This window comes from Salvelinus alpinus, chromosome 1, assembly GCF_045679555.1.
Source record: "Salvelinus alpinus chromosome 1, SLU_Salpinus.1, whole genome shotgun sequence".
NCBI classification, from domain to species: domain Eukaryota; kingdom Metazoa; phylum Chordata; class Actinopteri; order Salmoniformes; family Salmonidae; genus Salvelinus; species Salvelinus alpinus.
Window position 1 is genome coordinate 2,407,209 of NC_092086.1, and position 68,019 is coordinate 2,475,227.

Here is a 68,019-nt window from a genome sequence, read left to right on the forward strand (position 1 = left end):
CAGGTCTACAGTATGTTACCTCCTGTGGGTCTGTCCTCATCCTCTAGGTCTACAGTATGTTACCTCCTGTGGGTCAGTCCTCATCCTCCAGGTCTACAGTATGTTACCTCCTGTGGGTCTGTCCTCATCCTCTAGGTCTACAGTATGTTACCTCCTGTGGGTCTGTCCTCATCCTCCAGGTCTACAGTATGTTACCTCCTGTGGGTCTGTCCTCATCCTCCAGGTCTACAGTATGTTACCTCTTGTGGGTCAGTCCTCATCCTCCAGGTCTACAGTATGTTACCTACTGTGGGTCTGTCCTCATCCTCCAGGTCTACAGTATGTTACCTCCTGTGGGTCTGTCCTCATCCTCCAGGTCTACAGTATGTTACCTCCTGTGGGTCTGTCCTCATCCTCCAGGTCTACAGTATGTTACCTCCTGTGGGTCTGTCCTCATCCTCCAGGTCTACAGTATGTTACCTCCTGTGGGTCTGTCTTCATCCTCTAGGTCTACAGTATGTTACCTCCTGTGGGTCTGTCCTCATCCTCTAGGTCTACAGTATGTTACCTCCTGTGGGTCTGTCCTCATCCTCTAGGTCTACAGTATGTTACCTCCTGTGGGTCTGTCCTCATCCTCCAGCTATAGGTCTACAGTATGTTACCTCCTGTGGGTCTGTCCTCATCCTCCAGGTCTACAGTATGTTACCTCCTGTGGGTCTGTCCTCATCCTCCAGGTCTACAGTATGTTACCTCCTGTGGGTCTGTCCTCATCCTCCAGGTCTACAGTATGTTACCTCCTGTGGGTCTGTCCTCATCCTCCAGGTCTACAGTATGTTACCTCCTGTGGGTCTGTCCTCATCCTCTAGGTCTACAGTATGTTACCTCCTGTGGGTCTGTCCTCATCCTCTAGGTCTACAGTATGTTACCTCCTGTGGGTCTGTCCTCATCCTCCAGGTCTACAGTATGTTACCTCCTGTGGGTCTGTCCTCATCCTCTAGGTCTACAGTATGTTACCTCCTGTGGGTCTGTCCTCATCCTCTAGGTCTACAGTATGTTACCTCCTGTGGGTCTGTCCTCATCCTCCAGGTCTACAGTATGTTACCTCCTGTGGGTCTGTCCTCATCCTCTAGGTCTACAGTATGTTACCTCCTGTGGGTCTGTCCTCATCCTCCAGGTCTACAGTATGTTACCTCCTGTGGGTCTGTCCTCATCCTCTAGGTCTACAGTATGTTACCTCCTGTGGGTCTGTCCTCATCCTCCAGGTCTACAGTATGTTACCTCCTGTGGGTCTGTCCTCATCCTCCAGGTCTACAGTATGTTACCTCCTGTGGGTCTGTCCTCATCCTATAGGTCTACAGTATGTTACCTCCTGTGGGTCTGTCCTCATCCTCCAGGTCTACAGTATGTTACCTCCTGTGGGTCTGTCCTCATCCTCTAGGTCTACAGTATGTTACCTCCTGTGGGTCTGTCCTCATCCTCTAGGTCTACAGTATGTTACCTCCTGTGGGTCTGTCCTCATCCTCTAGGTCTACAGTATGTTACCTCCTGTGGGTCTGTCCTCATCCTCTAGGTCTACAGTATGTTACCTCCTGTGGGTCTGTCCTCATCCTCCAGGTCTACAGTATGTTACCTCCTGTGGGTCTGTCCTCATCCTCCAGGTCTACAGTATGTTACCTCCTGTGGGTCTGTCCTCATCCTCTAGGTCTACAGTATGTTACCTCCTGTGGGTCTGTCCTCATCCTCCAGGTCTACAGTATGTTACCTCCTGTGGGTCTGTCCTCATCCTCCAGGTCTACAGTATGTTACCTCCTGTGGGTCTGTCCTCATCCTCTAGGTCTACAGTATGTTACCTCCTGTGGGTCTGTCCTCATCCTCTAGGTCTACAGTATGTTACCTCCTGTGGGTCTGTCCTCATCCTCCAGGTCTACAGTATGTTACCTCCTGTGGGTCTGTCCTCATCCTCCAGGTCTACAGTATGTTACCTCCTGTGGGTCTGTCCTCATCCTCCAGGTCTACAGTATGTTACCTCCTGTGGGTCTGTCCTCATCCTCCAGGTCTACAGTATGTTACCTCCTGTGGGTCTGTCCTCATCCTCCAGGTCTACAGTATGTTACCTCCTGTGGGTCTGTCCTCATCCTCTAGGTCTACAGTATGTTACCTCCTGTGGGTCTGTCCTCATCCTCTAGGTCTACAGTATGTTACCTCCTGTGGGTCTGTCCTCATCCTCCAGGTCTACAGTATGTTACCTCCTGTGGGTCTGTCCTCATCCTCTAGGTCTACAGTATGTTACCTCCTGTGGGTCTGTCCTCATCCTCTAGGTCTACAGTATGTTACCTCCTGTGGGTCTGTCCTCATCCTCTAGGTCTACAGTATGTTACCTCCTGTGGGTCTGTCCTCATCCTCCAGGTCTACAGTATGTTACCTCCTGTGGGTCTGTCCTCATCCTCTAGGTCTACAGTATGTTACCTCCTGTGGGTCTGTCCTCATCCTCCAGGTCTACAGTATGTTACCTCCTGTGGGTCTGTCCTCATCCTCTAGGTCTACAGTATGTTACCTCCTGTGGGTCTGTCCTCATCCTCTAGGTCTACAGTATGTTACCTCCTGTGGGTCTGTCCTCATCCTCCAGGTCTACAGTATGTTACCTCCTGTGGGTCTGTCCTCATCCTCCAGCTATAGGTCTACAGTATGTTACCTCCTGTGGGTCTGTCCTCATCCTCTAGGTCTACAGTATGTTACCTCCTGTGGGTCTGTCCTCATCCTCCAGCTATAGGTCTACAGTATGTTACCTCCTGTGGGTCTGTCCTCATCCTCCAGCTGTAGATCTTGCTGGGGTGTAGTTGTCTGGGGAGGTCGATGTGAGACTGGCTCTCAATGGCCTCCAGCAACACCTTTCTACCCGCCTCCAACAGGCTGTCAAGACCACTCAACACCTGACCTACACAGACAGACAGACAGACAGAGAAACAGACACACACACAGACAGACAGACAGACAGAGAGAAACAGACACAGTATTAGATTCAGTGTAGGACCTTTATGAAGAAGTTACATTCAAACCGTTTCCTTTTCCTCTCCTTCCCCCCTCTCCTCTCCCATCTCTCCTCCTCTCCCCCCCTCATCCCCCCTCCTCCATTCCCCATCTCCTCCTCCCCCCCTCCCCCATCTCTTCTCCTTCTCCCCTCCTCTCCCATCTCTTCTCCTTCTCCCCTCCTCCCCCCCTCTCCTCTCCCCCTTCCATTCCCCTCTCCATCTCCCCCCTCTCCTCTCCCATCTCCTTCTCCCCCCTCCATTCCCCCTCTCCCATCTCCTTCTCCCCCCTCCATTCCCCATCTCCTCTCCTTCTCTCCCCCTCTCCTCTCGCCCCTCCTTCCCCCTCTCCTCTTTCCCTCACCCTGCTCCAGCTGTATTCTGTCCATCTCTAGTGAAGCCATGTCGCTGAGTAGAGTCATCCCCTCCAGAGCCCAGACCTCCAGACACCCAGGACTGGCCACGTCTCTCCCCAGCGAGGAGGCCTCTGTCTGGAGCAGGGTGGATAGGGCAGGAGGGGCAGCCTGGGGCATCTGACTGGCAGCCAACAGTGTCATCATACCAGCCATGGGGTCATCAGGGACGATGTTTAGAAGGGAGGGAGGGGGAGGGCAGGGAGAGAGAGGGGGAGGAGAGGATGCGTGCGTGTCGGGACTGGGTCTAAAGGTCGGTCGCTCGGAGCTTGCTGTGGTGCACGATGGGTAATGGGCGGGGCTCGACTTCTTTGTGACTTCTGGTTTAGTCTCCACCTTCGGGACGAACGGAGGGAGCTGATAGGCTCCTCGGCAGCCGTAGGTCAACACCTCCATCTTGACCTCTCCTGCCTCCTCCTCCTCCTCCTCGGTCTGTTGTTCTTGTGGCTGTGTGGGTGGTAGAGGAGGACAGGGCTGGGGGGCTGAGGGGAGGCTAACGCTGATGTGTTTGTGTGGTAGAGGAGGACAGGGCTGTGGGGCTGAGGGGATGCTGGTGTGTTTATGTGGGTGTGTAAGGCTGGGATGTGTGTGTAATTGTGTGTGTGTGAGATGTGTGTGTTTGAGGCTTGACTCTCCGTCTCTCTCTATATGGCCGAGGGTTGGAGGGCCGGAGGTCCGGAGCAGAGGGCCCAGGGCAGCAGGACTCATGCCCAGCTGGGGTGCCTCCTGGTCGGGGTCATGCTTCAACGCGGTCCCTTGGTCTGGCCGGAGCTCCAGGCCCCGAGGCTTCACGTCTGGAGCTGTGGCCCGGGGCAGAGGCGGAGAGGAGACCGAGGGGTGTGTGTTACCCCCTGCTGGGTGGGGGCGGGGGGGGAACGGGGCGGTGATGGACTGGCAACGGTAACCAGGGGTGATATCTGTCCACACACACACACACACACACACACACATATGATGAGGACACACAGAATATAACAGAATAGAACAGAATAGAATATAACAGAATATAATATGACAGAATATAATATGATGGAATATAATATTACAGAATATAATATGATAGAATAGAATATAATAGAATATAACAGAATATAATATGATAGAATATAACAGAATATAATACGACAGAATAGAATATAACAGACGAGAATAGAATATGACACAATAGAATATGACAGACTAGAATATGACAGAACAGATCATAAACTGGGTGGTTCGAGCTCTGAATTCTGATTGGCTGACAGCCGTGGTATATCAGACGGTATATCACAGGTGTGACAAAACATGTATTTTTACTGCTCTAATTAGCATTTAACAGGAGGCTCACCTGTGTAGATTCGGTGAAAGGGAGCGGTGGTCTGTTTCTCCCCCTCTCTCTCCCCCCTCCTCTCCCTCGTTCTGCTTGGGTCTCAGGGGGGAGGCAGAGTGTGGGGCGGGGGGGCGAGGGAGGGGAGAGGAAGGGTGAGACCTCTCTCTCTGGACCTCCTGGTGTTGGAGAGTGGGCCTGGGGGAGGACAGGGGGGTGAGGGAGGAGGTGGAAGGGGGAGGCGAACGGAGGGGAGTTTTATGGCAGTGGAGGGAGGGGGAGGGAGTGGGGCGTGGCGAGGGGCGGCGTTTGGGCTCGGAACTCCTCTTATTGGTCTTCTCTTCTAGCTCCGCCCTCTGTTCACTGGCCTTCAGACGCTCCTACAACAGAGAGAGCGTGGGGTGAGAGAGAGCGCGGGACATTAGGTGTGTCCTCAGCACCAGTTAGGTGTGTATCAGGTGTGTCCTCAGCACCAGTTAGGTGTGCATTAGGTGTGCATCAGGTGTGTATCAGGTGTGCAGTAGGTGTGCATTAGGTGTGTCCTCACCACCAGTTAGGTGTGCATCAGGTGTGCATCAGGTGTGCATCAGGTGTGCATCAGGTGTGCATCAGGTGTGCATCAGGTGTGTCCTCACCACCAGTTAGGTGTGCATGAGGTGTGCATCAGGTGTGCATCAGGTGTGTCCTCAGCACCAGTTAGGTGTGTATGAGGTGTGCATCAGGTGTGTCCTCACCATCAGTTAGGTGTGTATCAGGTGTGCATCAGGTGTGCATCAGGTGTGTCCTCACCACCAGTTAGGTGTGTATGAGGTGTGCATCAGGTGTGCATCAGGTGTGTCCTCACCATCAGTTAGGTGTGTATCAGGTGTGCATCAGGTGTGCATCAGGTGTGTCCTCACCACCAGTTAGGTGTGTATCAGGTGTGCATCAGGTGTGCATCAGGTGTCCTCACCATCAGTTAGGTGTGTATCAGGTGTGCATCAGGTGTGCATCAGGTGTGTCCTCACCATCAGTTAGGTGTGTATCAGGTGTGCATCAGGTGTGTCCTCACCATCAGTTAGGTGTGTATCAGGTGTGCATCAGGTGTGCATCAGGTGTGTCCTCACCACCAGTTAGGTGTGTATGAGGTGTGCATCAGGTGTGCATGAGGTGTGTCCTCACCACCAGTTAGGTGTGCATCAGGTGTGCATCAGGTGTGTATCAGGTGTGCATCAGGTGTGTATCAGGTGTGCATCAGGTGTGTATCAGGTGTGTCCTCACCATCAGTTGAGCGTTCCTCTGTAGCTCCAGGACCTGAGCGGCATGTTGTTGAATCATCACCAGTTCATGTTGCCTCAGCATCTGTTGCTGTGACAACATCTGGAGCTGAGCGGCATGCTGCAGAGAACTTCCTGCTCCGTACGGCCCTGGCCACAGGGGGGCGCCACCACCATCCATCACATCTCCTCCTAGGGGGGGACGGGACACAATATAGGGTTATCCTTTCACGAGTATCAATCCCGGATCCGGGAGCACCCCCCACCCCCCACACACTGATTAGCATAGCTAGCATAGCTTCACAAGTAGATAGTAGCATCTAAATATCATTAAATCACAAGTCCAAGACACCAGATGAAAGATACAGATCTTGTGAATAAAGCCACCATTTCAGATTTTTAAAATGTTTTACAGGGAAGACAAAATATGTAAATCTATTAGCTAAACACGTTAGCAAAATACACCACTATTCTAACTCCATCAGTTTCTTACTCCTTCAGGTGCTATCACCAATTCGGCTCAACTAAGATATTGATAGCCAATAACCTATAAAAAAAACCATCAGATGACAGTCTGATAACATGTTCATGGTATAGGATAGTTTTTGTTAGAAAAAAGTGCATATTTCAGGTAGAAATCACAGTTTACAATTGCACCGACCATCACAAATCGACTAGAATTACTAGATAGAGCAACGTGTATGACCAATTTACTCATCATAAAACATTTCATAAAAATAGACAAAGCATAGCAATGGAAAGACCCAGTTCTTGTGATTTCAGACCATATTTCAGATTTTCTAAGCGTTTTTCAGCGAAAACACAATAAATCGATAAGTTAGCATACTACATGTGCAAACGTTACCAGAGCATCGATTCCAGCCAAAGAGCGCTATAACGTAATCACCGCCAAAATATATTAATTTTTTCACTAACCTTCTCAGAATTCTTCCGATGACACTCCTGTAACATCATTTTACAACATACATATACAGTTTGTTCGAAAAGGTGCATATTTAGCCATACAAAACCGTGGTTACACAATAAAAATACTAGGAAATCAAGCCTCAATATGTCTGACGTCATCTATCAGAGTGATCTAGTTTAATTGAAAGCTAATCATATACTTGACTAAAAAATACAGGGTTGACAGGAATCGAAAGACAAATTAGTTCTTAATGCAATCGCTGATTTACATTTCTAAAATTATCCTTACTGTGCAATACAGGGTTCGCCAAGCGAAGGGATAGAAAACAAAATGGCGAAATATGCGTTTAAAATATTTCGACAGAACAACGATTTATCATATTAAATATTACTTACTATGAGGTGATTTTCCATCGGATTCTTGGGCAATGTATTCTTTCTTGGGTATAATCTTCTTTTGGTCGAAAGATGTCCTTTGTCCGTCTAAATGCCCGCTAACGTTCAACCAGGACCCCGAAATGTGCCCGGTGCTTCACATAGAAATGCATCAAAATCGCACTAAACGGATATAAATTGCTATAAAACGGTTTAAATTAACTACCTTATGATGTTTCTAAGTCCTATATCGAATTAAATTACAGACGGATACATTTCAAGTTGATAACCGAGCCTGTGAAAATGGCATCCGGAGGTCCCTTCCTGCGTAAGGGCGAGCGTCGAAAGGGGGGCTACTCTCACTCCTTGGTCTTTTATAACCTCTGAGAGCTACCTAGAAGGCCCATTCCACTTCTCATTGGTTACTGACATCCAGGGGAAGGCGGGTGCAGTTCGTGTCGTTCCATAGGATAGACAGAGACCTTAAAAACTGATCTGAAACCAGAGCTTCGCTCTCAGACCTTTCACTGTCTGTCATGGATTTCGCTGTAGAAAGAGTTCTGGGTCACCCACAGACATAATTTCAACGTTGTATGAAACTAGAAAGTGTTTTCTATCCAATAGAATTAATAATATGCATATTGTACGAGCAAGAATTGAGTACTAGGCAGTTTAATTTGGAGACGACAAAATGCTAATTCGGAACAGCACCCCCTGTAGTCGCAAGAAGTTATGCCTGATCAAAGCAGTGCTCCATACACCCCTGGCCACAGGGGGGCGCCACCACCATCCATCACATCTCCTCCTAGGGGGGGACGGGACACAATATAGGGTTATGCCTGATCAAAGCAGTGCTCCATACACCCCTGGCCACAGGGGGGCGCCACCACCATTCCAACACATCTCCTCCTACGGGGGGGGGGGGGGGGGACACAATATAGGGTTATGCCTGATCAAAGCAGTGCTCCATACACCCCTGGCCACAGGGGGGCGCCACCACCATCCATCACATCTCCTCCTAGGGGGGGACGGGACACAATATAGGGTTATGCCTGATCAAAGCAGTGCTCCGTACACCCCTGGCCACAGGGGGGCGCCACCACCATCCATCACATCTCCTCCTAGGGGGGGACGGGACACAATATAGGGTTATGCCTGATCAAAGCAGTGTTCCACACACCCCTGGCCACAGGGGGGCGCCACCACCATCCAACACATCTCCTCCTACGGCCTACGGGGGGGGGGGGGGGACGGACACAATATAGGGTTATGCCTGATCAAAGCAGTGCTCCGTACACCCCTGGCCACAGGGGGGCGCCACCACCATCCATCACATCTCCTCCTACGGGGGACGGGGGGGGACGGGACAATATAGGGTTATGCCTGATCAAAGCAGTGCTCCGTACACCCCAGTCATCCTCACATCGTACCGTAGCGTGGGATGTGTTCTGTAGCTATAACCATTAGTTGTCCTGACTGGGGGTCTCTAGCCAGCTGGTAGGGAGGGAGGGCCTGGTGCAGCGGAGAGGGGCCTAAACCTGAGACAGAGACAGAGGGAGAGAGAGAGAGAGTTAATCCATAATATCGCAAACACAGCTCATCGAAGACTCTTCATAGGGTCAGGATATTGGGGGACCACTAGCTGGTCAGGATATTGGGGGACCACTAGCTGGGTCAGGATATTGGGGGACCACTAGCTGGTCAGGATATTGGGGGACCACTAGCTGGTCAGGATATTGGGGGACCACTAGCTGGTCAGGATATTGGGGGACCACTAGCTGGTCAGGATATTGGGGGACCACTAGCTGGTCAGGATATTGGGGGACCACTAGCTGGTCAGGATATTGGGGGACCACTAGCTGGTTAGGATATTGGGGGACCACTAGCTGGTTAGGATATTGGGGGACCAGTAGCTGGGTCAGGATATTGGGGGACCAGTAGCTGGGTCAGGATATTGGGGGACCACTAGCTGGTCAGGATATTGGGGGACCACTAGCTGGTCAGGATATTGGGGGACCACTAGCTGGTCAGGATATTGGGGGACCAGTAGCTGGTCAGGATATTGGGGGACCAGTAGCTGGGTCAGGATATTGGGGGACCAGTAGCTGGTTAGGATATTGGGGGACCACTAGCTGGGTCAGGATATTGGGGGACACTAGCTGGGTCAGGATATTGGGGGACACTAGCTGGGTCAGGATATTGGGGGACACTAGCTGGGTCAGGATATTGGGGGACACTAGCTGGGTCAGGATATTGGGGGACCACTAGCTGGGTCAGGATATTGGGGGACACTAGCTGGGTCAGGATATTGGGGTACCAGTAGCTGGTTAGGATATATTGGGGGACCACTAGCTGGGTCAGGATATTGGGGGACCAGTAGCTGGTTAGGATATATTGGGGGACCACTAGCTGGGTCAGGATATTGGGGGACCAGTAGCTGGGTCAGGATATTGGGGGACACTAGCTGGGTCAGGATATTGGGGGACACTAGCTGGGTCAGGATATTGGGGGACCACTAGCTGGGTCAGGATATTGGGGGACACTAGCTGGGTCAGGATATTGGGGGACCACTAGCTGGGTCAGGATATTGGGGGACACTAGCTGGGTCAGGATATTGGGGGACCAGTAGCTGGTTAGGATATATTGGGGGATCACTAGCTGGGTCAGGATATTGGGGGACCAGTAGCTGGTTAGGATATATTGGGGGACCACTAGCTGGGTCAGGATATTGGGGGACCAGTAGCTGGGTCAGGATATTGGGGGACCAGTAGCTGGTTAGGATATATTGGGGGACCACTAGCTGGGTTAGGATATTGGGGGACCACTAGCTGGTTAGGATATATTGGGGGATCACTAGCTGGGTCAGGATATTGGGGGACCAGTAGCTGGTTAGGATATATTGGGGGACCACTAGCTGGGTTAGGATATTGGGGGACCAGTAGCTGGGTCAGGATATCGGGGGACCAGTAGCTGGGTCAGGATATTGGGGGACCACTAGCTGGGTTAGGCTATTGGGGGACCACTAGCTGGTTAGGATATTGGGGTACCACTAGCTGGTTAGGATATTGGGGTACCACTAGCTGGTTAGGATATTGGGGTACCACTAGCTGGTTAGGATATCGGGGGACCAGTAGCTGGTTAGGATATCGGGGGACCAGTAGCTGGGTCAGGATATTGGGGGACCACTAGCTGGGTCAGGATATTGGGGGACCACTAGCTGGGTCAGGATATTGGGGGACCACTAGCTGGGTCAGGATATTGGGGGACCAGTAGCTGGGTTAGGATATTGGGGGACCAGTAGCTGGGTTAGGATATTGGGGGACCAGTAGCTGGGTTAGGATATTGGGGGACCAGTAGCTGGGTTAGGATATTGGGGGACCAGTAGCTGGGTTAGGATATTGGGGGACCAGTAGCTGGTTAGGATATTAGGGGACCAGTAGCTGGGTCAGGATATTGGGGGACCAGGAGCTGGGTCAGGATATTGGGGGACCAGTAGCTGGGTCAGGATATTGGGGGACCAGTAGCTGGGTTAGGATATTGGGGGACCAGGAGCTGGGTCAGGATATTGGGGGACCAGTAGCTGGGTTAGGATATTGGGGGACCAGTAGCTGGGTTAGGATATTGGGGGACCAGTAGCTGGGTTAGGATATTGGGGGACCAGTAGCTGGGTCAGGATATTGGGGGACCAGGAGCTGGGTCAGGATATTGGGGGACCAGTAGCTGGTTAGGATATTGGGGGACCAGTAGCTGGTTAGGATATTGGGGGACCACTAGCTGGTCAGGATATTGGGGGACCACTAGCTGGGTCAGGATATTGGGGGACCACTAGCTGGGTTAGGATATTGGGGGACCACTAGCTGGTTAGGATATTGGGGGACCACTAGCTGGTTAGGATATCGGGGTACCAGTAGCTGGGTCAGGATATCGGGGTACCAGTAGCTGGGTCAGGATATCGGGGGACCAGTAGCTGGGTCAGGATATCGGGGGACCAGTAGCTGGGTCAGGATATCGGGGGACCAGTAGCTGGGTCAGGATATCGGGGGACCAGTAGCTGGGTTAGGATATTGGGGGACCAGTAGCTGGTTAGGATATTGGGGGACCACTATCTGGGTTAGGCTATTGGGGGACCACTAGCTGGTTAGGATATTGGGGTACCAGTAGCTGGTTAGGATATTGGGGGACCACTAGCTGGTTAGGATATCGGTGGACCACTAGCTGGGTTAGGCTATTGGGGGACCACTAGCTGGTTAGGATATTGGGGGACCAGTAGCTGGTTAGGATATTGGGGGACCAGTAGCTGGTTAGGATATTGGGGGACCACTAGCTGGGTCAGGATATTGGGGGACCACTAGCTGGGTCAGGATATTGGGGGACCACTAGCTGGGTCAGGATATTGGGGGACCAGTAGCTGGGTTAGGATATTGGGGGACCAGTAGCTGGGTTAGGATATTGGGGGACCAGTAGCTGGGTTAGGATATTGGGGGACCAGTAGCTGGGTTAGGATATTGGGGGACCAGTAGCTGGGTCAGGATATCGGGGGACCAGTAGCTGGGTCAGGATATCGGGGGACCAGTAGCTGGGTTAGGATGTCGGGGGACCAGTAGCTGGGTCAGGATATCGGGGGACCAGTAGCTGGGTCAGGATATCGGGGGACCAGTAGCTGGGTCAGGATATCGGGGGACCAGTAGCTGGGTTAGGATATTGGGGGACCAGTAGCTGGTTAGGATATTGGGGGACCACTATCTGGGTTAGGCTATTGGGGGACCACTAGCTGGTTAGGATATTGGGGTACCACTAGCTGGTTAGGATATTGGGGGACCACTAGCTGGTTAGGATATCGGTGGACCACTAGCTGGGTTAGGCTATTGGGGGACCACTAGCTGGTTAGGATATTGGGGTACCAGTAGCTGGTTAGGATATTGGGGGACCAGTAGCTGGTTAGGATATTGGGGGACCACTAGCTGGGTCAGGATATTGGGGGACCACTAGCTGGGTCAGGATATTGGGGGACCACTAGCTGGGTTAGGATATTGGGGGACCAGTAGCTGGTTAGGATATTGGGGGACCAGTAGCTGGGTTAGGATATTGGGGGACCAGTAGCTGGTTAGGATATTGGGGGACCAGTAGCTGGTTAGGATATTGGGGGATCAGTAGCTGGTTAGGATATTGGGGGACCAGTAGCTGGTTAGGATATTGGGGGACCAGTAGCTGGTCAGGATATTGGGGGACCACTAGCTGGGTCAGGATATTGGGGGACCAGTAGCTAGTTAGAATATTGGGGGACCAGTAGCTGGTTAGGATATTGGGGGACCAGTAGCTGGGTTAGGATATTGGGGGACCAGTAGCTGGGTTAGGATATTGGGGGACCAGTAGCTGGGTCAGGATATCGGGGGACCAGTAGCTGGGTCAGGATATCGGGGGACCAGTAGCTGGGTTAGGATGTCGGGGGACCAGTAGCTGGGTCAGGATATCGGGGGACCAGTAGCTGGGTTAGGATATCGGGGGACCAGTAGCTGGGTCAGGATATCGGGGGACCAGTAGCTGGGTCAGGATATCGGGGGACCACTAGCTGGGTTAGGATATCGGGGGACCAGTAGCTGGGTTAGGATATTGGGGGACCAGTAGCTGGGTTAGGATATTGGGGGACCAGTAGCTGGGTTAGGATATTGGGGGACCAGTAGCTGGGTTAGGATATTGGGGGACCAGTAGCTGGGTTAGGATATTGGGGGACCAGTAGCTGGGTTAGGATATTGGGGGACCAGTAGCTGGGTTAGGATATTGGGGGACCAGTAGCTGGTTAGGATATTAGGGGACCAGGAGCTGGGTCAGGATATTGGGGGACCAGGAGCTGGGTCAGGATATTGGGGGACCAGGAGCTGGGTCAGGATATTGGGGGACCAGTAGCTGGGTCAGGATATTGGGGGACCAGGAGCTGGGTCAGGATATTGGGGGACCAGGAGCTGGGTCAGGATATTGGGGGACCAGGAGCTGGGTTAGGATATTGGGGGACCAGTAGCTGGGTTAGGATATTGGGGGACCAGTAGCTGGGTTAGGATATTGGGGGACCAGTAGCTGGGTTAGGATATTGGGGGACCAGTAGCTGGGTTAGGATATTGGGGGACCAGTAGCTGGGTCAGGATATTGGGGGACCAGGAGCTGGGTCAGGATATTGGGGGACCAGGAGCTGGGTCAGGATATTGGGGGACCAGGAGCTGGGTCAGGATATTGGGGGACCAGTAGCTGGGTCAGGATATTGGGGGACCAGTAGCTGGTTAGGATATTGGGGGACCAGTAGCTGGTTAGGATATTGGGGGACCACTAGCTGGTCAGGATATTGGGGGACCACTAGCTGGGTCAGGATATTGGGGGACCACTAGCTGGGTTAGGATATTGGGGGACCACTAGCTGGTTAGGATATTGGGGGACCACTAGCTGGGTCAGGATATCGGGGGACCAGTAGCTGGGTCAGGATATCGGGGGACCAGTAGCTGGGTCAGGATATCGGGGGACCAGTAGCTGGGTCAGGATATCGGGGGACCAGTAGCTGGGTTAGGATATCGGGGGACCAGTAGCTGGTTAGGATATTGGGGGACCACTAGCTGGTTAGGATATTGGGGGACCACTAGCTGGTTAGGATATTGGGGTACCACTAGCTGGTTAGGATATTGGGGGACCACTAGCTGGTTAGGATATCGGTGGACCACTAGCTGGGTTAGGCTATTGGGGGACCACTAGCTGGTTAGGATATTGGGGTACCAGTAGCTGGTTAGGATATTGGGGGACCAGTAGCTGGTTAGGATATTGGGGGACCACTAGCTGGGTCAGGATATTGGGGGACCACTAGCTGGGTCAGGATATTGGGGGACCACTAGCTGGGTCAGGATATTGGGGGACCAGTAGCTGGGTTAGGATATTGGGGGACCAGTAGCTGGTTAGGATATTGGGGGACCAGTAGCTGGGTTAGGATATTGGGGGACCAGTAGCTGGTTAGGATATTGGGGGACCAGTAGCTGGGTTAGGATATTGGGGGACCAGTAGCTGGGTTAGGATATTGGGGGACCAGTAGCTGGTTAGGATATTGGGGGACCAGTAGCTGGTTAGGATATTGGGGGACCAGTAGCTGGTTAGGATATTGGGGGACCAGTAGCTGGTCAGGATATTGGGGGACCACTAGCTGGGTCAGGATATTGGGGGACCAGTAGCTAGTTAGAATATTGGGGGACCAGTAGCTGGTTAGGATATTGGGGGACCAGTAGCTGGGTCAGGATATCGGGGGACCAGTAGCTGGGTCAGGATATCGGGGGACCAGTAGCTGGGTCAGGATATCGGGGGACCAGTAGCTGGGTTAGGATATTGGGGGACCAGTAGCTGGGTTAGGATATTGGGGGACCAGTAGCTGGTTAGGATATTGGGGGACCAGTAGCTGGTTAGGATATTGGGGGACCAGTAGCTGGTTAGGATATTGGGGGACCAGTAGCTGGTCAGGATATTGGGGGACCACTAGCTGGGTCAGGATATTGGGGGACCAGTAGCTAGTTAGAATATTGGGGGACCAGTAGCTGGTTAGGATATTGGGGGACCACTAGCTGGTTAGGATATCGGGGTACCAGTAGCTGGGTCAGGATATCGGGGGACCAGTAGCTGGGTTAGGATATCGGGGGACCAGTAGCTGGGTTAGGATATCGGGGGACCAGTAGCTGGGTCAGGATATCGGGGGACCAGTAGCTGGGTCAGGATATCGGGGGACCACTAGCTGGGTTAGGATATTGGGGGACCACTAGCTGGGTTAGGATATTGGGGGACCACTAGCTGGGTCAGGATATTGGGGGACCACTAGCTGGGTCAGGATATTGGGGGACCAGTAGCTGGGTTAGGATATTGGGGGACCAGTAGCTGGTTAGGATATTGGGGGACCAGTAGCTGGGTTAGGATATTGGGGGACCAGTAGCTGGGTTAGGATATTGGGGGACCAGTAGCTGGGTTAGGATATTGGGGGACCAGTAGCTGGTTAGGATATTGGGGGACCAGTAGCTGGTTAGGATATTGGGGGACCAGTAGCTGGTTAGGATATTGGGGGACCAGTAGCTGGTCAGGATATTGGGGGACCACTAGCTGGGTCAGGATATTGGGGGACCAGTAGCTAGTTAGAATATTGGGGGACCAGTAGCTGGTTAGGATATTGGGGGACCACTAGCTGGTTAGGATATTGGGGTACCAGTAGCTGGGTCAGGATATCGGGGGACCAGTAGCTGGGTCAGGATATCGGGGGACCAGTAGCTGGGTTAGGATATCGGGGGACCAGTAGCTGGGTCAGGATATCGGGGGACCAGTAGCTGGGTTAGGATATCGGGGGACCAGTAGCTGGGTCAGGATATCGGGGGACCAGTAGCTGGGTCAGGATATCGGGGGACCACTAGCTGGGTTAGGATATTGGGGGACCACTAGCTGGGTTAGGATATTGGGGGACCAGTAGCTGGTTAGGATATTGGGGGACCAGTAGCTGGTTAGGATATTGGGGGACCAGTAGCTGGTCAGGATATTGGGGGACCAGTAGCTGGTCAGGATATTGGGGGACCACTAGCTGGTTAGGATATTGGGGGACCACTAGCTGGGTAGGATATTGGGGGACCACTAGCTGGGTTAGGATATTGGGGGACCACTAGCTGGTTAGGATATTGGGGGACCAGTAGCTGGTTAGGATATAGCTGGTTAGGATATTGGGGGACCACTAGCTGGTTAGGATATCGGGGTACCAGTAGCTGGGTCAGGATATCGGGGGACCAGTAGCTGGGTCAGGATATCGGGGGACCAGTAGCTGGGTTAGGATATTGGGGGACCAGTAGCTGGTTAGGATATTGGGGGACCAGTAGCTGGGTCAGGATATTGGGGGACCAGTAGCTGGGTCAGGATATTGGGGGACCAGTAGCTGGGTCAGGATATTGGGGGACCAGTAGCTGGGTTAGGATATTGGGGGACCAGTAGCTGGGTTAGGATATTGGGGGACCAGTAGCTGGGTTAGGATATTGGGGGACCAGTAGCTGGTTAGGATATTGGGGGACCAGTAGCTGGGTTAGGATATTGGGGGACCAGTAGCTGGGTTAGGATATTGGGGGACCAGTAGCTGGGTCAGGATATTGGGGGACCAGTAGCTGGTTAGGATATTGGGGGACCAGTAGCTGGTTAGGATATTGGGGGACCACTAGCTGGTCAGGATATTGGGGGACCACTAGCTGGGTCAGGATATTGGGGGACCAGTAGCTGGGTCAGGATATTGGGGGACCACTAGCTGGTTAGGATATTGGGGGACCAGTAGCTGGTTAGGATATTGGGGGACCAGTAGCTGGGTTAGGATATTGGGGGACCAGTAGCTGGTCAGGATATTGGGGGACCAGTAGCTGGTTAGGATATTGGGGGACCACTAGCTGGGTTAGGATATTGAGGGACCAGTAGCTGGGTCAGGATATTGGGGGACCAGTAGCTGGTCAGGATATTGGGGGACCAGTAGCTGGGTCAGGATATGGGGGGACCAGTAGCTGGTCAGGATATTGGGGGACCACTAGCTGGGTCAGGATATTGGGGGACCAGTAGCTAGTTAGAATATTGGGGGACCAGTAGCTGGTTAGGATATTGGGGGACCACTAGCTGGTTAGGATATCGGGGTACCAGTAGCTGGGTCAGGATATCGGGGGACCAGTAGCTGGGTCAGGATATCGGGGGACCAGTAGCTGGGTCAGGATATCGGGGGACCAGTAGCTGGGTCAGGATATCGGGGGACCAGTAGCTGGGTTAGGATATCGGGGGACCAGTAGCTGGGTCAGGATATTGGGGGACCAGGAGCTGGGTCAGGATATTGGGGGACCAGTAGCTGGGTCAGGATATTGGGGGACCAGTAGCTGGGTTAGGATATTGGGGGACAAGGAGCTGGGTCAGGATATTGGGGGACCAGTAGCTGGGTTAGGATATTGGGGGACCAGTAGCTGGGTTAGGATATTGGGGGACCAGTAGCTGGGTCAGGATATTGGGGGACCAGGAGCTGGGTCAGGATATTGGGGGACCAGGAGCTGGGTCAGGATATTGGGGGACCAGTAGCTGGGTCAGGATATTGGGGGACCAGTAGCTGGTTAGGATATTGGGGGACCAGTAGCTGGTTAGGATATTGGGGGACCACTAGCTGGTCAGGATATTGGGGGACCACTAGCTGGGTCAGGATATTGGGGGACCACTAGCTGGGTTAGGATATTGGGGGACCACTAGCTGGTTAGGATATTGGGGGACCACTAGCTGGTTAGGATATCGGGGTACCAGTAGCTGGGTCAGGATATCGGGGTACCAGTAGCTGGGTCAGGATATCGGGGGACCAGTAGCTGGGTCAGGATATCGGGGGACCAGTAGCTGGGTCAGGATATCGGGGGACCAGTAGCTGGGTCAGGATATCGGGGGACCAGTAGCTGGGTTAGGATATTGGGGGACCAGTAGCTGGTTAGGATATTGGGGGACCACTATCTGGGTTAGGCTATTGGGGGACCACTAGCTGGTTAGGATATTGGGGTACCAGTAGCTGGTTAGGATATCGGGGGACCACTAGCTGGTTAGGATATCGGTGGACCACTAGCTGGGTTAGGCTATTGGGGGACCACTAGCTGGTTAGGATATTGGGGTACCAGTAGCTGGTTAGGATATTGGGGGACCAGTAGCTGGTTAGGATATTGGGGGACCACTAGCTGGGTCAGGATATTGGGGGACCACTAGCTGGGTCAGGATATTGGGGGACCACTAGCTGGGTCAGGATATTGGGGGACCACTAGCTGGGTCAGGATATTGGGGGACCACTAGCTGGGTCAGGATATTGGGGGACCAGTAGCTGGGTTAGGATATTGGGGGACCAGTAGCTGGGTTAGGATATTGGGGGACCAGTAGCTGGTTAGGATATTGGGGGACCAGTAGCTGGGTTAGGATATTGGGGGACCAGTAGCTGGTTAGGATATTGGGGGACCAGTAGCTGGGTTAGGATATTGGGGGACCAGTAGCTGGGTTAGGATATTGGGGGACCAGTAGCTGGTTAGGATATTGGGGGACCAGTAGCTGGTTAGGATATTGGGGGACCAGTAGCTGGTTAGGATATTGGGGGACCAGTAGCTGGTCAGGATATTGGGGGACCACTAGCTGGGTCAGGATATTGGGGGACCAGTAGCTAGTTAGAATATTGGGGGACCAGTAGCTGGTTAGGATATTGGGGGACCACTAGCTGGTTAGGATATTGGGGTACCAGTAGCTGGGTCAGGATATCGGGGGACCAGTAGCTGGGTCAGGATATCGGGGGACCAGTAGCTGGGTTAGGATATCGGGGGACCAGTAGCTGGGTCAGGATATCGGGGGACCAGTAGCTGGGTCAGGATATCGGGGGACCACTAGCTGGGTCAGGATATCGGGGGACCACTAGCTGGGTTAGGATATTGGGGGACCACTAGCTGGGTTAGGATATTGGGGGACCAGTAGCTGGTTAGGATATTGGGGGACCAGTAGCTGGTTAGGATATTGGGGGACCAGTAGCTGGTCAGGATATTGGGGGACCAGTAGCTGGTCAGGATATTGGGGGACCACTAGCTGGTTAGGATATTGGGGGACCACTAGCTGGGTTAGGATATTGGGGGACCACTAGCTGGTTAGGATATTGGGGGACCAGTAGCTGGTTAGGATATTGGGGGACCAGTAGCTGGGTTAGGATATTGGGGGACCAGTAGCTGGTCAGGATATTGGGGGACCAGTAGCTGGTTAGGATATTGGGGGACCACTAGCTGGGTTAGGATATTGAGGGACCAGTAGCTGGGTCAGGATATTGGGGGACCAGTAGCGGGTCAGGATATTGGGGGACCAGTAGCTGGGTCAGGATATGGGGGGACCAGTAGCTGGGTCAGGATATTGGGGGACCAGTAGCTGGGTCAGGATATTGGGGGACCAGTAGCTGGGTCAGGATATTGGGGGACCAGGAGCTGGGTTAGGATATTGGGGGACCAGGAGCTGGGTCAGGATATTGGGGGACCAGTAGCTGGGTCAGGATATTGGGGGACCAGTAGCTATAGTGTGTGTGTGTAGTGGGTATAGTGTGTGTGTGTAGTGGGTATAGTGTGTGTGTGTAGTGGGTATAGTGGGTATAGTGGGTATAGTGTGTGTGTGTGTGTGTGTGTGTGTGTGTGTGTGTGTGTGTGTGTGTGTGTGTGTGTGTGTGTGTGTGAGAGAGAGAGAGAGAGAGAGAGGTCGATTTCTATTTTTGGATGCCGATTTTTTTTTTACACCTTTATTTAACTAGACAAGTCAGTTAAGAACACATTCTTATTCTACCTACCAGGGAACGGTGGGTTAACTGTCAGCCTACCAGGGAACGGTGGGTTAACTGTCAGCCTACCGGGGAACGGTGGGTTAACTGTCAGCCTACCGGGGAACGGTGGGTTAACTGTCATCCTACCGGGGAACGGTGGGTTAACTGTCAGCCTCTAACCACCTGATTACATTGCACTCCACGAGGAGCCTGCCTGTTACGCGAATGCAGTAAGAAGCCAATGTAAGTTGCTAGCTAGCATTAAACTTATCTTATCAAAAACAATCAATCATAATCACTAGTTATAACTACACATGGTTGATGATATTACTAGTTTATCTAGCGTGTCCTGCGTTGCATAGAATCGATGCGGTGCGTATCGTTGCTCCAATGTGTACCTAACCATAAACATCAATGCCTTTCTTAAAATCAATACACAGAAGTATATATTTTTAAACCTGCATATTTAGCTAAAAGAAATCCAGGTTAGCAGGCAATATTAACCAGGTGAAATTGTGTCACTTCTCTTGCGTTCATTGCACGCAGAGTTAGGGTATATGCAACAGTTTGTGTGTGTGTGTGTGTAGTGGGTGTGTGTAGTGGGTATAGTGGGTGTGTAGTGGGTATAGTGGATATAGTGGGTACAGTGTGTGTGTGTGTGTATAGTGTGTGTGTGTGTATAGTGTGTGTGTGTGTGTATAGTGTGTGTGTGTGTGTGTGTGTGTATAGTGTGTGTGTGTGTATAGTGGGTGTGTGTGTGTGTAGTGGGTGTGTGTGTGTGTGTGTGTAGTGGGTATGTAGTGGGTATAGTGGATATAGTGGGTATAGTGTGTGTGTAGTGGGTATAGTGGGTATAGTGGGTGTATAGTGGGTATAGTAGATATAGTGGGTATAGTGTGTGTGTAGTGGATATAGTGGGCATAGTGGGTGTGTAGTGGATATAGTGGGCATAGTGGGTGTGTAGTGGTATAGTGGGTGTGTAGTGGATATAGTGGATGTAGTGAGTATAGTGGGTATAGTGTGTGTAGTGGGTATAGTGGGTATAGTGTGTGTGTGTGTGTGTGTGTGTGTATAGTGTGTGTGTGTGTGTGTGTGTAGGTATAGTGGGTATAGTGGGTATAGTGTGTGTGTGTGTGTAGTGGGTATAGTGGGTGTGTAGTGGGTATAGTGGTTACAGTGGGTGTGTAGTGGGTATAGTGGGTGTGTAGTGGTTATAGTGGGTATAGTGGGTGTGTAGTGGTTATAGTGGATATAGTGGGTGTGTAGTGGGTGTGTAGTGGGTGTGTAGTGGTTATAGTGGATATAGTGGGTGTGTAGTGGGTGTGTAGTGGATATAGTGGATATAGTGGGTGTGTAGTGGTTATAGTGGGTGTAGTGGGTGTGTAGTGGTTATAGTGGATATAGTGGGTGTGTAGTGGGTGTGTAGTGGTTATAGTGGATATAGTGGGTGTGTAGTGGTTGTGTAGTGGATATAGTGGTTGTGTAGTGGGTATAGTGGTTACAGTGGGTATAGTGGTAATAGTGGATATAGTGGGTGTGTAGTGGATATAGTGGGTATAGTGGGTGTGTAGTGGGTATAGTGGGTGTGTAGTGGGTATAGTGGTTACAGTGGGTATAGTGGTAATAGTGGATATAGTGGGTGTGTAGTGGGTGTGTAGTGGGTATAGTGGGTATAGTGGGTGTGTAGTGGGTAAAGTGGGTATAGTGGGTGTGTAGTGGGTTCAGTGTGTATAGTGGGTATAGTGTGTGTGTAGTGGGTATAGTGTGTGTGTAGTGGGTATAGTGTGTGTGTAGTGGGTATAGTGGGTGTATAGTGGATATAGTGGGTATAGTGTGTGTAGTGGGTTCAGTGAGTATAGTGTGTGTGTAGTGGATATAGTGGGTATAGTGTGTGTGTAGTGGATATAGTGGGCATAGTGTGTGTGTAGTGGATATAGTGGGCATAGTGTGTGTGTAGTGGATATAGTGTGTGTGTGTAGTGGATATAGTGGGTATAGTGTGTGTGTGTAGTGGATATAGTGGGTATAGTGTGTGTGTAGTGGATATAGTGGGCATAGTGTGTGTAGTGGATATAGTGTGTGTGTGTAGTGGATATAGTGGGTATAGTGTGTGTGTGTGTAGTGGATATAGTGGGTATAGTGTGTGTGTAGTGGATATAGTGGGCATAGTGGGTGTGTAGTGCATATAGTGGGCATAGTGGGTGTGTAGTGGTATAGTGGATGTAGTGTATGTAGTGAGTATAGTGGGTATAGTGTGTGTAGAAGTATAGTGGATGTAGTGAGTAGTGTGTGTGTGTAGTGGATATAGTGGGTGTGTAATGGGTATAGTGGGTGTGTAGTGGGTATAGTGGTTACAGTGGTAATAGTGGGTATAGTGTGTGTGTAGTGGGTATAGTGGTTATAATGTGTATAGTGGGTATAGTGTGTGTAGTGGGTATAGTGTGTGTAGTGGGTATAGTGTGTGTAGTGGGTATAGTGTGTGTGTGTGTGTGTCTGTAGTGGCTATAGTGTGTGTGTGTATTGGGTATAGTGGGTGTGTAGTGGGTATAGTGGGTGTGTAGTGGGTGTAGTGGGTATAGTGGGTGTGTAGTGGGTATAGTGGGTGTGTAGTGGGTATAGTGGGTGTGTAGTGGGTATAGTGGGTGTGTAGTGGGTATAGTGGGTGTGTAGTGGCTATAGTGGGTGTGTAGTGGCTATAGTGGGTGTACCGTAGGGGGATCCCGACAGCCAGATGGGCGGTGCTCCTTGGCGGGGCATCCAGTGGTGAGAGGTCAGGGGGGAGGGGTCGTGGGGCCAGCGGGCGGAGCCTCCAGTCACCATGAGGTTGGAGGTCATGAGGTTAGAGGTCAGGGCGCTGGACACCAGGGGGGGGTGCATCTGCGTGAACTCTGCCAGCTCCTTACTCTCTCTGGACAGACACACACACACACACACACACACACACACACACACACACACACACACACACACACACACACACACACACACACACACACACACACACACACACACACACACACACACTAATTTAAAAACATCTAATTTATAACACTCTTTATATCCATCCTTGATAGGGAGTGATAGAGTACACACACTTCAGGGACAAGAGAATCAACACAACTAGGGAATCAACTCCTAACCCCACCAGGGAATCAACTCCTAACCCAACTAGGGAATCAACTCCTAACCCAACTAGGGAATCAACTCCTAACCCCACCAGGGAATCAACTCCTAACCCAACTAGGGAATCAACTCCTAACCCAACTAGGGAATCAACTCCTAACCCCACCAGGGAATCAACTCCTAACCCCAACCAGGGAATCAACTCCTAACCCAACTAGGGAATCAACCCCTAACCCCACCAGGGAATCAACTCCTAACCCCACCAGGGAATCAACTCCTAACCCCACCAGGGAATCAACTCCTAACCCCCACCAGGGAATCAACTCCTAACCCCACCAGGGAATCAACTCCTAACCCCACCAGGGAATCAACTCCTAACCCCAACCAGGGAATCAACTCCTAACCCAACCAGGGAATCAACTCCTAACCCCACCAGGGAATCAACTCCTAACCCCACCAGGGAATCAACTCCTAACCCCAACCAGGGAATCAACTCCTAACCCCACCAGGGAATCAACTCCTAACCCCACCAGGGAATCAACTCCTAACCCCAACCAGGGAATCAACTCCTAACCCAACCAGGGAATCAACTCCTAACCCCACCAGGGAATCAACTCCTAACCCCACCAGGGAATCAACTCCTAACCCCAACCAGGGAATCAACTCCTAACCCAACTAGGGAATCAACTCCTAACCCCAACCAGGGAATCAACTCCTAACCCCACCAGGGAATCAACTCCTAACCCCACCAGGGAATCAACTCCTAACCCCACCAGGGAATCAACTCCTAACCCCACCAGGGAATCAACTCCTAACCCCAACCAGGGAATCAACTCCTAACCCCAACCAGGGAATCAACTCCTAACCCCACCAGGGAATCAACTCCTAACCCCACCAGGGAATCAACTCCTAACCCCACCAGGGAATCAACTCCTAACCCCACCAGGGAATCAACTCCTAACCCCAACCAGGGAATCAACTCCTAACCCAACCAGGGAATCAACTCCTAACCCCACCAGGGAATCAACTCCTAACCCCACCAGGGAATCAACTCCTAACCCCAACCAGGGAATCAACTCCTAACCCAACTAGGGAATCAACTCCTAACCCCAACCAGGGAATCAACTCCTAACCCCACCAGGGAATCAACTCCTAACCCCACCAGGGAATCAACTCCTAACCCCACCAGGGAATCAACTCCTAACCCCACCAGGGAATCAACTCCTAACCCCAACCAGGGAATCAACTCCTAACCCCAACCAGGGAATCAACTCCTAACCCCACCAGGGAATCAACTCCTAACCCCACCAGGGAATCAACTCCTAACCCTACCAGGGAATCAACTCCTAACCCCAACTAGGGAATCAACTCCTAACCCCACCAGGGAATCAACTCCTAACCCCAACCAGGGAATCAACTCCTAACCCCACCAGGGAATCAACTCCTAACCCCACCAGGGAATCAACTCCTAACCCCACCAGGGAATCAACTCCTAACCCCACCAGGGAATCAACTCCTAACCCCACCAGGGAATCAACTCCTAACCCCACCAGGGAATCAACTCCTAACCCCACCAGGGAATCAACTCCTAACCCCACCAGGGAATCAACTCCTAACCCCACCAGGGAATCAACTCCTAACCCCACCAGGGAATCAACTCCTAACCCAACTAGGGAATCAACTCCTAACCCCAACCAGGGAATCAACTCCTAACCCAACTAGGGAATCAACTCCTAACCCCAACCAGGGAATCAACTCCTAACCCCAACCAGGGAATCAACTCCTAACCCCAACTAGGGAATCAACTCCTAACCCCACCAGGGAATCAACCCCTAACCCAACCAGGGAATCAACCCCTAACCCCACCAGGGAATCAACCCCTAACCCAACCAGGGAATCAACTCCTAACCCAACCAGGGAATCAACTCCTAACCCCACCAGGGAATCAACTCCTAACCCCACCAGGGAATCAACTCCTAACCCCACCAGGGAATCAACTCCTAACCCCACCAGGGAATCAACCCCTAACCCCACCAGGGAATCAACTCCTAAACCCACCAGGGAATCAACTCCTAACCCCAACCAGGGAATCAACTCCTAACCCCACCAGGGAATCAACTCCTAACCCCACCAGGGAATCAACTCCTAACCCCACCAGGGAATCAACTCCTAACCCCAACTAGGGAATCAACTCCTAACCCCACCAGGGAATCAACTCCTAACCCCAACCAGGGAATCAACTCCTAACCCCACCAGGGAATCAACTCCTAACCCCACCAGGGAATCAACTCCTAACCCCAACCAGGGAATCAACTCCTAACCCCAACCAGGGAATCAACTCCTAACCCCAACCAGGGAATCAACTCCTAACCCCAACCAGGGAATCAACTCCTAACCCCAACCAGGGAATCAACTCCTAACCCCAACCAGGGAATCAACTCCTAACCCCACCAGGGAATCAACTCCTAACCCCACCAGGGAATCAACTCCTAACCCCACCAGGGAATCAACTCCTAACCCCAACTAGGGAATCAACTCCTAACCCCACCAGGGAATCAACTCCTAACCCCAACCAGGGAATCAACTCCTAACCCCACCAGGGAATCAACTCCTAACCCCACCAGGGAATCAACTCCTAACCCCACCAGGGAATCAACTCCTAACCCCACCAGGGAATCAACTCCTAACCCCACCAGGGAATCAACTCCTAACCCCACCAGGGAATCAACTCCTAACCCCACCAGGGAATCAACTCCTAACCCCACCAGGGAATCAACTCCTAACCCCACCAGGGAATCAACTCCTAACCCCACCAGGGAATCAACTCCTAACCCAACTAGGGAATCAACTCCTAACCCCAACCAGGGAATCAACTCCTAACCCAACTAGGGAATCAACTCCTAACCCCAACCAGGGAATCAACTCCTAACCCCAACCAGGGAATCAACTCCTAACCCCAACTAGGGAATCAACTCCTAACCCCACCAGGGAATCAACCCCTAACCCAACCAGGGAATCAACCCCTAACCCCACCAGGGAATCAACCCCTAACCCAACCAGGGAATCAACTCCTAACCCAACCAGGGAATCAACTCCTAACCCCACCAGGGAATCAACTCCTAACCCCACCAGGGAATCAACTCCTAACCCCACCAGGGAATCAACTCCTAACCCCACCAGGGAATCAACCCCTAACCCCACCAGGGAATCAACTCCTAAACCCACCAGGGAATCAACTCCTAACCCCAACCAGGGAATCAACTCCTAACCCCAACCAGGGAATCAACTCCTAACCCCAACCAGGGAATCAACTCCTAACCCCACCAGGGAATCAACTCCTAACCCCACCAGGGAATCAACTCCTAACCCCACCAGGGAATCAACTCCTAACCCCACCAGGGAATCAACTCCTAACCCCAACCAGGGAATCAACTCCTAACCCCAACCAGGGAATCAACTCCTAACCCCAACCAGGGAATCAACTCCTAACCCCAACCAGGGAATCAACTCCTAACCCCACCAGGGAATCAACTCCTAACCCCACCAGGGAATCAACTCCTAACCCCACCAGGGAATCAACTCCTAACCCCAACCAGGGAATCAACTCCTAACCCCAACCAGGGAATCAACTCCTAACCCCAACCAGGGAATCAACTCCTAACCCCAACCAGGGAATCAACTCCTAACCCCACCAGGGAATCAACCCCTAACCCAACCAGGGAATCAACCCCTAACCCAACCAGGGAATCAACCCAACCAGGGAATCAACTCCTAACCCCACCAGGGAATCAACTCCTAACCCCACCAGGGAATCAACTCCTAACCCCACCAGGGAATCAACTCCTAACCCCACCAGGGAATCAACCCCTAACCCCACCAGGGAATCAACTCCTAAACCCACCAGGGAATCAACTCCTAACCCCAACCAGGGAATCAACTCCTAACCCCACCAGGGAATCAACTCCTAACCCCAACCAGGGAATCAACTTCTAACCCCAACCAGGGAATCAACTCCTAACCCCAACCAGGGAATCAACTCCTAACCCCAACCAGGGAATCAACTCCTAACCCCAACCAGGGAATCAACTCCTAACCCCACCAGGGAATCAACTCCTAACCCCACCAGGGAATCAACTCCTAACCCCACCAGGGAATCAACTCCTAACCCCAACCAGGGAATCAACTCCTAACCCCAACCAGGGAATCAACTCCTAACCCCAACCAGGGAATCAACTCCTAACCCCACCAGGGAATCAACCCCTAACCCAACCAGGGAATCAACCCAACCAGGGAATCAACCCAACCAGGGAATCAACTCCTAACCCCACCAGGGAATCAACTCCTAACCCCACCAGGGAATCAACTCCTAACCCCAACCAGGGAATCAACTCCTAACCCCACCAGGGAATCAACTCCTAACCCCACCAGGGAATCAACTCCTAACCCCACCAGGGAATCAACCCCTAACCCCACCAGGGAATCAACTCCTAACCCCAACCAGGGAATCAACTCCTAACCCCAACCAGGGAATCAACTCCTAACCCCAACCAGGGAATCAACTCCTAACCCCAACCAGGGAATCAACTCCTAACCCCACCAGGGAATCAACTCCTAACCCCACCAGGGAATCAACTCCTAACGCCACCAGGGAATCAACTCCTAACCCCAACCAGGGAATCAACTCCTAACCCCACCAGGGAATCAACCCCTAACCCCACCAGGGAATCAACTCCTAACCCCAACCAGGGAATCAACTCCTAACCCCAACCAGGGAATCAACTCCTAACCCCAACCAGGGAATCAACTCCTAACCCCAACCAGGGAATCAACTCCTAACCCCACCAGGGAATCAACTCCTAACCCCACCAGGGAATCAACTCCTAACCCCACCAGGGAATCAACTCAATCAACTCCTAACCCCAACCAGGGAATCAACTCCTAACCCCAACCAGGGAATCAACTCCTAACCCCAACCAGGGAATCAACTCCTAACCCCAACCAGGGAATCACCTCCTAACCCCACCAGGGAATCAACTCCTAACCCCACCAGGGAATCAACTCCTAACCCCACCAGGGAATCAACTCCTAACCCCAACCAGGGAATCAACTCCTAACCCCAACCAGGGAATCAACTCCTAACCCCAACCAGGGAATCAACTCCTAACCCCAACCAGGGAATCAACTCCTAACCCCACCAGGGAATCAACCCCTAACCCAACCAGGGAATCAACCCCTAACCCAACCAGGGAATCAACCCAACCAGGGAATCAACTCCTAACCCCACCAGGGAATCAACTCCTAACCCCACCAGGGAATCAACTCCTAACCCCACCAGGGAATCAACTCCTAACCCCACCAGGGAATCAACCCCTAACCCCACCAGGGAATCAACTCCTAAACCCACCAGGGAATCAACTCCTAACCCCAACCAGGGAATCAACTCCTAACCCCAACCAGGGAATCAACTCCTAACCCCAACCAGGGAATCAACTCCTAACCCCAACCAGGGAATCAACTCCTAACCCCACCAGGGAATCAACTCCTAACCCCACCAGGGAATCAACTCCTAACCCCAACCAGGGAATCAACTCCTAACCCCACCAGGGAATCAACCCCTAACCCCACCAGGGAATCAACTCCTAACCCCAACCAGGGAATCAACTCCTAACCCCAACCAGGGAATCAACTCCTAACCCCAACCAGGGAATCAACTCCTAACCCCAACCAGGGAATCAACTCCTAACCCCAACCAGGGAATCAACTCCTAACCCAACCAGGGAATCAACTCCTAACCCCACCAGGGAATCAACTCCTAACCCCACCAGGGAATCAACTCCTAACCCCAACCAGGGAATCAACTCCTAACCCCAACCAGGGAATCAACTCCTAACCCCAACCAGGGAATCAACTCCTAACCCCAACCAGGGAATCAACTCCTAACCCCACCAGGGAATCAACCCCTAACCCAACCAGGGAATCAACCCCTAACCCAACCAGGGAATCAACCCAACCAGGGAATCAACTCCTAACCCCACCAGGGAATCAACTCCTAACCCCACCAGGGAATCAACTCCTAAACCCACCAGGGAATCAACTCCTAACCCCAACCAGGGAATCAACTCCTAACCCCAACCAGGGAATCAACTCCTAACCCCAACCAGGGAATCAACTCCTAACCCCAACCAGGGAATCAACTCCTAACCCCACCAGGGAATCAACTCCTAACCCCAACCAGGGAATCAACTCCTAACCCCAACCAGGGAATCAACTCCTAACCCCACCAGGGAATCAACCCCTAACCCCACCAGGGAATCAACCCCTAACCCCACCAGGGAATCAACCCCACCAGGGAATCAACCCCACCAGGGAATCAACCCCACCAGGGAATCAACCCCACCAGGGAATCAACCCCACCAGGGAATCAACCCAACCAGGGAATCAACTCCTAACCCAACCAGGGAATCAACCCAACCAGGGAATCAACTCCTAACCCAACCAGGGAATCAACTCCTAACCCAACCAGGGAATCAACCCAACCAGGGAATCAACTCCTAACCCCACCAGGGAATCAACTCCTAACCCAACCAGGGAATCAACTCCTAACCCCACCAGGGAATCAACTCCTAACCCCACCAGGGAATCAACTCCTAACCCAACCAGGGAATCAACTCCTAACCCAACCAGGGAATCAACTCAACCAGGGAATCAACCCCTAACCCAACCAGGGAATCAACCCCTAACCCAACCAGGGAATCAACCCCTAACCCAACCAGGGAATCAACTCCTAACCCAACCAGGGAATCAACTCCTAACCCAACCAGGGAATCAACTCCTAACCCAACCAGGGAATCAACTCCTAACCCAACCAGGGAATCAACTCCTAACCCAACCAGGGAATCAACTCCTAACCCAACCAGGGAATAAACTCCTAACCCCACCAGGGAATCAACCCCTAACCCCACCAGGGAATCAACTCCTAACCCCAACCAGGGAATCAACCCCACCAGGGAATCAACCCCACCAGGGAATCAACCCAACCAGGGAATCAACCCAACCAGGGAATCAACCCAACCAGGGAATCAACCCAACCAGGGAATCAACTCCTAACCCAACCAGGGAATCAACGAACAGGTTATATGAATAATATCTACAGTTTCCTAACAGGTTGCAGGTCAGAAAATGTGACAGACAGTCTTTACTGCAGCCTTTCATAAGGTGAGTCGTTGGTCACGCCCCCTGACCTGAGCAACTGCTCCTGCTCCAGGCACCCCAGTCTATCACCACGGTGACGGGCTCGCTCGTCCCCCCGCTCCTCGTCTGTTTGGACGACAGAATAGAACACAGTGATCCATAATGCACTGCTTCAAGAACAGTAGATTTGGTGATATCTGGTATATTAAAATACACTAAAATATCAAATGCAACAATTACCGACTTACAGTTCATACGGAAATCGGTCAATTTAAATAAATGAATTGGGCTCTAATTTCACATAACTGGGAATATAGATATGCATCTGTTGGACTACCAATTGGATATCAGGAAATTGTGGAGAAAAAGGGGATAAAAGTAACAAAAATAAATAAATAAATATATATTATAATAACAGAAACATAAATATATATATTTTTAAATACAAACTTGAGAAAATGTGTGTCATTGTGTTGTGTGACAAAACTGCACATTTTAAAGTGGCCATATATGGTCAACAGTCTCTAGAACCTTGTTTGATGCTTCTACTGTAAAGGAGGGGGGGAATGAGAGGGGATTGAGTCAGTGGTCTGGCAGAGTGTCATGAGCTGGTCACACGCGTTCACGTGAGAGTTAGCTTGTGTTCCATTGCATTTCTACAGACACAGGAATTTCATCAACGTTTATGATGAGTATTTCTGTAAATTGATGTGGCTCTCTGCAAAATCACCCGGATGTTTTGGAAGCAAAACATTACTGAACGTAACGCGCCAATGTAAACTGAGATTTTTGGATATAAATATGAACTTTATCGAACAAAACATACATGTAATTGTGTAACATGATGTCCTATGAGTGTCATCTGATGAAGATCATCAAAGGTTAGTGATTCATTTTATCTCTATTTCTGCTTTTTGTGACTCCTCTTTTTGGCTGGAAAAATGGCTGTGCTTTTCTGTGACTATGTACTGACCTAACATAATCGTTTGGTGTGCTTTCGCCGTAAAGCCTTTTTGAAATCTGACACATTGGCTGGATTTACAACAAGTGTAGCTTTAATTTGGTGTATTTGCATGTGTGATTTCATGAAAGTTACATTTTTAATAGTAATCTATTTGAATTTGGCGCTCTGCATTTTCACTGCTAGCACATCCCACATATCCTAGAGAGGTTAAATGTCAAAAACATATGAAAACTGTTTGTCCCACCCCCCCATATCTAAACCCCCAGTTGTCCCCTTGGTATAAGATGTAAATAAATAGCCAGTCTCACCTTTAACCCCTGCGTGCGGTACTAGAGGTCTCTGCGAGTCTGTATTGCTACTGTCCCTCTGTCTGGCCACGGCCACAGCTATCCCGACAGGAGGGTGCCGGACCTCTCCCCCGCCCTCGCCTGGCCCCTCGCCGCGTCCCAACGCCCGGGCGCTGTCGGGGTGCTCCCGCTCTCTCTTCATCAGCCTCCCTCCTCCTCCTCCCCCCTCCAGTCTCATGAACGCCAGCCCTCCGAACGCGGCTTGGCTGTCCGTGTTCTGCCCGGAGGACCCCTGGCGTTCAGGTGGGAAGTTCCCGCTGTATTTGATTAGACTCTGCATGGCCGACACCTCTCCTCCTTCTGCTCCCCCCTCGGACCCTCCTCCCCCGCTGCCTCTCCTTCCCCCCACTGGGCGGTACAGGGCTGAGGTGTCCAAGTAGCGCCTCTGTCCCTCCTCTCCCCTCTGGGGTTGTGGCGGAGGGTGGGGGGAATGTGTGTGTCTGTGTTGGGGTGTGTGGGGGTTGGATGGGGGTCTATGGAGTTCCTGCTGGTTATGGTGTGAGGGTTGAGTGTGTGTGTGTCCGTGTTGGGGTGTGTGGGGGTTGGATGGGGGTCTGTGGAGTTCCTGCTGGTTGTTGTGTGAGGGTTGAGTGTGTGTGTGTCCGTGTTGGGATGTGTGGGGGTTGGATGGGGGTCTGTTGAGTTCCTGCTGGTTGTTGTGTGAGGGCTGAGTGTGTGTGCGTGCCTGCTGTGCGGAGTGTGTGTGTGTGTGTTGAGAGCGTGCGTGTCCGTGCTGGGAGGCCAGAGCTGCCATATGACTGGTGGCGTAGTTGGCCAATGGGCTGATGGGGTTCCATTTAGGCCCTTCCCCCACCCGAACCAAGCCCAATCGGATGGCATGTTTTGGCGTGTCCCTGGGGTCCGGGCTGAACCCTGATTGGCTGACGTAACCGTCTCGTTTCAGAGCCGAACCATTGGAGCAGATCACAGAGCCCTCCTCCCGCTCTCTCTGATTGGACAAATCACCAGGAAGAGAAGCACGACTGTCCAATAGAGTCTTTTCAGGAAACCTCTCCCTTTCTCTCTCCCTCTCCCTTTCCCTCTCCCTTTCTCTCTCCCTCTCCCTTTCTCTCTCCCTCTCCCTTTCTCTCTCCCTCTCCCTTTCTCTCTCCCTCTCTCTCAGTTTGTCGTGTTTGTCCCTGGCCTGCGAAGCGATCTGAATCGGGCCGATCTGCTCATCATAGACCTCCACAGAAGGCACGTAAGTGGGCGCGCTCACACGCTGTTCCCTGATAGGCTCCCGGTGTGCAGGGTAGGTGGGGCCAGGGAGGAGTCCACCGCTGTAGGTAGATTCAGTCTTCCTCAGCCCGTCTGTGTGTGTGTGGGGGCTGGGGTTAGGGTTGGGGGAGCGAGTGGGTGTGTCTTCAGTCTCTGGGTAACGCCCAGAAGAGGAGGAGCCCCGGGTGGGGGGAGGAGCAGAGGGGTGGTGGAGGAAAGCCTCTCTTTCTCTCTCTCGGTCTCTGTGGCGTTCTCGCTCTCCACTCCTCCCATCCCGTGTCAGATCTACCACACTGTATGGACGAGGCTCCTCTCTCGACCGCTCCCTCTCTCCTCTGTCTCTCTCCTCGCGGTAGAGTCTGTCTCTGCCCGACTCCTGAGGCTCCTCTCTCTCCTCGCGGTAGAGTCTGTCTCTGCCCCCCTCCTGAGGCTCTTCCCTCTCCTCACGGTAGATTCTGTCTCGGTCCCTGCCCCCCTCCTGAGGCACCCCCCTCTCCTCGCGGTAGGGTCTGTCTCGGTCCCTACCCCCCTCCTGAGGCTCCTCTCTCTCCTCGCGGTAGAGTCTGTCTCGGCCCCCCTCCTGAGGCACCTCTCTCTCCCTCTCCTCGCGGTAGAGTCTGTCTCGGCCCCCCTCCTGAGGCACCTCTCTCTCCCTCTCCTCGCGGTAGAGTCTGTCTCGGTCCCTACCCCCCTCCCGGGAGCTACTCTGGGGGGTGGAGCTGGGGGGGACGGAGGAGGGTTGGAGAGGCGGCTGGGGTAACGACACCGGCAGGAAGAACCTCTCTGGAACACAAACATCACAAAAACACAACACCCATCAGAACACACCACCACACCCATCGGAACACACCACCACACCCATCGGAACACACCACCACACCCATCGGAACACACCACCACACCCATCGGAACACACCACCACACCCATCGGAACACACCACCACACCCATCGGAACACACCACCACACCCATCGGAACACACCACCACACCCATCAGAACACACCACCACACCCATCAGAACACACCACCACACCCATCAGAACACACCACCAGACGCATCAGAACACACCACCACACCCATCAGAACACACCACCACATGCATCAATTTGCTGAGTAGAGTGTTTAAGGTAGAATTCACTGGTCACCCCCCAAAGCCAACACCTCCTTTGGTCGCCTTTCCTTCCAGTTCTCTGCTGCCAATGACTGGAACGAACTGCAAAAATCTCTGAAGCTGGAGACTCATATCTCCCTTACTAGCTTTAAGCACCAGCTGTCAGAGCAGCTCACAGATCACTGTACCTGTACATAGCCCATCTGTAAATGGCACACCCAACTACCTCATCCCCATATTGTAATTTTTTTCTCCTTTGCACCCCAGTATCTCTACTTGCACATTCATCTTCTGCACACCTATCACTCCAGTGTTTATTTGTTAAATTGTAATTATTTTGCCTCTATGGCCTATTTATTGCCTTATCTACCTACTCTTCTACATTTGCACACACTGTTTATAGATTCTTCTATTGTGTTATTGACTGTATGTTTGTTTGTTTATGTGTAACTCTGTGTTGTTGTTTGTGTCACACTGCTTTGCTTTATTCTTGACCAGGTCGCAGTTGTAAATGAGAACTTGTGCTCAACTGGACTCCCTGGTTAAATAAAAAAGGTGAAATAAAACAAATGTTTTATTTATTTATTATCCGTCAGAACAACAACAACAACAACAACAACAACAACAACAGTAGATAACGTAACAGGTTTCCAAAACATCTGCCCCGAGACGCCACTTTGATGCACCTTGTTTTTGTGTCTCCATCACGTGGAAAAAGGTGATGTGATCAATAATGCCTTTTTATTGGGGCTAAGACAGTCGATTACAAATCAATACGTTGATCTGAAGGCGGTATGGTTTGAAGAGACTGAAATGAGACGGTATTTCAGCCTGAAGGCGGTACGGTCTGAAGAGACTGAAATGAGACGGTATTTCAGCCTGAAGGCGGTATGGTTTGAAGAGACTGAAATGAGACGGTATTTCAGCCTGAAGGCGGTATGGTTTGAAGAGACTGAAATGAGACGGTATTTCAGCCTGAAGGCGGTATGGTTTGAAGAGACTGAAATGAGACGGTATTTCAGCCTGAAGGCGGTATGGTTTGAAGAGACTGAAATGAGACGGTATTTCAGCCTGAAGGCGGTATGGTTTGAAGAGACTGAAATGAGACGGTATTTCAGCCTGAAGGCGGTATGGTTTGAAGAGACTGAAATGAGACGGTATTTCAGCCTGAAGGCGGTATGGTTTGAAGAGACTGAAATGAGACGGTATTTCAACCTGAAGGCGGTACGGTTTGAAGAGACTGAAATGAGACGGTATTTCAGCCTGAAGGCGGTATGGTTTGAAGAGACTGAAATGAGACGGTATTTCAGCCTGAAGGCGGTACGGTTTGAAGAGACTGAAATGAGACGGTATTTCAGCCTGAAGGCGGTATGGTTTGAAGAGACTGAAATGAGACGGTATTTCAGCCTGAAGGCAGTATGGTTTGAAGAGAGTGAATATTTTGGGTCTCGTAGTGCGGTATAGAGGTGGTATGGTTTGAGGAGAGTGAATATTTTGGGTCTCGTAGTGCGGTATAGAGGTGGTTTGAAGAGAGTGAATATTTTGGGTCTCGTAGTGCGGTATAGAGGTGGTTTGAAGAGAGTGAATATTTTGGGTCTCGTAGTGCGGTATAGAAGTGGTAGTGTGTACTGACCTTGGTGTGATGCGTTGTAGAGGTGGTGGTGCTGAGCCAAGCCCAGCGAGGGGGGAGGAGGCTCCAGGTTACCCAGGGGGAGGTGGTAGGGGCTGGGGTACAGACCACCTGGGAGAGGGGCGTAGCCTGGAGGAGCAACAACACACATCAGCTGGGTAGCTGCTGGGACGAAACACCTGTACTCCTTAGGAGGTGGGAACCTACTGGATACTACTGACCTCTGACCTGTAGACACACCCCAGGAATGGATAGCCCTACTACTGACCTCTGACCTGCAGAAACACCCCAGGAATGGATAGCCCTACTACTGACCTCTGACCTGTAGAAACACCCCAGGAATGGATAGCCCTACTACTGACCTCTGACCTGTAGACACACCCCAGGAATGGATAGCCCTACTACTGACCTCTGACCTGTAGAAACACCCCAGGAATGGATAGCACTACTACTGACCTCCGACCTGTAGACACACCCCAGGAATGGATAGCCCTACTACTGACCTCTGACCTGTAGACACACCCCAGGAATGGATAGCCCTACTACTGACCTCTGACCTGTAGACACACCCCAGGAATGGATACTACTGACCTCTGACCTGTAGACAAACCCCAGGAATGGATAGCCCTACTACTGACCTCTGACCTGTAGAAACACCCCAGGAATGGATAGCACTACTACTGACCTCTGACCTGTAGACACACCCCAGGAATGGATAGCCCTACTACTGACCTCTGACCTGTAGACAAACCCCAGGAATGGATAGCACTACTACTGACCTCTGACCTGTAGACACACCCCAGGAATGGATATCCCTACTACTGACCTCTGACCTGTAGACACACCCCAGGAATGGATACGTCTGACCTCTGACCTGTAGACACACCCCAGGAATGGATAGCACTACTTCTGACCTCTGACCTGTAGACACACACCAGGAATGGATACTACTGACCTCTGACCTGTAGACACACCCCAGGAATAGATAGCCTACTACTGACCTCTGACCTGTAGACACACCCCAGGAATGGATACTACTGACCTCTGACCTGTAGACACACCCCAGGAATGGATACTACTGACCTCTGACCTGTAGACACACCCCAGGAATGGATAGCCCTACTAGAGGTCGACCGATTGTGATTTTTCAAAGCCGATATCGATTATCGGAGGACCAAAAAAAGCCGCTACCGATTAAAATCGGCCGATTTTTTTAAATGATTTGTAATAATGACAATTACAACAATACTGAATGAACACTTATTTTTTTTATTTTATTGAAATTTTACCCCCTTTCTCCCCAATTTTCGTGGTATCCAATTGCTAGTAATTACTATCTTGTCTCATTGCTACAACTCCCGTACGGACTCGGGAGAGACGAAGGTCGAAAGCCATGCGTCCTCCGAAGCACAACCCAACCAAGCCGCACTGCTTCTTAACACAGTTAGCCTCGGTTAGCGCGCACTGCGCCCGGCCCGCCACAGGAGTCGCTGGAGCGCGATGAGACAAGGATATCCCTACCGGCCAAACCCTCCCTAACCCGGACGATGCTAGGCCAAACGCAGAATCTCTGGTGGCACAGCTAGCACTGCGATGCAGTGCCCTAGACCACTGCGCCACCCGGGAGGCCCCTTGAACACTTATTTTAACTTAATATAATACATCAATAAAATCAATTTAGCCTCAAATAAATAATGAAACGTGTTCATTTGGTTTAAATAATGCAAAAACAAAGTGTTGGAGAAGAAAGTTAACGTTTCAGTTCCTTGCTCAGAACATGAGAACATATGAAAGCTGATGGTTCCTTTTAACATGAGTCTTCAATATTCCCAGGTAAGAAGTTTTAGGTTGTAGTTATTAGAGGAGTTATAGGACTATTTCTCTCTATACGATTTGTATTTCATTAACCTTTGACTATTGGATGTTCTTATAGGCACTTTAGTATTGCCAGTGTAACAGTATAGCTTCCGTCCCTCTCCTCGCTCCTACCTGGGCTCGAACCAGGAACACAACGACAACAGCCACCATCGAAGCAGCGTTACCCATGCAGAGCAAGGGGAACAACCACTCCAAGTCTCAGAGCGAGTGACGTTTGAAACGCTATTAGCGCCCGCTAACTAGCTAGCCATTTCACATCGGTTACACCAGCCTCATCTCAGGAGTTGATAGGCTTGAAGTCATAAACAGCAGAGCTGCTGGCAAAACGGAGGAAAGGGCTGTTTGAATGAATGCTTACGAGCCTGCTGCTGCCCACCATCGCTAAGGCAGACTGCTCTATCAAATCATAGACTTAATCATAACATAATAACACACAGAAATACGAGCCTTTGGTCATTAATATGGTCGAATCCGGAAACTATCATCTCGAAAACAAGACGTTTATTCTTTCAGTGAAATACGGAACCGTTCCGTATTTTATCTAACGGGTGGCATCCATAAGTCTAAATATTCCTGTTACATTGCACAACCTTCAATGTTATGTCATAATTACGTAAAATTCTGGCAAATTAGGCGGCCCAAACTGTTGCATATACCCTGACTCTGCGTGCAATGAACGCAAGAGAAGTGACACAATTTCACCTGGTTAATATTGCCTGCTAACCTGGATTTCATTTAGCTAAATATGCAGGTTTAAAAATATATACTTCTGTGTATTGATTTTAAGAAAGGCATTGATGTTTATGGTTAGGTACACGTTGGAGCAACGATACGCACCGCATCGATTCTATGCAACGCAGGACACGCTAGATAAACTAGTAATATCATCAACCATGTGTAGTTAACTAGTGATTATGATTGATTGTTTTTTATAAGATAAGTTTAATGCTAGCTAGCAACTTACCTTGGCTTACTGCATTTGCGTAACAGGCAGGCTCCTCGTGGAGTGCAATGTAATCAGGTGGTTAGAGCGTTGGACTAGTTAACTGAAAGGTTGCTAGATTGAATCCCTGAGCTGACAAGGTAAACATCTGTCGTTCTGCCCCTGAACGAGGCAGTTAACCCACTGTTCCCCGGTAGGTTGACAGTTAACCCGCCGTTCCCCGGTAGGCTGACAGTTAACCCACTGTTCCCCGGTAGGTTGTCATTGTAAATAAGAATTTGTTCTTAACTGACTTGCCTAGTTAAATAAAAGGTGTAAAAAATATATACATTTTTTTTTTTTATCGGCGTCCAAAATTACCGATTTCCGATTGTTATGAAAACTTGAAATCGGCCATTCCGATTAATCGGTCGACCTCTAATCCCTACTACTGAGCTCTGACCTGTAGACACACGGTTGACCTCCTCTACCTCAGACTGGATCCTGACCTCTGACCTGTAGACACACCCCAGGAATCGATATCCCTACTACTGACCTCTGACCTGTTGACCTCCCCAGCCTCAGACTGGATCCTAATATAGAACGTCTCAAGTGTCATGCTAACTCTACGCTAGTGACACCAAGCCACAGCATTCCCAACAGCACCAAGCCACAGCATTCCCAACAGCACCAAGCCACAGCATTCCCAACAGCACCAAGCCACAGCATTCCCAACAGCACCAAGCCACAGCATTCCCAACAGCACCAAGCCACAGCATTCCCAACAGCACCAAGCCACAGCATTCCCAACAGCACCAAGCCACAGCATTCCCAACAGCACCAAGCCACAGCATTCCCAACAGCACCAAGCCACAGCATTCCCAACAGCACCAAGCCACAGCATTCCCAACAGCACCAAGCCACAGCATTCCCAACAGCACCAAGCCACAGCATTCCCAACAGCACCAAGCCACAGCATTCCCAACAGCACCAAGCCACAGCATTCCCAACAGCACCAAGCCACAGCATTCCCAACAGCACCAAGCCACAGCATTCCAAACAGCACCAAGCCACAGCATTCCCAACAGCACCAAGCCACAGCATTCCCAACAGCACCAAGCCACAGCATTCCCAACAGCACCAAGCCACAGCATTCCCAACAGCACCAAGCCACAGCATTCCCAACAGCACCAAGCCACAGCATTCCCAACAGCACCAAGCCACAGCATTCCCAACAGCACCAAGCCACAGCATTCCCAACAGCACCAAGCCACAGCATTCCCAACAGCACCAAGCCACAGCATTCCCAACAGCACCAAGCCACAGCATTCCCAACAGCACCAAGCCACAGCATTCCCAACAGCACCAAGCCACAGCATTCCCAACAGCACTTCCCGTGTCACTTCAAACACAGACGTCCCATTCCTGAAACGACCTCTGGAATGAAACCAACCTCTTCCCCAGAGAGATGGAGGAGAGAGAGAGAGAGGGGAGGAAGAGGGGAGAGGGGAGGAAGAGGGGAGAGGGGAGGAAGAGGAGAGAGAGGGGAGGAAGAGGGGAGAGGGGAGGAAGAATGGTGTGCCTGTCTTCCCTCCAGGCAGGAAAGAGGACAGGAGGAGGGATAGAAGTGGGGCAGGAGAGAGAGAGGACAGGAGCGAGAGAGGACAGGAGGGATAGAAGTGGGGCAGGAGAGAGAGAGCTGAGGGACGAGGAGAGAGAGGACAGGGAGAGGGATAGAAGTGGAGTAGGAGAGAGAGAGGACAGGAGCGAGAGAGGACAGGAGGGATAGAAGTGGGGCAGGAGAGAGAGAGCTGAGGGACGAGGAGAGAGAGGACAGGGAGAGGGATAGAAGTGGAGTAGGAGAGAGAGAGGACAGGAGCGAGAGAGGACAGGAGGGATAGAAGTGGGGCAGGAGAGAGAGAGCTGAGGGACGAGGAGAGAGAGGACAGGGAGAGGGATAGAAGTGGAGTAGGAGAGAGAGAGGACAGGAGCGAGAGAGGACAGGAGGGATAGAAGTGGGGCAGGAGAGAGAGAGCTGAGGGACGAGGAGAGAGAGGACAGGGAGAGGGATAGAAGTGGAGTAGGAGAGAGAGAGCTGAGGGACGAGGAGAGAGAGAGAGGACAGGGAGAGAGAGAGGACGGGGGAGGGATAGAAGTGGGGCAGGAGAGAGAGAGCTGAGGGACGAGGAGAGAGAGGGGACAGGGAGAGGGATAGAAGTGGGGCAGGAGAGAGAGAGAGGACAGGAGGAGGGATAGAAGTGGGGTAGGAGAGAGAGAGCTGAAGGACGAGGAGAGAGAGGACAGGAGGAGGGATAGAAGTGGGGCAGGAGAGAGAGAGCTGAAGGACGAGGAGAGAGAGAGAGGACAGGGGGAGGGATAGAAGTGGGGCAGGAGAGAGAGAGCTGAAGGACGAGGAGAGAGAGAGAGGACAGGGGGAGGGATAGAAGTGGGGCAGGAGAGAGAGAGCTGAAGGACGAGGAGAGAGAGAGAGAGGACAGTAGTGAAGCGAGCAGATAGAACATGAAGGACAGTCTGAAACAGTCCGTTACCTTCGTGGGCGGCAGCATGTGAGGCCCAGAGCTGAGCCATCTGATTGGGTGATCTGTAGGCTGGGTCAGAGGTCAGGGGGGAGGGGCCGGAATAGCCCGGCAGGAAGGGACTGGAGGCTGCTGGGAAGGCATCACCTGGAGGGATGAGATACGGAGACTTTGAAGCTTTATTGAGACGAGACACACAGACACATATAGTAGTCAATACAGACTGACATCATCATCATCATACCCATCAGAATACGTCCCATAGGCCCGGATGAACATCACTAATAGGACAGGGAACAGAATAAGATGGGCCCTGAGCCCACTCTCCGAGGGTAGAAGGCCCCGAGCCCACTCTCCGAGGGTAAAAGGCCCCGAGCCCACTCTCCGAGGGTAAAAGGCCCCGAGCCCACTCTCCGAGGGTAGAAGGCCCCGAGCCCACTCTCCGAGGGTAAAAGGCCCCGAGCCCACTCTCCGAGGGTAAAAGGCCCCGAGCCCACTCTCCGAGGGTAAAAGGCCCCGAGCCCACTCTCCGAGGGTAAAAGGCCCCGAGCCCACTCTCCGAGGGTAAAAGGCCCCGAGCCCACTCTCCGAGGGTAAAAGGCCCCGAGCCCACTCTCCGAGGGTAAAAGGCCCCGAGCCCACTCTCCGAGGGTAAAAGGCCCCGAGCCCACTCTCCGAGGGTAAAAGGCCCCGAGCCCACTCTCCGAGGGTAAAAGGCCCCGAGCCCACTCTCCGAGGGTAAAAGGCCCCGAGCCCACTCTCCGAGGGTAAAGGGCCCCGAGCCCACTCTCCGAGGGTAAAGGGCCCCGAGCCCACTCCCCGAGGGTAAAAGGCCCTGAGCCCACTCCCCGAGGGTAAAAGGCCCTGAGCCCACTCTCCGAGGGTAAAGGGCCCCGAGCCCACTCCCCGAGGGTAAAAGGCCCCGAGCCCACTCCCCGAGGGTAAAAGCCCCGCGGCCCCGAGCCCACTCTCCGAGGGTAAAAGGCCCCGAGCCCACTCCCCGAGGGTAAAAGCCCCGCGGCCCCGAGCCCACTCCCCGAGGGTAAAAGCCCCGCGGCCCCGAGCCCACTCCCCGAGGTTAAAAGCCCCGCGGCCCCGAGCCCACTCCCCGAGGGTAAAAGCCCCGCGGCCCCGAGCCCACTCCCCGAGGGTAAAAGCCCCGCGGCCCCGAGCCCACTCTCCGAGGGTAAAAGGCCCCGAGCCCACTCTCCGAGGGTAAAGGGCCCCGAGCCCACTCCCCGAGGGTAAAAGGCCCCGAGCCCACTCCCCGAGGGTAAAAGGCCCCGAGCCCACTCTCCGAGGGTAAAGGGCCCCGAGCCCACTCCCCGAGGGTAAAAGGCCCCGAGCCCACTCCCCGAGGGTAAAAGCCCTGCGGGAAAAGGCCCCGAGCCCACTCTCCGAGGGGAAAAGGCCCCGAGCCCACTCTCCGAGGGGAAAAGGCCCCGAGCCCACTCTCCGAGGGGAAAAGGCCCCGAGCCCACTCTCCGAGGGTAAAAGGCCCCGAGCCCACTCTCCGAGGGTAAAAGGCCCCGAGCCCACTCTCCGAGGGTAAAAGGCCCCGAGCCCACTCTCCGAGGGTAAAAGGCCCCGAGCCCACTCTCCGAGGGTAAAAGGCCCCGAGCCCACTCTCCGAGGGTAAAAGGCCCCGAGCCCACTCTCCGAGGGTAAAAGGCCCCGAGCCCACTCCCCGAGGGTAAAAGGCCCCGAGCCCACTCCCCGAGGGTAAAAGGCCCCGAGCCCACTCTCCGAGGGTAAAAGGCCCCGAGCCCACTCTCCGAGGGTAAAGGGCCCCGAGCCCACTCTCCGAGGGTAAAAGGCCCCGAGCCCACTCTCCGAGGGTAAAAGGCCCCGAGCCCACTCTCCGAGGGTAAAAGGCCCCGAGCCCACTCTCCGAGGGTAAAAGGCCCCGAGCCCACTCTCCGAGGGTAAAAGGCCCCGAGCCCACTCTCCGAGGGTAAAAGGCCCCGAGCCCACTCCCCGAGGGTAAAAGCCCCGCGGCCCCGAGCCCACTCTCCGAGGGTAAAAGCCCCGCGGCCCCGAGCCCACTCCCCGAGGGTAAAAGCCCCGCGGCCCCGAGCCCACTCCCCGAGGGTAAAAGCCCCGCGGCCCCGAGCCCACTCTCCGAGGGTAAAAGGCCCCGAGCCCACTCCCCGAGGGTAAAAGGCCCTGAGCCCACTCCCCGAGGGTAAAGGGCCCCGAGCCCACTCCCCGAGGGTAAAAGGCCCCGAGCCCACTCCCCGAGGATAAAAGCCCCGCGGCCCTGAGCCCACTCTCCGAGGGTAAAAGGCCCCGAGCCCACTCTCCGAGGGTAAAGGGCCCCGAGCCCACTCTCCGAGGGTAAAGGGCCCCGAGCCCACTCTCCGAGGGTAAAGGGCCCCGAGCCCACTCTCCGAGGGTAAAAGGCCCCGAGCCCACTCTCCGAGGGTAAAAGGCCCCGAGCCCACTCTCCGAGGGTAAAAGGCCCCGAGCCCACTCTCCGAGGGTAAAAGGCCCCGAGCCCACTCTCCGAGGGTAAAAGGCCCCGAGCCCACTCTCCGAGGGTAAAAGGCCCCGAGCCCACTCTCCGAGGGTAAAAGGCCCCGAGCCCACTCCCCGAGGGTAAAAGCCCCGCGGCCCCGAGCCCACTCTCCGAGGGTAAAAGCCCCGCGGCCCCGAGGCCACTCCCCGAGGGTAAAAGCCCCGCGGCCCCGAGCCCACTCTCCGAGGGTAAAGGGCCCCGAGCCCACTCCCCGAGGGTAAAAGGCCCCGAGCCCACTCCCCGAGGGTAAAAGCCCTGCGGCCCTGAGCCCACTCTCCGAGGGTAAAAGGCCCCGAGCCCACTCTCCGAGGGTAAAAGGCCCCGAGCCCACTCTCCGAGGGTAAAAGGCCCCGAGCCCACTCTCCGAGGGTAAAAGGCCCCGAGCCCACTCTCCGAGGGTAAAAGGCCCCGAGCCCACTCTCCGAGGGTAAAAGGCCCCGAGCCCACTCCCCGAGGGTAAAAGCCCCGCGGCCCCGAGCCCACTCTCCGAGGGTAAAAGCCCCGCGGCCCCGAGGCCACTCCCCGAGGGTAAAAGCCCCGCGGCCCCGAGCCCACTCTCCGAGGGTAAAGGGCCCCGAGCCCACTCCCCGAGGGTAAAAGGCCCCGAGCCCACTCCCCGAGGGTAAAAGCCCTGCGGCCCTGAGCCCACTCCCCGAGGGTAAAAGGCCCCGAGCCCACTCCCCGAGGGTAAAAGCCCCGCGGCCCCGAGCCCACTCCCCGAGGGTAAAAGCCCTGCGGCCCCGAGCCCACTCTCCGAGGGTAAAAGGCCCCGAGCCCACTCTCCGAGGGTAAAAGGCCCCGAGCCCACTCTCCGAGGGTAAAGGGCCCCGAGCCCACTCCCCGAGGGTAAAAGGCCCTGAGCCCACTCTCCGAGGGTAAAGGGCCCCGAGCCCACTCCCCGAGGGTAAAAGGCCCCGAGCCCACTCCCCGAGGGTAAAAGCCCCGCGGCCCTGAGCCCACTCTCCGAGGGCATCTCAGGGGCATTGGGGTATGCACAAAACACAGTTCCATTTCACACCTCACATGTCACCAACTATTTGACCTTTTGAACCCCTGAAGACAACACAGCCAGCCTCGGGGTTAGTGTGTGTGTGTGTGTGTGTGTGTGTGTGTGTGTGTGTGTGTGTGTGTGTGTGTGTGTGTGTGTGTGTGTGTGTGTCTCTGATGGTGATCTGTGATCTCCTGTGGGATGTAGAGACGGTTTTCCCCGAGTCTCCCTGCAGCTAAATCAGTGTATTAAACCTGTCACACACACACATACACCACCCTCTGTGTGCTTTGTAAATCTGCGCAACACCCAGCAATGTAGATGACACACGGCCAGGTCTCTAAATAACACACCCCTCCCAGAACCAGCACATCCACCTAGGTCTATTAACGTCTCTAAAGACACATTCAGACCTGCTCCACACACACACACACACACACACACACACACACACACACACACACACACACACACACACACACACACACCCCCCTGAGTAGGTGTGTAAACCAGAGAGAGGAGGACCGTCCTACTCAGTGAATTTCAGAAAAATACCAAAATAGTGAGATTTCTTTTATTTATTTTTTAGTTCAGAAAAAAACTATAGTAAATATATTCACGTCACCAAATAATTGATTAAAACACTCTGTTTTACATCAAGGTCTACAGTAGCCTCAACAGCACTCTGTAGGGTAGCACCACAGAAGAAGAGCAGAGCAGGGAACGCTTACAGGCACTCTGTTACCATGGCACCATCTCCACTGGTCAGCGCTCACACAGTGTGTCTTAGATTAATAAACACAAGATGGCATAAAGCAGTCACTGACAGAATGACCACACACACACCCTGTACCAACACACATACACACACTGTACCAACACACACACACACACACACACACACACACACACACACACACACACACACACACTGTACCAACACACACACACACACACACACACACTGCACCAACACTTGCTCACACTGCACCAACACTTGCTCACACACACAATGTGCGTACATACACACAAGATCCTCTCCTCACGCCCCCACACACAGCAGCCACACACAGAGGGTTGGGCTTGTTAGGGGGGGTGGTGTGTGTGTCATGGCATGTTAAAATACCCAGGGTCTGACGTCACTATATCTTAACAAACAGCCTCCTCTACACCTAACGACACACACAGCTCTATGGTAGAATTTCACCAGAGATAAATACCCTTCATTCTGGAGAGGAGATGGTGAGTCACCTAATAGCTGCTAAACAACAGCCTCTTGCTAGCTGCTAAACAACGGCCTCTTGCTAGCTGCTAAACAACGGCCTCTTGCTAGCTGCTAAACAACAGCCTCTTGCTAGCTGCTAAAACAACAGCCTCTTGCTAGCTGCTAAACAACAGCCTCTTGCTAGCTGCTAAACAACAGCCTCTTGCTAGCTGCTAAACAACAGCCTCTTGCTAGCTGCTAAACAACAGCCTCTTGCTAGCTGCTAAACAACAGCCTCTTGCTAGCTGCTAAAAGAACAGCCTCTTGCTAGCTGCTAAACAACAGCCTCTTGCTAGCTGCTAAACAACAGCCTCTTGCTAGCTGCTAAACAACAGCCTCTTGCTAGCTGCTAAACAACAGCCTCTTGCTAGCTGCTAAACAACAGCCTCTTGCTAGCTGCTAAACAACAGCCTCTTGCTAGCTGCTAAACAACAGCCTCTTGCTAGCTGCTAAAAGAACAGCCTCTTGCTAGCTGCTAAACAACAGCCTCTTGCTAGCTGCTAAACAACAGCCTCTTGCTAGCTGCTAAACAACAGCCTCTTGCTAGCTGCTACACAACAGCCTCTTGCTAGCTGCTACACAACAGCCTCTTGCTAGCTGCTACACAACAACCTCTTGCTAGCTGCTACACAACAACCTCTTGCTAGCTGCTACACAACAGCCTCTTGCTAGCTGCTACACAACAGCCTCTTGCTAGCTGCTACACAACAGCCTCTTGCTAGCTGCTACACAACAGCCTCTTGCTAGCTGCTACACAACAGCCTCTTGCTAGCTGCTACACAACAACCTCTTGCTAGCTGCTACACAACAACCTCTTGCTAGCTGCTACACAACAACCTCTTGCTAGCTGCTAAACAACGGCCTCTTGCTAGCTGCTAAACAACGGCCTCTTGCTAGCTGCTAAAAGAACAGCCTCTTGCTAGCTGCTAAACAACAGCCTCTTGCTAGCTGCTAAACAACAGCCTCTTGCTAGCTGCTAAACAACAGCCTCTTGCTAGCTGCTAAACAACAGCCTCTTGCTAGCTGCTAAACAACAGCCTCTTGCTAGCTGCTAAACAACAGCCTCTTGCTAGCTGCTAAACAACAGCCTCTTGCTAGCTGCTAAACAACAGCCTCTTGCTAGCTGCTAAACAACAGCCTCTTGCTAGCTGCTACACAACAGCCTCTTGCTAGCTGCTACACAACAACCTCTTGCTAGCTGCTACACAACAACCTCTTGCTAGCTGCTACACAACAGCCTCTTGCTAGCTGCTACACAACAGCCTCTTGCTAGCTGCTACACAACAGCCTCTTGCTAGCTGCTACACAACAGCCTCTTGCTAGCTGCTACACAACAGCCTCTTGCTAGCTGCTACACAACAGCCTCTTGCTAGCTGCTACACAACAACCTCTTGCTAGCTGCTACACAACAACCTCTTGCTAGCTGCTACACAACAACCTCTTGCTAGCTGCTACACAACAGCCTCTTGCTAGCTGCTACACAACAGCCTCTTGCTAGCTGCTACACGAACAGCCTCTTGCTAGCTGCTACACAACAGCCTCTTGCTAGCTGCTACACAACAGCCTCTTGCTAGCTGCTACACAACAGCCTCTTGCTAGCTGCTAACACAACAGCCTCTTGCTAGCTGCTACACAACAGCCTCTTGCTAGCTGCTACACAACAGCCTCTTGCTAGCTGCTACACAACAACCTCTTGCTAGCTGCTACACAACAACCTCTTGCTAGCTGCTACACAACAACCTCTTGCTAGCTGCTACACAACAACCTCTTGCTAGCTGCTACACAACAACCTCTTGCTAGCTGCTACGCAACAGCCTCTTGCTAGCTGCTAAACACAGCCTCTTGCTAGCTGCTAAACACAGCCTCTTGCTAGCTGCTACACAACAGCCTCTTGCTAGCTGCTAAACAACAGCCTCTTGCTAGCTGCTACACAACAGCCTCTTGCTAGCTGCTACACAACAGCCTCTTGCTAGCTGCTACACAACAACCTCTTGCTAGCTGCTACACAACAACCTCTTGCTAGCTGCTACACAACAGCCTCTTGCTAGCTGCTACACAACAGCCTCTTGCTAGCTGCTACACAACAGCCTCTTGCTAGCTGCTACACAACAGCCTCTTGCTAGCTGCTACACAACAGCCTCTTGCTAGCTGCTACACAACAACCTCTTGCTAGCTGCTACACAACAACCTCTTGCTAGCTGCTACACAACAACCTCTTGCTAGCTGCTACACAACAACCTCTTGCTAGCTGCTACACAACAACCTCTTGCTAGCTGCTACACAACAACCTCTTGCTAGCTGCTACACATCAACCTCTTGCTAGCTGCTACACAGCAACCTCTTGCTAGCTGCTACACAACGGCCTCTTGCTAGCTGCTACACAACGGCCTCTTGCTAGCTGCTACACAGCGGCCTCTTGCTAGCTGCTACACAGCGGCCTCTTGCTAGCTGCTACACAGCGGCCTCTTGCTAGCTGCTACACAGCGGCCTCTTGCTAGCTGCTACACAGCGGCCTCTTGCTAGCTGCTACACAGCGGCCTCTTGCTAGCTGCTACACAGCGGCCTCTTGCTAGCTGCTACACAGCGGCCTCTTGCTAGCTGCTACACAGCGGCCTCTTGCTAGCTGCTACACAGCGGCCTCTTGCTAGCTGCTACACAGCGGCCTCTTGCTAGCTGCTACACAGCGGCCTCTTGCTAGCTGCTACACAGCGGCCTCTTGCTAGCTGCTACACAGCGGCCTCTTGCTAGCTGCTACACAGCGGCCTCTTGCTAGGCTGCTACACAGCGGCCTCTTGCTAGGCGCTACACAGCGGCCTCTTGCTAGGCGCTACACAGCGGCCTCTTGCTAGGCGCTACACAGCGGCCTCTTGCTAGGCGCTACACAGCGGCCTCTTGCTAGGCGCTACACAGCGGCCTCTTGCTAGGCGCTACACAGCGGCCTCTTGCTAGGCGCTACACAGCGGCCTCTTGCTAGGCGCTAAACAGCGGCCTCTTGCTAGGCGCTAAACAGCGGCCTCTTGCTAGGCGCTAAACAGCGGCCTCTTGCTAGGCGCTAAACAGCGGCCTCTTGCTAGGCGCTAAACAGCGGCCTCTTGCTAGGCGCTAAACAGCGGCCTCTTGCTAGGCGCTAAACAGCGGCCTCTTGCTAGGCGCTAAACAGCGGCCTCTTGCTAGCTGCTAAACAGCGGCCTCTTGCTAGCTGCTAAACAACGGCCTCTTGCTAGCTGCTAAACAACGGCCTCTTGCTAGCTGCTAAACAACGGCCTCTTGCTAGCTGCTAAACAACGGCCTCTTGCTAGCTGCTAAACAACGGCCTCTTGCTAGCTGCTAAACAACGGCCTCTTGCTAGCTGCTAAACAACGGCCTCTTGCTAGCTGCTAAACAACGGCCTCTTGCTAGCTGCTAAACAACGGCCTCTTGCTAGCTGCTAAACAACGGCCTCTTGCTAGCTGCTAAACAACGGCCTCTTGCTAGCTGCTAAACAACGGCCTCTTGCTAGCTGCTAAAAGAACAGCCTCTTGCTAGCTGCTAAACAACAGCCTCTTGCTAGCTGCTAAACAACAGCCTCTTGCTAGCTGCTAAACAACAGCCTCTTGCTAGCTGATAAACAGCAGCCTCTTGCTAGCTGCTAAACAACAGGCTCTTGCTAGCTGCTAAACAACAGGCTCTTGCTCGGTTCTCACTTGGATTAAAGGGTAACTTCACCCGAAAATCTAAATGTCTCAGATTTTCCCCCAGACCTCAAGTGGTCTCCTGATGCGGTTTAAGCATCATTGTGGACTTAGAAAATCCAACGTTCTTCTTCTATTAAAACAGTGTGTTTTTGAGAGTGAAAACCCTCAAACCAGGAAAAACAAAACCTTTCAGTTCATCTGGGCTATTTACTTACATTTCAGTTTTTATGAAATACATAATTTGAATAACAAACATTGTGGCAATTCATATCTTGCAGTAAAACTGGATATAAGACTTTAATTTCAAAAAAAGGTTAAATATGTTTAATGTTCTCTTTGAAAATAGTCCAAAACAACAATACGCTGAATTTAGAATAAATTTGTACAATTTAGTCACATGCACAGTAGTATTGCACGGTAATACCAAAACATCATGATACCAACATTTCAGAATACCTTAGTACCCGTTTCCTATGACAGTCCCTTACCGATCAATAACAAACTACCGTAGTACCCGTTTCCTATGACACTCCCTTACCGATCAATAACAAACTACCGTAGTACCCGTTTCCTGTGACACTCCCTTACCGATCAATAACAAACTACCGTAGTACCCGTTTCCTATGACACTCCCTTACCGATCAATAACAAACTACCGTAGTACCCGTTTCCTATGACACTCCCTTACCGATCAATAACAAACTACCGTAGTACCCGTTTCCTGTGACACTCCCTTACCGATCAATAACAAACTACCGTAGTACCCGTTTCCTATGACACTCCCTTACCGATCAATAACAAACTACCGTAGTACCCGTTTCCTATGACACTCCCTTACCGATCAATAACAAACTACCGTAGGACCCGTTTCCTGTGACAGTCCCTTACCGATCAATAACAAACTACCGTAGTACCCGTTTCCTATGACACTCCCTTACCGATCAATAACAAACTACCGTAGTACCCGTTTCCTGTGACACTCCCTTACCGATCAATAACAAACTACCGTAGTACCCGTTTCCTGTGACACTCCCTTACCGATCAATAACAAACTACCGTAGTACCCGTTTCCTGTGACACTCCCTTACCGATCAATAACAAACTACCGTAGTACCCGTTTCCTGTGACACTCCCTTACCGATCAATAACAAACCCGCTGTTGAAATCCTGTTGAATTTAAACCCAACTGTCACTCGTCTCTTGTACGCGCAGGTCCCAAGTTCCCTCTTCACTTTCATGCGCACATCACGTGTTACAGCTGTAATCAACCCGCTAACAACCACTACCAGCCTTCGCTCGCGTCTCTCCGTTCCCCTCTTCATAAACATCTATTCTTCCGTCAGCGAGTAGGGATGCAGAACCAGACCCTGATGAGTCATCTGTTGTTAGATTTCTACATTTCTTACATTGCTCCTTTGCACCCCAGTATCTCTACTTTGCACATTCATCTTCTGCACATCTACCATTCCAGTGTTTAATTACTATATTGTAATTACATCGCCACCATGGCCTATTTATTGCCTTACCTCCCTTATCTCACCTCATTTGCACTCACTGTGTATAGACTTTTTGTTTTCTTTTGTTCTACTGTGTTATTGATTGTATGTTTTGTTTACTCCATGTGTAACTCTGTGTTGTTGTATGTGTCACACTGCTTTGCTTTATCTTGGCTAGATCGCAGTTGCAAATGAGAACTTGTTCTCAACTAGCCTACCTGGTTAAATAAAGGTGAAATTAAATAAATAAATAAAAACTCCAATATTGATACAATGTATCATTTCATCTGTTATAACAAGGAACACAGACCAGTCTGAGTAGACTTTATGTTGATACAATGTATCATTTCATCTGTTCTAACCAGGAACACAGACCAGTCTGAGTAGACTTTATGTTGATACAATGTATCATTTCATCAGGTCACGGTCCTGGAACGTATTGCCGTCGAGGTCACGGTTTGGTTTCGGTACAGCGGAAAAACAAAATACCAACAGTTACTGTAGCATTTAGTAGTTTATTTAAGAAAATCCAAAAGTGTTGGTGTGTCCTGGTTCCATATATGATCATGACTCGTCTACGGCCTGCTGAGAGTACAATCAGGAATGGCAACACTGTTTTTCTTACATGATTAAAAAAAACAATACGATTACACTCATCAACAACACTAAAATGAAGTGCAATGTGTGAAATCAATATGTAAAACACAGCTCAGACATTGTACAGGCCTGTTGTTACAATAATTTTGTTCTCAGTTGTTCATAATACCCAAATTGAATTAATTACTCAGCCTGAAACCCAGAATTTGTAAGAAACTGGTTGAAATGAATCAGGTGGAGGCCCAGCTACGATAGTCAGGAATGTTTATTTAGAGAGCTCTGCTGTGTATATACAAAAAACGTTCCTTTAACACCTTCTCTTAACCTACGCACATACACACACACTAAACTTTGGATTCTCCCTTCTTCTCCTGGAGTCTCACCAAAGTTTATTACCACACAGCTGACAGTTCCAGTCCCCTCCAGATGGGTAATCTGGAGGGGGGCTCTCCATGTCTTATCTTATCTCCCCAGAGTTATAGCCGGGTCGGTTCAAACATGGTTTAATGATCCACTTTGTTTTCTTTAGGCACACACATACCCCCTCTCTTCCCATTCTACATAACCTCTTTCTTATGAACTAACATTATTTATCAATACAGAAAAACAGGGTAGAATTCAATTAGTTATAGTTATAGTTAAATGTATACATCATTTAGTCATTATTCATAACACCTGTTCTATAATATTTTCTTACAAAGATTATTTTTTTAAAGATGCACACTACTGATAAAGGGGAGGTGTCTGATTTCCCTCTCCGGGGGGTCATGTGATGTCACTGTTAGGTATCTCTCTGTAGCCCTGGAGGTCAATCCATCTGTAGTAAGCCCAACACAAGGTGCATCCCTCTCCGGGGGTCATGTGATGTCACTGTTGCGTATCTCTCTGTAGCCCTGGAGGTCAATCCATCTGTAGTAAGCCCAACACAAGGTGCATCCCTCTCCGGGGGTCATGTGATGTCACTGTTAGGTAACTCTCTGTAGCCCTGGAGGTCAATCCATCTGTAGTAAGCCCAACACAAGGTGCATCCCTCTCCGGGGGTCATGTGATGTCACTGTTAGGTACCTCTCTGTAGCCCTGGAGGTCAGTCCATCTGTAGTAAGCCCAACACAAGGTGCATCCCTCTCCGGGGGAGCAGGGTACAGGTAGGTATACAGGTACATCCCATCCCAGGTACTGTCTGCTGAAATGGCTGTGAGAAGGCAACACAGCCCTGAGAACTTTCCCCCCCGAAACTGAAACCTCTATTCCTCTAAACCACACTAGAACGGACCCATATCCACAGATAGAAACATGTCTAGTACTCAGAGAACGGACCCATATCCACAGATAGAAACATACCTAGTACACAGAGAACGGACCCATATCCACAGATAGAAACATGTCTAGTACTCAGAGAACGGACCCATATCCACAGATAGAAACATACCTAGTACTCAGAGAACGGACCCATATCCACAGATAGAAACATGTCTAGTACACAGAGAACGGACCCATATCCACAGCTAGAAACATACCTAGTACTCAGAGAACGGACCCATATCCACAGATAGAAACATACCTAGTACTCAGAGAACGGACCCATATCCACAGATAGAAACATACCTAGTACTCAGAGAACGGACCCATATCCACAGCTAGAAACATACCTAGTACTCAGAGAACGGACCCGTATCCACAGCTAGAAACATACCTAGTACTCAGAGAACGGACCCGTATCCACAGCTAGAAACATACCTAGTACTCAGAGAACGGACCCGTATCCACAGCTAGAAACATGCCTAGTACTCAGAGAACGGACCCATATCCACAGCTAGAAACAATACCTAGTACTCAGAGAACGGACCCATATCCACAGCTAGAAACAATACCTAGTACTCAGAGAACGGACCCATATCCACAGCTAGAAACATGTCTAGTACTCAGAGAACGGACCCATATCCACAGATAGAAACATACCTAGTACTCAGAGAACGGACCCATATCCACAGATAGAAACATACCTAGTACTCAGAGAACGGACCCATATCCACAGATAGAAACATGTCTAGTACACAGAGAACGGACCCATATCCACAGATAGAAACATGTCTAGTACTCAGAGAACGGACCCATATCCACAGATAGAAACATGTCTAGTACTCAGAGAACAGACCCATATCCACAGCTAGAAACATGTCTAGTATTCAGAGAACGGACCCATATCCACAGATAGAAACATACCTAGTACTCAGAGAACGGACCCATATCCACAGCTAGAAACATACCTAGTACTCAGAGAACGGACCCATATCCACAGATAGAAACATGTGTAGTACTCAGAGAACAGACCCATATCCACAGCTAGAAACATGTCTAGTACTCAGAGAACGGACCCATATCCACAGATAGAAACATGTCTAGTACTCAGAGAACGGACCCATATCCACAGATAGAAACATGTCTAGTACTCAGAGAACAGACCCATATCCACAGATAGAAACATGTCTAGTACTCAGAGAACGGACCAATATCCACAGATAGAAACATGTCTAGTACTCAGAGAACGGACCCGTATCCACAGATAGAAACATACCTAGTACTCAGAGAACGGACCCATATCCACAGCTAGAAACATGTCTAGTACTCAGAGAACGGACCCATATCCACAGATAGAAACATACCTAGTACACAGAGAACGGACCCATATCCACAGATAGAAACATGCCTAGTACTCAGAGAACGGACCCATATCCACAGATAGAAACATGTCTAGTACACAGAGAACGGACCCATATCCACAGATAGAAACATGCCTAGTACTCAGAGAACGGACCCATATCCACAGATAGAAACATACCTAGTACTCAGAGAACGGACCCATATCCACAGATAGAAACATGTCTAGTACTCAGAGAACGGACCCATATCCACAGCTAGAAACATACCTAGTACTCAGAGAACGGACCCATATCCACAGATAGAAACATGTCTAGTACACAGAGAACGGACCCATATCCACAGATAGAAACATGCCTAGTACTCAGAGAACGGACCCATATCCACAGATAGAAACATACCTAGTACTCAGAGAACGGACCCATATCCACAGATAGAAACATGTCTAGTACTCAGAGAACGGACCCATATCCACAGCTAGAAACATACCTAGTACTCAGAGAACGGACCCATATCCACAGCTAGAAACATGTCTAGTACACAGAGAACGGACCCATATCCACAGATAGAAACATGTCTAGTACACAGAGAACGGACCCATACCCACAGATAGAAACATGTCTAGTACTCAGAGAACGGACCCATACCCACAGCTAGAAACATGTCTAGTACTCAGAGAACGGACCCGTATCCACAGCTAGAAACATGTCTAGTACACAGAGAACGGACCCATACCCACAGATAGAAACATACCTAGTACACAGAGAACGGACCCATACCCACAGATAGAAACATACCTAGTACTCAGAGAACGAACCCATATCCACAGATAGAAACATGTCTAGTACTCAGAGAACGGAGCCATATCCACAGATAGAAACATACCTAGTACACAGAGAACGGACCCATATCCACAGATAGAAACATGCCTAGTACTCAGAGAACGGACCCATATCCACAGCTAGAAACATGTCTAGTACTCAGAGAACGGACCCATATCCACAGCTAGAAACATACCTAGTACTCAGAGAACGGACCCATATCCACAGCTAGAAACATGTCTAGTACACAGAGAACGGACCCATATCCACAGATAGAAACATGTCTAGTACTCAGAGAACGGACCCATATCCACAGATAGAAACATGTCTAGTACTCAGAGAACAGACCCATATCCACAGATAGAAACATACCTAGTACTCAGAGAACAGACCCATATCCACAGCTAGAAACATACCTAGTACTCAGAGAACGGACCCATATCCACAGATAGAAACATACCTAGTACTCAGAGAACGGACCCATATCCACAGATAGAAACATGTCTAGTACTCAGAGAACAGACCCATATCCACAGATAGAAACATGTCTAGTACTCAGAGAACAGACCCATATCCACAGATAGAAACATACCTAGTACTCAGAGAACGGACCCATATCCACAGATAGAAACATGTCTAGTACTCAGAGAACGGACCCATATCCACAGATAGAAACATGTCTAGTACTCAGAGAACAGACCCATATCCACAGATAGAAACATACCTAGTACTCAGAGAACGGACCCATATCCACAGATAGAAACATGTCTAGTACTCAGAGAACAGACCCATATCCACAGATAGAAACATGTCTAGTACTCTTGTAATTTATTTGGCCCGGTCAGAATCAGCTGCAAAGGGCTGTTTGAATGCAGAGGGGAGAAGAAGTCGATTATTTAGTTTTTTTTTGCGTTTCTGTCTTGCTCCGTCCGGTGGCATGAATTCTGGGGTTGATGTCGGCTCAAACGTATCAACATGATTGAGGCGTTGGCAGCTGCACAGCCGATTCTAGTTGAGCAGAGGATGACAATACTGTTCACATCTTATCAAATCTGTCCCATCGATTTATTGAGTCATCTTAGATCAACTCAATACTATTTTTTGAGGAAGTGCATACTGGCTACGGCGTCTGAAAATGGACAAACAGTACCATTGCGCCTTTCTTGTTTTCTCCTTCTTGTTTTCCAAGTGAAGGTCTTTTTAAGGGAATATGAGAGGACACTCGTTGGGTTGTCCGAGCCAACTTTGGCTAGCAACCAGCTGAACTGAAGCATGCTGGGACTTTATACTGACACACATACACACACACACACACACACACACACACACTATCCTGTTGCTTAGTCACTACACCCCTACCTACATGTACATAGCTACCTCAATTACCTCGTACACCTGCACATCAACTCGGTAACCTCTGTATATCAAATGTATTTATAAAGCCCTTCTTACATCAGCTGATATCTCAAAGTGCTGTACAGAAACTCGGCCTAAAACCCGCAAACAGCAAGCAATGCAGGTGTAGAAAAACTCCCTAGAAAGGCCAGAACCTAGGAAGAAACCTAGAGAGGAACCATTCTATTACCTGGTACTCCCTGTATATAGAAATGTATTACCTGGTACTCCCTGTATATAGCCATGTTATTACCTGGTACTCCCTGTATATAGCCATGTTATTACCTGGTACTCCCTGTATATAGCCATGTTATTACCTGGTACTCCCTGTCTATAGCCATGTTATTACCTGGTACTCCCTGTCTATAGCCATGTTATTACCCGGTACTCCATGTATATAGCCATGTTATTACCCGGTACTCCCTGTATATAGCCATGTTATTACCCGGTACTCCCTGTATATAGCCATGTTATTACCCGGTACTCCCTGTATATAGCCATGTTATTACCTGGTACTCCCTGTCTATAGCCACGTTATTACCTGGTACTCCCTGTCTATAGCCACGTTATTACCTGGTATTCCCTGTATATAGCCATGTTATTACCTGGTACTCCCTGTATATAGCCATGTTATTACCTGGTACTCCCTGTATATAGCCATGTTATTACCTGGTACTCCCTGTATATAGCCATGTTATTACCTGGTACTTCCTGTATATAGCCATGTTATTACCTGGTACTTCCTGTATATAGCCATGGTATTACCTGGTACTTCCTGTATATAGCCATGTTATTACCTGGTACTCCCTGTATATAGCCATGTTATTTCCTGGTACTTCCTGTATATAGCCATGTTATTACCTGGTACTCCCTGTATATAGCCATGTTATTACCTGGTACTTCCTGTATATAGCCATGTTATTACCTGGTACTTCCTGTATATAGCCATGTTATTACCTGGTACTTCCTGTATATAGCCATGGTATTACCTGGTACTTCCTGTATATAGCCATGTTATTACCTGGTACTCCCTGTATATAGCCATGTTATTTCCTGGTACTTCCTGTATATAGCCATGTTATTACCCGGTACTCCCTGTATATAGCCACGTTATTACCTGGTACTTCATGTATATAGCCATGTTATTACCCGGTACTCCCTGTATATAACCACGTTATTACCTGGTACTTCATGTATATAGCCATGTTATTACCCGGTACTCCCTGTATATAACCACGTTATTACCTGGTACTTCCTGTATATAGCCATGTTATTTTTAGTCATTGTTATTCGCTGTGTATTTATTCCTCATGTCACTATATCTATTTTATCTGTAAAAGGAGACAGCATTTCACTGTTATTCTACACCCGTTGTTTACCAAGCATGTGACAGGTAAAATGTGAGTGATTTGACACCTCCATTGTCCCCTACCTGATATGCTTGTTCCCACAACTGTTTAGTTTCACTACTACAATAACCAACATAAAGTCTATATATATAGAGTCTATATACATAAAGCCGATAAATATCCGTGAAGTTTCATTACTACATTAACCTACATAAAGTCTATATATATATATATCTGTTTAGTTTCACTACTACAATAACCTACATAAAGTCTATATATATAGAGTCTATATACATAAAGCCGATAAATATCTGTGAAGTTTCATTACTACATTAACCTACATAAAGTCTAATATATATATATATATAGAGAGAGAGAGAGTCTATACATAAAGCCGATAAATATCTGTGAAGTTTCACTACTGCAATAACCTACATAAAGCCAATATATATCTGTGAAGTTTCACTACTACATTAACCTACATAAAGCCTATATATATATATATATCTGTGAAGTTTCACTACTACATTAACCTACATAAAGCCTATGTATATCTCCTGTAGCCACTGTGCATTCAACTATTCTTTTCAGAAGGACAATATGTTAATATTAAGACAGAATAGAGACGTAGTCTTTTAGCCAGAATAGAGACGTAGTCTTTTAGACAGAATAGAGACGTAGTCTTTTATAAAGTAGTAAAACAGAACAGCTAAAACCAGGCCAGTAGATAGATAGAACTATAGAACGATAGATAGAACTATAGATAGAACTATAGAACGATAGATAGAACTATAGAACGATAGATAGAACGATAGATAGATAGAGATAGATAGATATATAGATAGATAATCTTACTGTGATGTGGATGGAGGTTCATGACAGATGGAAGGAATTTCCCGACGTGAAGGTTTGCTGGGTGCCCTGTGCCCAAGTGTCCGGGCGAGGGAGGGATCCTCCTGGCTGCAGCAGCTCCGAGTCGGTGGGTCTCCATAGCCAACAGGGGAGGGGGTACATGGACAGACCGAGGGGGGCCGAAATCTCGGCCATCCATTCTCCAGTGTTGGGGGGGCCGTCCGGAGCTAGCACTGTGTCCGGGATTTGTGTTCCCAAAGAGCCGCTGAAGGCTAGGCTGGCTGTGGGTCTCCCTGTGGATCCATGCCCATCGACATCCTGACCTATAAAAACACCCAGCAAATCGCTTGACACACAATCACACCGTACGTCTGTCTCTGCCGAGGTCAGATCATAAGACTAGTAAACAAACGGGTTTTTGGGGGGGAGATTTTCAGTCGTTTTTACCCAAAAGCCTAACCGGAATCTACGGAGCTCGGTCCATTAGAGGGGCAATGACGCAGTTTGGAAAAACACTTTTTTTTAAAAACTTAATTTACAATCTTCCATAAACGCGCAAATGTGAATAAAGGTTAAGCAGTTGTAGAGACCCTTCATATGAGCCACTGTGTGCTAATAATAATATGATTATTGAACGGTGTAGCTGACCAGCTGCGTTTCTTCCACGACTCTCAGGCAGACGGTGAAGCCGTCGCTCTTCCCGCATAGCGGAGCAGGGGACTGACCGGTTAGTTGGAACAGACTGGAGGTCTCAGGATCCCAAATGATCAAAAAAAAAACGTCCAGCCAAAAACACGTCGTCGTCAAATGGACTCCTTCTATAATATGGATTCCTTCTAGAATAGCCTCGATGGCCGAGTTGTTCCGTCAGCCCTGAACCAGCCAGCTCCACGGACCAAACGGCTCGATATAAAAACCAATACACCGTAAATATCACAGGCGCATCAAATATATATGTCAAACTGGTTCAAAAGAAATAAAATACGGTTGCGGAAGAGCACCGCTTCGTTTATCAGAAGAGTCTAGCGGTGTGTTGGAGCCTCTTGATCCGCTGTTAGTGTTAAGATATCCCCGATGCTGCCTGGAGGATCTGACCCCAGCCCCGTTCACACCCAAACGGCTGTTCACACAACTCCTCGGCGGAAAATGTTTAAAATGTAAGAAAATACTATTTATATAACATTTCGATGGCAGCCTACTGCCGAATCAGTTTTAGTTGGTGTGTATTTAAAACGACACACTAAACAGCCTGATAATAACATTTAATTTGTGTTTATGCCAAATGCAGCCAAGCGATTAGACTCGGCTAGTCTCGCGTTGTTTTTAAATGTAGAATAATTATCTAAACCGTAGTCTTGAATGACTCTTATGTGGGCTATCTGAAACATTAAATCATCAAATTTAAAAACGGGACTTTTCGTGCTGGGAAAGAAAAGCCTGAATGGTCAACTCGTCCGTAATTAATTCCAGGTTTCTAGCAGTTGCTTCTTGTTGTGGACTACATACGGTCTGCTTAGGTACAGGTTAACAAAACGCAATTTGAGTGTTTAAAAAAATAAATATAAGCTATAGTCTTATTAAAAGTACCAAAAATATATATCTTCATAAGTTATTTTAGTAAAAACGGGCTAAATGTTGAATTTAACCTTCAAACTGGCAGAGTATCGAGTTGCCTGGTCACACCGCGGCTTTTTGAGTCGTGGCAGGCAGCAGATCTGATAAACATTATTTATTTATTTTAAATCACATTATTTCGACGGTTTAGATTTCTATAAAGAAGCGATAATCATTTATTCCGAGGCACCAGCCTGTTAGTGGGGGTGTGCGGCGCAGCAGGCCATGCGGCGCAGGGAGAGGCTCCCAGCGGCCACGTTTCAAACTTTTCTCGGGTCCATTATTATGAAAGTAAACTTTAGCAGTTAAAACCCCGCTGTTGTTCTCCCGTATCTAAACAACGAACAGATCCAACAACAACGTTTCAAAGTAACGATAAAACACCGCTAACCTCCCCGCCTTTTTTTACTGATTAACATTTAAGCAAAAACAAAACAAAATTTAACAAGGTTTTGCGATATTAGGCGACGAGCGTGACAGTTCGGAGAACAAGTTAGCCTCTTACTTGAGAAGGAAACGTGTTTAGAAACCAGTAAAAATCCTTATTTTGGTCTGAATCGATCCGTTGGTTCTGTACTGTTATCAGGCCGTTCTGTTCTCTGATCCATCTGGGCCGTCCTAAATGAGCGGGGGGGGGGGACATTGGGGGAACAAGGCCCCTTCGTCCGACCATTAAAATCCTCCGCAATGAAACGCGCATTGCTTTTACAAGGAGCTCCGCAAACCCACTCTCTGATTGGCCGAGGGAGGTGTCAGTCACCCGGATGTATACACTTGGTCCAGCGCCAGCTCTATAAAAACCCAATTATGGCCCAAGGAGTCTGACCGTTTCAAGGGCCCCTGCCTTCAAAACTCAGTGATCAAAACAAGCAGTGGGATTTTTTTTTTTTGGGGGGGGGGAGTCGGTTTCCAGGCGGCCCTGGTGTTCCTTGCTGATAGAAGTAGTCTGTGTAGAGAGACTTCAGGACCGCAGTAGAGACTCACACAGCTCTGCAGTCAGGCAGGAGGGGGGGGGGCGACTCTGGGCCGTTGAACGCAATCAAAGCTGTTATAGTGTGTAGGGGCGTTATAAACAGTGTTATGGGTGGTCTGGGTGTTAATGTAACAGCTGTAAATGGCACCATATGCAAGGTAATGGGGGTGTAGGCTATATGTGGATTATGGTGCTCATGGCATAAACACAACTGTTTAAATCAAAACCCTCTCAACATTCTAAATAACCCATAACCCATCTCTCACAACCCTGATCCCATCCACAGGTCTCTACCCACTCAGACTCAACCTAGCTGCTGATAAAATTATTATAGATTAGATGTATTAAAAAGGACAGTTACCTTTCATTCCTATTGGACCACAGGACCAGAGTTACCTTTAATTCCTATTGGACCACAGGACCAGAGTTACCTTTAATTCCTATTGGACCACAGGACCAGAGCTACCTTTAATTCCTATTGGACCACATGACCAGAGTTACCTTTAATTCCTATTGGACCAACAGGACCAGAGTTACCTTTAATTCCTATTGGATCACAGGACCAGAGTTACCTTTAATTCCTATTGGATCACAGGACCAGAGTTACCTTTAATTCCTATTGGACCACAGGACCAGAGTTACCTTTAATTCCTATTGGACCAACAGGACCAGAGTTACCTTTAATTCCTATTGGACCAACAGGACCAGAGTTACCTTTAATTCCTATTGGACCACAGGACCAGAGTTACCTTTAATTCCTATTGGACCACAGGACCAGAGTTGCCTTTAATTCCTATTGGACCACAGGACCCCTTTAATTCCTATTGGACCACAGGACCAGAGTTACCTTTAATTCCTATTGGACCAGAGTTGCCTTTAATTCCTATTGGACCACAGGACTAGAGTTACCTTTAATTCTTATTGGACCACAGGACCAGAGTTGGATGACATATCTACATCAACCAATGGTTGCGTTCCCCTGCTCAGAAGTTTTCATGCATCAACCAATGGTTGACGTGCCACGTCTTCAACGGGGCCATCGACTGACAGATCTCTATAACATAGGATGGGGTCAGCTGAGAGGTAAAATACCTGTCCAGGTGTTGTAGGACCTGGCAGGCATCAGCAAGGAGGACTGCTCCCACTGAGACAGAGGCCTGTAGGACGTGAAAGGAGCAAGGAGGACTGCTCCCACTGAGACAGAGGCCTGTAGGACGTGAAAGGAGCAAGGAGGACTGCTCCCACTGAGACAGAGGCCTGTAGGACGTGAAAGGAGCAAGGAGGACTGCTCCCACTGAGACAGAGGCCTGTAGGACGTGAAAGGAGCAAGGAGGACTGCTCCCACTGAGACAGAGGCCTGTAGGACGTGAAAGGAGCAAGGAGGACTGCTCCCGCTGAGACAGAGGCCTGTAGGACGTGAAAGGAGCAAGGAGGACTGCTCCCGCTGAGACAGAGGCCTATAGAACGTGAAAGGAGCAAGGAGGACTGCTCCCGCTGAGACAGAGGCCTGTAGGACGTGAAAGGAGCAAGGAGGACTGCTCCCGCTGAGACAGAGGCCTGTAGGACGTGAAAGGAGGAGGAAACGTTTAGAAGGATCCCCATTAACTACTGAATATACAGCAGCTACTCTTCCTGGGGTCCATTAACTACTGAACATACAGCAGCTACTCTTCCTGAGGTCCATTAACTACTGAACATGCAGCAGCTACTCTTCCTGAGGTTCATTAACTACTGAACATACAGCAGCTACTCTTCCAGGGGTCCATTAACTACTGAACATGCAGCAGCTACTCTTCCTGGGGTCCATTAACTACTGAACACGCAGCAGCTACTCTTCCTGGGGTCCATTAACTACTGAACATACAGCAGCTACTCTTCCTGGGGTCCATTAACTACTGAACATGCAGCAGCTACTCTTCCTGGGGTCCATTAACTACTGAACATGCAGCAGCTACTCTTCCTGGGGTCCATTAACTACTGAACATACAGCAGCTACTCTTCCTGGGGGTTCATTAACTACTGAACATACAGCAGCTACTCTTCCTGGGGTTCATTAACTACTGAACATGCAGCAGCTACTCTTCCTGGGGTCCATTAACTACTGAACATACAGCAGCTACTCTTCCTGGGGTCCATTAACTACTGGACACTGGTCCTGTTAGCATGGGGGGTCCTGTTAGCATGGGGGGGGGGGTCCTGTTAGCATGGGGGGGTCCTGTTAGCATGGGGGGTCCTGTTAGCATGGGGGGGTCCTGTTAGCATGGGGGGTCCTGTTAGCATGGGGGGTCCTGTTAGCATGGGGGGGTCCTGTTAGCATGGGGGGGTCCTGTTAGCATGGGGAGGTCCTGTTAGCATGGGGGGGTCCTGTTAGCATGGGGGGTCCTGTTAGCATTGGGGGTCCTGTTAGCATGGGGGGGTTCTATTGTGAGGGACACCAAGCGGACGGACACCAAGCTGAGGGACACCAACCTACGGACTGTGGCACCATTTGGGAGCATTGCAAGGCCAGAGATAGCCAGACTAGTAGTTGGGTATTGAAGAAAAGCCACCAGTGTGGGTTCTGCCAGCAGTACAGCGGATGAAGGCACGGCAAGAGCGTGGTGAACGGATAAACGTGGGTTTTTGGACAGCGATGGAATGACGGAGAAAACCTGAGTGCAGTGGGAAGATGTGTGTTGAGGAAGAATGTGGCGCCAAGTAGAAAACCGTATTCTGGAGTCTCTGATGGCACAGAAATCCTACCCCGACGAGAGTGAGTATGAATGCAGAAGATAATTTGGGCCCAGTGGGAGTTATATTTTTGGGAGAAAGTGGATCCCTACCTTTGGCTGACCCATTTTTGGCTGGGTAGAAACTAAGTGAAACTAGTGCATAGTGAAACTAGAAGGCACCGTCTATCCACACTGATTCCCCGTGTCTGTGACGCCCGCCATTTTGGTGCAACACAACGGTGGAGAGCATAGTGAAACTAGAAGGCACCGTCTATCCACACTGATTCCCCGTGTCTGTGACGCCCGCCATTTTGGTGCAACACAACGGTGGAGAGCATAGTGAAACTAGAAGGCACCGTCTATCCTTTTGAGTTTTTGAAGCCGAGTCTTTGTCTGATAAAGTCATGTTTCGAAATGTCACTTATCCAACTGAGCGCTTTTGTGCCGAACCCACTGAGGTGTTTCAGATGCCAAGCTTATGGTCATGTTGCAGCAGTGTGTAGGAGGGAGATTCCATGATGTGAGAAGTGTGTAGGAGGGCCATGGGGACAAAGGAATGTGTTGTATCGGTGGAGAGAAAAACTGTGTGTGTCAAATGTGCAGATGCTCATGTTGCTGGGGGGGGGATCTGAAGTGCCCAGTGCGAGAGAGACAGGTAGCCTAGTGGTTAGAGCGTTGGCCCTGAACAAGGCAGTTAACCCACTGTTCCTAGACCGTCATTGAAAATACGAATTTGTTCTTAACTGACTTGTCTAGTTGAAGGAAGGGGTCCCGTCCTCCCAGACCGTCAGCCTGGTGTAGAATCAGTTAGGGTCAGAGTAGTGGAATGATTTGATTTTTTGAATGAAATATGGGTATATATACACTACCGTTCAAAAGTTTGGGGTCACTTAGAAATGTCCTTGTTTTTGAAAGAAAAGCACATTTTATTTGTCCATTAAAATAACATCAAATTGATCAGAAATACAGTGTAGACATTGTTAATGTTGTAAATGACTATTGTAGCTGGAAACAGTTAATTTTTTTAATGGAATATCTACATAGGTGTACAGAGGCCCATTATCAGCAACCATCACTCCTGTGTTCCAATGGCACGTTGTGTTAGCTAATCCAAGTTTATCATTTTAAAAGGCTAATTAATCATTAGAAAACCCTTTTGCAATTATGTTAGCACAGCTGACAACTGCTGTCCTGATTAAAGAAGCAATAAAACTGGCCTTCTTTAGACTAGTTGAGTATCTGGAGCATCAGCATTTGTGGGTTCGATTACAGGCTCGAAATGGCCAGAAACAAAATACTTTCTTCTGAAACTTGTCAGTCTATTCTTGTTTTGAGAAATTAAGGCTATTCCATGCGAGAAATTGCCAAGAAACTGAAGATCTCGTACAACGCTGTGTACTACTCCCTTCACAGAACAGCACAAACTGGCTATAACCAGAATAGAAAGAGGAGTGGGAGGCCCCGGTGCACAACTGAGCAAGAGGACAAGTACATTAGAGTGTCTAGTTTGAGAAACAGATGCCTCACAAGTCCTCAACTGGCAGCTTCATTAATAGTACCCGCAAAACGCCAGTCTCAACGTCAACAGCGAAGAGGCGACTCCGGGATGCTGGCCTTCCAGGCAGAGTTCCTCTGTCCAGTGTCTGTGTTCTTTTGCCCATCTTAATATTTTTATTTTTATTGGCCAGTCTGAGATATGGCTTTTTCTTTGCAACTCTGCCTAGAAGGCACACAGCAGAGATTCAGACCTGAGAAAGCAGGGGAGTCTCTCTGACCAATCAGTGATATCAAATCAATCAATCAAACTGCTAAACAAATAGTTGAGTTCTGTGATGTAATTATAATTGTAGGGATTACCTTTCTGTTCCTACCAGTGTAATTATCATTGTAGGGATTACCTTTCTGTTCCTACCAGTGTAATTATCATTGTAGGGATTACCTTTCTGTTCCTACCAGTGTAATTATCATTGTAGGGATTACCTTTCTGTTCCTACCAGTGTAATTATCATTGTAGGGATTACCTTTCTGTTCCTACCAGTGAGAACAGATCAGCATCGACGCTGCAGACGGACCACTTCTCCCAAAGCACTTCCACGTTCCCTGTCAAAGACTTAAAAGCATCGGATTGGTGTAAACATTGGCTGTAGGGAGTCTCCATCATTTTTAAATCCATGACTGGGAGTGGACTTGGAGACAAGGGTGGAGAATAGACACTGCATCCCTGGAGGCGTAGCTCAGTTCAGTTCACTGTGTGGAGAGAGAGAGACCTCTGCTGGTCACACAGACCAACTGCACCCAGAGAGAGACATTACTATTGAGTACCACAGTATGAGTCCTAATACCCATAAAACTTAAGCGCTCAAACAACTGGTTAGATGGCATTATGTATTTCCAAAACGTTGGTTTACTTTAATGTAACTGTATGCTAGGTGTTAATAGCAACTGGCTGACTCACTCAGTGCTAACGTAACGTTAGCAGGCTGGTAGGAGCTAACGCTAGCAGGCTGGTAGGGGGCTAACGCTAGCAGGCTGGTAGGGGGCTAACGTTAGCAGGCTGGTAGGGGCTAACGTTAGCAGGCTGGGAGGAGCTAACGCTAGCAGGCTGGTAGGGGGCTAACGTTAGCAGGCTGGTAGGGGCTAACTTTAGCAGGCTGGTAGGGGCTAACGCTAGCAGGCTAGTAGGGGCTAACGCTAGCAGGCTGGTAGGGGCTAACGCTAGCAGGCTAGTAGGGGCTAACGCTAGCAGGCTGGTAGGGGCTAACGCTAGCAGGCTGGTAGGGGCTAACGCTAGCAGGCTAGTAGGGGCTAACGCTAGCAGGCTGGTAGGGGCTAACGCTAGCAGGCTGGTAGGGCTGACGCTAGCAGGCTGGTAGGACTAACGTTAGCAGGCTGGTAGGCTAGTAGGGGCTAACGCTAGCAGGCTGGTAGGGGCTAACGCTAGCAGGCTGGTAGGGGCTAACGCTAACGTTAGCAGGCTAGTAGGGGCTAACGCTAGCAGGCTAGTTGGTTAGCAACCTTGCAAGCTGATTTGTAACAATAAATTCAAGTATTTGCTTGCAAGTTGGCTGAAAATGTCATTAAAACCAGAACTCAAATGGTGCAAACAGCTGTGTTTAATTTGAAGTTATTTCTGTTAGAGTTTACATAGTAGAGAGAGAAGGCTTCCATATTAAATCACTTCCTGGAAGAAATATATTCTGACATGACTTTGGCATTCTTCTGAATTCTGACTTGGGCGGCAGGTAGCCTAGTGGTTAGAGTGGGGGGGGGGGGGGAGCAGGTAGCCTAGTGGTTAGAGTGGGGGAGCAGGTAGCCTAGTGGTTAGAGTGGGGGGGGGGGGGGGGAGCAGGTAGCCTAGTGGTTAGAGTGGGGGGGCAGGTAGCCTAGTGGTTAGAGTGGGGGAGCAGGCAGCCTAGTGGTTAGAGTGGGGGGGGGGGGGGGGAGCAGGTAGCCTAGTGGTTAGAGTGGGGGGGCAGGCAGCCTAGTGGTTAGAGTGGGGGGGGGGGGGGAGCAGGTAGCCTAGTGGTTAGAGTGGGGGAGCAGGTAGCCTAGTGGTTAGAGTGGGGGGGGGGGGGGGAGCAGGTAGCCTAGTGGTTAGAGTGGGGGGGCAGGCAGCCTAGTGGTTAGAGTGGGGGGGCAGGTAGTCTAGTGGTTAGAGTGGGGGAGCAGATAGCCTAGTGGTTAGAGTGGGGGAGCAGGTAGCCTAGTGGTTAGAGTGGGGGAGCAGGTAGCCTAGTGGTTAGAGTGGGGGGGGGGCAGGTAGCCTAGTGGTTAGAGTGGGGGGGGGGGGGGGCAGGTAGCCTAGTGGTTAGAGTGGGGGGGCAGGTAGCCTAGTGGTTAGAGTGGGGGAGCAGGTAGCCTAGTGGTTAGAGTGGGGGAGCAGGTAGCCTAGTGGTTAGAGTGGGGGGGCAGGTAGTCTAGTGGTTAGAGTGGGGGAGCAGATAGCCTAGTGGTTAGAGTGGGGGGGGGGGGGCAGGTAGCCTAGTGGTTAGAGTGGGGGAGCAGATAGCCTAGTGGTTAGAGTGGGGGGGCAGGTAGCCTAGTGGTTAGAGTGGGGCGGCAGGTAGCCTAGTGGTTAGAGGGGTGAGGCAGGTAGCCTAGTGGTTAGAGTGGGGGGGCAGGTAGCCTAGTGGTTAGAGTGGGGGGGTAGGTAGCCTAGTGGTTAGAGTGGGGGGAGGCAGGTAGCCTAGTGGTTAGAGTGGGGGGGCAGGTAGCCTAGTGGTTAGAGTGGGGGAGCAGGGAGCCTAGTGGTTAGAGTGGGGGGGCAGGTAGTCTAGTGGTTAGAGTGGGGGAGCAGATAGCCTAGTGGTTAGAGTGGGGGAGCAGGTAGCCTAGTGGTTAGAGTGGGGGAGCAGGTAGCCTAGTGGTTAGAGTGGGGGGGGGCAGGTAGCCTAGTGGTTAGAGTGGGGGGGGGGGGGGGCAGGTAGGCTAGTGGTTAGAGTGGGGGGGCAGGTAGCCTAGTGGTTAGAGTGGGGGAGCAGGTAGCCTAGTGGTTAGAGTGGGGGAGCAGGTAGCCTAGTGGTTAGAGTGGGGGGGCAGGTAGTCTAGTGGTTAGAGTGGGGGAGCAGATAGCCTAGTGGTTAGAGTGG

General features: G+C 50.5%; 1 protein-coding gene across 5 annotated transcripts; it reads right to left on the reverse strand.

Moving 5' to 3' along the window:
• Positions 1–2,792: 2,792 nt before the first annotated feature.
• On the reverse strand, positions 2,793–60,407 carry LOC139568746 (trinucleotide repeat-containing gene 18 protein-like). 5 transcript variants are annotated; one of them, XM_071390798.1, is made up of 12 exons: positions 60,252–60,404; positions 58,136–58,455; positions 40,533–40,667; positions 35,187–35,312; positions 31,184–33,223; positions 29,962–30,037; positions 22,306–22,505; positions 8,713–8,820; positions 5,985–6,172; positions 4,746–5,104; positions 3,370–4,335; positions 2,793–2,914 (listed from the first exon to the last, which is right to left on the reverse strand). In XM_071390798.1, exons 2-11 carry the CDS (start codon positions 58,329–58,331, stop codon positions 4,263–4,265), a joined length of 3,501 nt encoding a protein of 1,166 aa, XP_071246899.1. In that variant the 5' UTR covers positions 58,332–58,455; positions 60,252–60,404; the 3' UTR covers positions 2,793–2,914; positions 3,370–4,262. The 5 variants fall into 5 exon arrangements, with proteins under 5 accessions (XP_071246899.1, XP_071246915.1, XP_071246906.1 ...); XM_071390814.1 differs by lacking the exon at positions 35,187–35,312 and having other exon boundaries at positions 60,252–60,406; XM_071390805.1 differs by lacking the exon at positions 60,252–60,404 and having other exon boundaries at positions 58,136–60,205.
• Between the last annotated feature and the right edge of the window lie 7,612 nt (positions 60,408–68,019).

Coding starts and splice junctions, on each gene's coding strand:
- LOC139568746 (XM_071390798.1), bottom strand. CDS start 58,331: ATGGATGGCCGAGATTTCGGCCCCCCTCGGTCTGTCCATGTACCCCCT. Junction 8,821..22,305: donor GCTGTCGGGATCCCCCTACG/GTACACCCACTA, acceptor TCTCTGTCTCAG/GTTTAGGCCCCTCTCCGCTG. Junction 5,105..5,984: donor AGAGGAACGCTCAACTGATG/GTGAGGACACAC, acceptor TCTCTGTTGTAG/GAGCGTCTGAAGGCCAGTGA.